The 72089-nt window shown below is 41.6% G+C and overlaps 3 protein-coding genes and 1 pseudogene across 9 annotated transcripts; 1 reads left to right on the forward strand and 3 right to left on the reverse strand.

Annotated features, from left to right (window-relative positions):
* Positions 1 to 3471: 3471 nt before the first annotated feature.
* B4GALT7 (beta-1,4-galactosyltransferase 7) lies at positions 3472 to 13487 on the reverse strand. Of its 2 annotated transcripts, none has more exons than XM_075209118.1 (6): positions 12864 to 13487; positions 12192 to 12530; positions 8857 to 9082; positions 6329 to 6412; positions 5176 to 5280; positions 3472 to 3747 (listed from the first exon to the last, which is right to left on the reverse strand). In XM_075209118.1, exons 2-6 carry the CDS (start codon positions 12443 to 12445, stop codon positions 3592 to 3594), a joined length of 825 nt encoding a protein of 274 aa, XP_075065219.1. In that variant the 5' UTR covers positions 12446 to 12530; positions 12864 to 13487; the 3' UTR covers positions 3472 to 3591. The 2 variants fall into 2 exon arrangements, with proteins under 2 accessions (XP_075065219.1, XP_075065218.1); XM_075209117.1 differs by having other exon boundaries at positions 12860 to 13487.
* A 3620-nt stretch (positions 13488 to 17107) lies between these two features.
* Positions 17108 to 22908, reverse strand: TMED9 (transmembrane p24 trafficking protein 9). Its single transcript, XM_075209119.1, has 5 exons — positions 22744 to 22908; positions 20171 to 20271; positions 19960 to 20085; positions 18766 to 18912; positions 17108 to 18128 (listed from the first exon to the last, which is right to left on the reverse strand). Exons 1-5 carry the CDS (start codon positions 22871 to 22873, stop codon positions 17979 to 17981), a joined length of 654 nt encoding a protein of 217 aa, XP_075065220.1. The 5' UTR covers positions 22874 to 22908; the 3' UTR covers positions 17108 to 17978.
* A 92-nt stretch (positions 22909 to 23000) lies between these two features.
* LOC142152455 (SAYSvFN domain-containing protein 1-like) lies at positions 23001 to 42886 on the forward strand. 6 transcript variants are annotated; one of them, XM_075209122.1, is made up of 4 exons: positions 23001 to 23131; positions 23875 to 24014; positions 31194 to 31463; positions 33069 to 42886. In XM_075209122.1, exons 3-4 carry the CDS (start codon positions 31248 to 31250, stop codon positions 33402 to 33404), a joined length of 552 nt encoding a protein of 183 aa, XP_075065223.1. In that variant the 5' UTR covers positions 23001 to 23131; positions 23875 to 24014; positions 31194 to 31247; the 3' UTR covers positions 33405 to 42886. The 6 variants fall into 6 exon arrangements, with proteins under 6 accessions (XP_075065223.1, XP_075065221.1, XP_075065222.1 ...); XM_075209120.1 differs by having other exon boundaries at positions 23875 to 23998; XM_075209121.1 differs by having other exon boundaries at positions 23001 to 23114; positions 23875 to 23998.
* A 687-nt stretch (positions 42887 to 43573) lies between these two features.
* Positions 43574 to 51648, reverse strand: LOC142150785 (myoneurin-like; annotated as a pseudogene).
* Positions 51649 to 72089: the final 20441 nt, after the last annotated feature.

The following is a 72089-nucleotide window of genomic DNA, read 5'->3' on the forward strand; positions in this document are numbered from 1 at the left end:
AAAACCCTCGGCGCAGTGGAGAGGCCGAAGGGGAGGGCCCGAAACTGATAATGGGAGGATCACACTGTGAATCTGAGGAGGGACTGATGGTCGCTCCAAATGGGAACGTGGAGGTATGAATCTTTTATGTCTATGGAAGCCATAAATTGATCTTTCTCCAAACCGTTTATTACCGACCTGAGATTCCATCCGAAATCCGTCGACCTTTAAGTGTACATTGAGGCCCTTTAGGTTTAAGATGGGTCGGAAGGAGCCGCCCGGCTTCTTGACAAGGAACAGGTTTGAATAAAACCCCTGTCCCTTTTGGTAGTCTGGGACCCTGCAGAAAACTCTCTGCGAAATAAGAGAGGCGACACAATCCTATATTGCCTGTCTTCTTGTTGGATCTCGGGGTAGAGGGGTTACGAAGTAACAATGAGGTATGGGGCCCAGCAGGTCTATCCTGTACCCCCTTGATATAATGCCCCGAATCCAAGAGTCCTGGGAGGACGCTGCCCACTGTTTCTGAAACAAAGACAGACGACCCCCCACTGGCGCCCCCTCCAGGAGAACCGAGTGGTCGTCAGGACGCAGGCTTCTCCTGGTTCTTGGAGGCCTGGCCGAAACGAGGATCTCCCCCTAGAAGAGGAGCCTCGAGCATTAGGCTGTTTACCTCTAAATGACTGTCCTCTAGACAAGGAGGTCCCCCGAAAGGGCTGACGAAAGGAGCTGACCCGAGGGTTCCGGCTCCTACTAGGGAATACCGGCAAGGAAGTGCTTTTGCCCCCCGTTGCCTGGGAGATCAAGGTATCTAATTCCGGACCGAACAAACCTGCTGCTGAAAAAGGAATGGTTTCAACAGACTTTTTTGATTCCGCATCTCCTTCCCAAGATTTCAGCCATAGCGTCCTTCTAGCTGAAATAGATGCCGCCTGAATAGAAGAGGAGACGGCCGCAGAGTTTTGGGCCGCCTCATAAAGGTACCCCGATGCCTCCTTCAAATGCAAAGCCAGGGGAACTAAATCAGAGTCCTGTAAGGCCTCTGCCAGCTGGTCTGCCCATACTTCCATGGCTCTAGCAACCCAAGCTGAAGCAAAAGTGGGTCTAAAGGAAGAACCCGCAGCCGCGACAATAGACCTCAGCTGGGATTCAACTTTTCGGTCATTGGCATCCGGAAGGGACGCTGAACCAGGAGCTGGAAGTAAGGTGTGTTTTGCCAACCGGGCTATGGGAACATCCACTTTGGGAATACTCTCCCAGCGAACTACATCTTCCTCCTGCAAGGGATAAAGGGAAGAGAACCTCCTGGGAACAGAGAACCTTTTATCAGGTTGTTTCCATGCTCCTTCTGCAATGTCTTTAAGTTCTACAGAAGGGGGGAAACGGCTAGCTTTCCTTTTGGCCTTCTTAAAGAGACTTCTGTCTCTAGGGGTAGGATCCTCCGGTTCTGGGAGGTCCAACGCCTGCCTAACCGCTAAAACCAAATCATTAATAAATGGCTTTTGGAATTTTCATCCTGTTCCAAAGATTGAACCTGGTCAGGATCGGAAAAATCTGCCCCCTCATCCTCAGAACACTCCTCAGAATTTGAAAGGACCATAAGGGGATTATCAGTTTTAGGCCTTTTTCTTTTAGTAGGCGGGATGTTTGGGGAATCAAGCAACTGGTTAAGTTTATTCAAACCCCTAATAAAAGCTGTAGACCATGCCGGTTCTGTGGGAACAGGGGCTTGGTCTGTAAGAGAAGAGGAAGGTCCTGGTAAAGACGTTTCAATAGGACCTGTGGTAACAGGGAGGCCCAACTGAGTACTAGTATTATTAGCCACCGAAGTAGCCACAGTAGATAGCAATTGGTTAGATTGAAAAACCATCTGTGCTAGCGAGGAAACCGACTGTGTCAGGGAGGCCACCCAGGCTGGTTCCTCCGTCAGTGGGGCTGATATCTGCTGGGTTTGTGCAGGGGGAGCCCCTGCTTCGCAGGCAGAGCAGAGCGCCAAAGGGTCCTTTTGCCCACAAGGTAATTTTACATGACATTTTGAACATGTGAAATATTTAGCTATAGGGCCCTTTTCCTTATCTGTCATTCTTATAAAGGAAGGCACACCAAGCACACAGCCTAAATTATTAATCTAGCTGAGTAAAGAGAGAGAGAGAGTGTAATGTATGGAGAGAACAGAGTGAAATAACAAGTAATCAACTGATCTTATCATAAAAGTTGTACTTGTAATAGTTAAACACCATAAAATATTTAGGCAAGTAGGAGACTATAATGTAAACCTTACTAGCCCAGTTATTACACAGAAAAACAAGTTATGTGTTTAAATAAAGCTGATACTTAGCCCATAGGCCACAAAGGGAAGAAGTCCAACAGCAGTGTCCTGTGCCTGCTCCCTCAGCTCTGTTCACTCTTCCCGGGCTTCTCTTGGCGCCAGAAGACTGGGAAAGACAATCTCTCTCTCTCTGGAAGGAGGGGGGAACTCTATGCTTTAGCTCCCCCCCCCTTCAGTAATTGCTGTCTCTGCAGCTATTCATCTTCAAAAAAAGAACTTGCTTGAAGCGTGGTAGAGTAGTGGAGACCTCTAGGACAGAGGTCCCCGCAGCGAAAGATACCCGACGTCCCCCTCCTATGTATGAGGGGGGAATCTTGGTATAGCCCCCTTCCTCCTCTCTCCGTAGCACCGACTGACTGAACCCAAGATGGCCGCCGGCGTCTTCAGTATCGGATAACCGGCGCTCTATGCCTGTAATGGCAGCGCCGGTTATCGGGGAGGCTGGAGGAGTGACAGCGGTCCCTGAGACAGCTTGTCACTCCTCAATCAGGCACCCATCTTCATTCTCTCCAGTCCCTGCCAGTGAGAGCCGCTGGCTCTCATCTGACAGGGGAATGCCTGCGCTGCCCAGCTGTGAGTGTGTTCTCTATAGTAGAACACACTCCAGCGCTGCCACCTGTATAAAAAATAAAAATCAAATAAAAAAAATATTTTTTTAAAAAAATTACTCTAAGTACTAAAAAACACTGCCCAACTCCTGGGCACCTAAAAAAACTGAACAAGAGAGGGCAGGGGGATTGTAGAGGGGAGGGGTCTGTCGGCAGTACTAAAAGTTAACTAGTTAGGTGCCAACTCCCCAAGCTCCCTCCACAACCCATGGTAAGCAGTGTCCCCCAGACTAGATGAAAGAGAAAATGGAGCTGGAGCGGCTACTACCAGACTATAATTCGCCACCGGCAGGCCCGCAAGATAGGCTAAGCCACTTTGTACCTGCCCCCACATTTCTCATTGCTTATGATTATTATTATAGCATTTATAAATTATCTGTCTACAGAGACCTCTAATTAGCAATCAGAAATACATAGTTTCAAGGACACAGATAAAATAAATAAATAAAACAAAATGCACTATAACCATTTTTCAAAGCCATCACGTAAAAAGTAATTTCCATAGTCAGTCGTCATTATATTGCTGCATCTCACCAAGTAAAGGAGTAATGAAAGCAGATTTGTCATAATTTTATTACAATATATAAAATTTCTTACAGTTCATAGCTAGCTACAGAGTCACGTCTGGTGTTCAGGCCGTTCACTGACCCCAAATAGTGCACACACTTAGAGAGTTCAGTTGAAAACACACCATGGAGTCTTATTCAAGTCACATTCCAACAGTACATTCAGCACAGTACATGGGGCACCACCAATGGTCAATTCGGAACGAGACTCCACACGATACTGGACACTATGCAGGCCCCCCTCATGGTCCACTTTGAACTGCTCCTGGGAAACACAGGAAAAAAACACTTGGGAATAACATGGCAAACACAGTATAAAAAAAGCCAGCTACAACAGCACAAATGAAGCTGTGCAAGAAATGTATTATCCAGCCCTTAGCACACCACACACATACAGATGCATCACAAAGTACCTGTGCATGGTAACAGAATAATTATTTGAGACCACCAGGCACCATCAGTAAGATGAACATACAAACGTGCCTGTACTTATGTTTAATTTCCATGCGTTAGCCAACTTAACCCTTTACACTTTGAATCTTAATATGTAACAACAGTCAGCATATCCTATTGTATATACTTCATTCTCTTATTTTCACTCATACATAGATTAAGACTCTCCCTTAAATTGATTAGATATTTGTTTGTAAACAAATAGGAGGCCTGAAGGAGGCAGCGTTCAATCAACCGATCACAATCTGGATACATTGGACAACAGAAACGACAAATCTCCATTAGTCTAGTTATCCTTTAGATTTATTCACTCATCAGGCAAGTAATTCCCTTTGAAAAAGCAATCTAAAAGGATATGCACCAGACACTCAATAAACTTTTTAAAGTCAACTAATGTAGGGACAGTGAATGAGAGCATTAGCAACAGATGAATAGAAAAACACTTTTTAAAATGCAAATTCCATAATTCCATATATATCACAACAAACATCCTCATGTTCGGCTGAAAAATAGAAGCTAGAATAGGCAAAAACAGACTCCGTCTAGTCCTCTGCCCTTTCCGATTATATAGCTGGACTTCATTTCAGTCATACATACTTTAAAGGATATGCGACAGACTTTCAAGTCCAGATCACATTGGTTAGACAAATAATCAGTACCTCCCTCAATGGCAACTGTATAACAGGACATGACAGATTGGATTGAGTTACATATTTGTTACATTCTTAAAACTAGTCTCTTATTTGCATTTTTGATTTTAATATAATACAACATACATGTTAATATTTTTTATTATATTTATATTCTATATTACTATTTCTATTTGTCAGGGGTCATAAAAGAGATTACTGGGTCTTCATTTAGCTTAGTAACACATTTAAAATGATGATAAAATATGGCATATCATTGTAACAGCTGCACACACAAAGAAAGAAAAAAAAGAAGATACTACACTAGTTAGTAGTTAGTTACATCCGTTACTGAACTTCGGTCAGGTCGCAACCTGATAAATGATCAACTATTAAGCATGTTTAAATAAAACTGCTTTTTTGTTACAAAAGCATATGCCATTTCTCCTTAAGATTTTACACTTGCCTGTTCTTTTACTGTTGCATACTTCCATGTTACATAGGAATAGAACAAGCTATTTCTCAAGATAAAGTATAGTAAAGTCATTATGCACCAGATACAGAGACTGATAAACTGTGCTATATAACCAAAATACACCTTAAAACTATACCTGCTTCTGAGCGGCAATCCTTTTCTGGTCCCGCTTCCTCCATGCAGGGTCATGAATATGGTGAAAGGTTTTGTATCCTGTGGTGATTCCAGTTGGTCGTAGAAGCTGGAATAATACATAAATTTGCATTGGAAACAATGTACTATTAAAAGCAACACTATATCATACATCAATACAAGGAAGCACAAAACAGCCAATGAAAAAAATCCACATGTGGCTAGGAATACTGTTCAAAGCAAGACTGCGTGGGTTTCCTCCGGGTGCTCCGGTTTCCTCCCACACTCCAAAAATATACTGGTAGGTTAATTGGCTGCTAACAAATTGACCCTAATCTGTGGTGTATGTTAGGGAATTTAGACTGTAACCTTCAATGGGGCAGGGACTGATGTGAGTTCTCTGTACAGCGCTGCGGAATTAGTGGAGCTATGATGATGATACATTATGCTAATGACTTAACTCTATTGTTGAGCAGAAAAACTAAATGATATTTCCAGAGATGTTGAAGATATATTTCAAGGTTTTGAACCTTGCTGAAACTAAAGCAGGATCTCATTTATTTAGAGGACGTAAGGATTTGGATTTGTGCACACGACATCCGCTATACTTAAAGTAGGGAACACTAGATTACATTTTGGAATAAATATGTGGTATAGCCCATATCATGTAAAAGTAAGTAGGGGAACAATCATGCCCGTATTCTCTCCATATGATGGCCACAGAATTATTTTTAGACCACTATATTTCTATTATCACTTTCAAAATAATACTAAGAAATAAATAGTTCCCCATGAAACAGACACATTGCCAAAAAAAGTAGGTAAAAGCATAAAATGTGTGTGTATTTTTAATGCATATATTGTCTATACTGACACAGAGCTGATATATAATGGTTACTATCTTTCAAATTGTGTTGGGTCAGTGTTTATGGATATGTTGGCCTACTTTCAGAATATGGATTTTCTGAGGAGCAACAAGCTCAATATGCTTCATATATTATTGGGCACTCAATGGATATTTTACAGATGCCACTACATAAGTATTTTTACACTACAGGGAATCCATGTGCAGGTTTATTTGGAATTATGAACTACCAGCAAATTCAGAAAGCAACAAAGCTACAGTGTGCAAAATCAAAGAGTAGTGTCTAGATTACCTTTAACCCAGCTCCTTTAATCCTACGGTAAAACTCATCATCTTCACGACCCCATCCCCAAAACCGATTTGACATTCCATTACACTGAAGGAAATAACATGACAAAGACAAAGGAACTTTTAAATGTAAACGATGACGTAATGAACTGAATTTTATCTTTCTTACATTCAAGTTTTTCAGCAATAATCTGTGCAAATCCCATAGCTCTCTAGAATTAACCAGTAACAATACAGCAGGTAAAGCCAAAATTGCATTATGCACCCTCATAATCTACACTGTTACAGCACACCAATAATATTCATTATACAAGAAGCAGTGTCCAGCTCTGCTATTCCAGCATAGCATAACTGTGTGCTAGTTCTGGAGGGGTTCTTTTTAAGTTTGCTTAGAATCAGATCATGTTAGTGTCTGGGCACTTGTGTGGCAGCAACTCAACAGATCAGTGTTAGCTATATGCAAACCTATACTAAAACACCACATTACAGGTGACAAAAAAAAGTGTGTGTGTGTGTATATATATATATATATATATATATATATATATATATATATATATATATATATATATATATATATATATATATGTCTACTATATAAATGCCCAGTGGCGTGTGTGAAAAAAACAAAACAAAAACAAGCTGCAGCGCCACCTGCTGGGCAGAGTTATACACTGACCTATATATTTCTTGAAGGAGAAGTGACAGTTGGGAGTGGTTGGTGGTTGCCGGGGGTGACAGTGGGGAGTTTTTAACACCTTAAGTAGCTTGATGAAGGATGTGGCGATGAAGATGAAGGATGAGGTGATGGAGAAAAATGATGAGGTGGTGACATGTGGACAAAACCACGTTAAAAAAGGGCGCTTGCGTCGGGAAGTAACGCTCTTCCCCTGAGGAGGCCTGGGCTAGGCCCAAATGCATGACAAGAACCTTTTTAACACCTTAAGTAGCTTGATTTGACTAGAATGCATGAGTATCATGCACGGGTTAACTTATATATATATATATTTACACACACACAGTGTATATACACACACACTATATATTTGATACAATTGGACTAAGTGAAATCTTTTTACGTAAGTTTTTTGTCCCCCTACGACGCTGTTTGCTTTCTGTTTTTATTCAACGTTAGAATTATGCACAAAGATCACAGACTAACAGCCTAAAAAAGTTCTGAAACATATAACAAAATAGTGCTTAAATAAAGTTCTATAAATAACAATTTAATGTGTTTAAAAAAAAAAAAAAAAAAAAAAAAAAAAAAGCTGCTGCAGCTACTTTCAGTTCTACTTTACAAAGCAATTACGCTCATATGTGGAGCTATACGCATCTTAACATCAGTTCAGGTCTCCACCAGGAGCATATGTGCCCGGTTTACGCCAGAAACACATCACAGACACTTTTGTCTTACTTGTGCCCACGTTTTTATCACTTTATTTTATGTGCAACAAGCTCATTTGCTATTGGCATCAACAAAGCTTTTAAAAAATATTTACTACAGCATAAACTCCAAATTTGCTTAAACACACACAGAATAGCATAATATATGCCCAAACGAAAAAAGGAAGCACCAATCTATATTGCATCAGCAAACAGCCAATCACAAGTGTTTTGCTAGAGCTGGAGACTGCAGCCATCATCATCCACTATTTTGCCTGCCCCTGACCACCTGCAAATAATACTGCGTTTTCAGGTGTATATGTGTTTATATCCCCCCCAATCTGCATCCATTCACAATTAAGTTCTTGATCTGCACTAGAACACCCACATCTCAAAGTGCAGAAAGGCACAAGTGGCAGAATCACGCGAATTAGCACGGGCCCGTAGGCGTACGCCCAGTTTTCTGTGCATACACAGAGTAAAGATACACTATGAAAACTGGCAAGAGACGCACTCTGCATCAGCCCCAGTGTTAAAAGAAAAAGAGATGGGAGCTGCATACTTTTTCACATCAATGTAAAATAATGCTTTACGCATAGAATAGCTCTCTATTCTTTGCTCATAAATAAAAGTTTATTTGTTGTGCTTTGTGACTGTGCTTCACTGAGCTCTCTAGGTCAAGAGTTTCATTTCATCATATTGTGCACAAAACAGGAAGTCTGCCTTGAACCTCAATCTGATATTTTATGCTAGTGTTGTATGAAAATATCTCGTCAGCCTTTAGAGCACATCTCCTGCTGAGCTTACCTACAACAGTAATAGGCACTAACATTGACATGTTTGTCAAGCCTAGTCTCTCTACAGTATGCCTTCTAATACTCGTATGTGGTTAAATTGGACCAAAAGCCTAGTCCTCCATTCAATAAATACAATAAATGAAGAAAACCTTTTTTCTTGAGCCACATGTGCTTTAGTTTTCAACCAGTTTCTATACGAGGCAATTTCTGTTTAGCCCAAAGCTTTTTTTATATGATGTGTTCAATTTGCTGATAACTCTTGCTATTGCAATACACGCATTGAGAACTGCTTTTCGGTTGCATAATTTTTGTTTCCGTTACTCTTTAACAGAAGCGAAGACTAAACACTTACTAAGTCATAATGCTGTTTGGTGAGCAGTAAAATTCCCCCAACGTAGGTCTTGTAGTGATACAAAGGGTGCAGTTCTGGAGAAGCCACATGGAAGGGACCCTTTTCTGGGAATCCATAATCCAAATCCGGGTTAAGAGGCAGCAGGTCAACATCGTGCATAGCAATATAGTCTGTTTCGTTCCCACTCTCCAAGAACCCCACATTAATCAGAGAAGCCCTGTTAAACCTGATATATAAAATACAATATGTGAGAATATTATACACTAGGGGAAAATTCAGTTGGCCTTGTTACTTGAAAAAGTAACACAGCCTGCACACACTATTACCGTTATTACGGTAATAGTGTGCATAAATACCGTTATTAAGGTAGTTTTAACGCCGGCTTTTTGCTCACAGTGCCCCGAGCTGCAAGCAGAATGCCGGCTTAATATTACCGTAATAACGGTAATACGTTCAACGCAGCAGTACTTCGGGGAAAATTGAGTTCCCTCCTATAAGTGAACACAAACAAGAATTTACAAGACCAAAAACGCTTGTTTTTTTTTGTTGGTTCTTTTTAGCGGGCAAGTTGTATGGAGTATCTACAGCATGCACTTGTGTTAGCCCAAATGCTTTATCTTGCTCTGACTTAGCCAGGAAGAAAACCATACTGCGTAACTAAATTTATGAGGCACTTTCACCTACTCACAGTGGAGGCAGTAATTCTATCGTCTGAACAAAGATTAAGAACCTAGCCCAGTGGATTCCAAACTTTCTCAGTTCAAGGCACCCTTAGGGTCTCCATATTTTCAAGGCACCCCTAAGCCAAAATAATAACCAAGTAGTCCCCCGACTTGTTTACCACTGGCCCTGGCATCCCTGTGAGATTTCTGCGGCACCCTAGGGAGCCACGGTGCAGTTTAGTAACCACTGATCTAGCCTATCACTTGATGGGACATCACTGAGGCACATGAAGGTTAGCTCATCTCACATAACTGCTGTCTCTATTGTGTGAAGGGATATTTTTTGCTCAAAATTATATTTTAAATGCCAAAGTAGTTAAATAATGTTAAATCAATTTTTAACTTAATGACCTACTTCGTCGTATAGCTTTGCTTCCTTCTTGCTCTGTAACCAGACTACTATCATGCTTAGCAGAGGGCGATTAAGAAAATCAACTATTCCCAGTTCTCTAGAGACAAAAAGTAGCTATATTACCACTTACTGGCTAATGGTGTTAGATCTAGCCTAGGTAGGACATGACCAAATGACTGCAGTGCTGCAGAACCAGGAACAAAGCATTTCAAGACCAATAACAGAGAATAACCCTGGTGATTGTGTGTTATAGGAACTTCTGTATTCACAGGCCCTCTTATTTTGCAGTACCATGCCCATTATATTGCTCACATTTATCTAGACTGAATTTTATAGTTATTCTTCAGGATTTTCTGTCACCAATGGTTACTTATTGAGACACCCTTTTTATTTTAACCTATGTTTTAGTGGACAAATACACTACATTAATATAATGGCTCTTCTACCTTCTAACCCCCATTTCACACATACATTAAAAAGTTCACCAGATTAGATGAAAAAATTGTGTGTAATAAAGTTCCTGTAACTTTATTTGAACAAGCAAAACTTTAAAACTGTGATGGGTAATCTGTTCCTAGGTTGCTCTGGGCTAGCTCAATCTTCAGCTCAGTACATTGAAAAAAGTGTGATTATTCAAGCAATTAAAAGGGGTATTCACCACCACATGACTTGAATATATTTGTTTGCACATAACCCACCTACAAGTTTTAATAAATATATACTTATTAGCTTTTCAAACATTTAAAGCAGGGTTGTCCAACCTGCGGCCCAGCACGCCTGTAAATGTGGCCCAGAAGGAGTTTAGGTTGTGGCAAGGGGGCAGCACTGTTAATGGAAAAAAAAATCCTGCAAAAAAAAAAAGAAAAGAAAATACTTACCTTGCGGTCACGTCAGCTGGTACTCCGGCTCCCCTCCTTGTCTCCTCCTCCGTGCGGTGCTCGCAGTGAATGTCGGGCGTGATGTCATCACGCCCAACATCCATTGCGGAGCGCAGCACAGAGGATTCACCCGCGCGAGAAGAACAATCAGCAGCACATAATTGGAGAAAAGAAGAGGAGAGGACAGGAGGACAAGCCGATTAAAAGGTAAGTTAAGGGAGATTTTTTTTATTATTTCAAGGGACGCTGACCAGTGAATAAAAGTCACCTGGTCCTGGAGCATCATGGACCTTATCTCCCTGCTACATACTTCTACTTGTAATACTAATGGGGCATTATATATTATTCTCTTTGGCCCATTATTAGTTGTTATCCCTTAACTAACATAGTGGTGTAATTAGCAAATCAGGTCACAATTTGGGGTCACAGTGATGTATATGTCAGGTACCGCAGGCCTGGTCAGGGCACCCTGATATACAATGCCTGGCTTAAATGCACTTTATTGATATTGCATCGAAACAATACAAAAAGTGATTATAGTATAATAACTAGAGAGGATTTTTTGAACAGGGCGATTGAAAGGTAAGTATAGGGGGATTTGAAAAAAAAGTTATATATATATATATATGTTAACTATGTTTTCTATGGTTTTTTGGATGATCAGCTATCGTTAGTGTATCTTATGTGCGGCCCAAACCAACTCGTCGTCTTCCAATGTGGCCCAGGGAAGCTAAAAGGTTGGACACCCCTGATTTAAAGGGCAAAAAATAAAATTATGCAACAGTTTTCATTATATGCAGACAGGTATAATTGAAAACGTACAAGAATGTAGTTACTTTATTCTTTATACTATATAGTATTTTTCTGCCTATTTTGGGCATGCCAATTTGGTCTTAAAAAAAGCACAATTATATTGCTTGTTATGTAAAGTATGTGCATTAAAGTGACAATATTCATTATGTATACAGTTTTACTGAAATTCACTGTATAGAATCTCAAGGGATGTAATTCAATTAGCTGAGAAGTGTCTCCGCAATGTCCACGAGACTCTTTATAGAGGTACCAGGAAAAAGGAGCAGGTATGTGTGCAGCATGATGTCCCCATGCCACAACGCCGCCAATTGAGTTACTCCCAATATGTTACATAATTTCGCATAACTTTCCTTCATATACACAAGGGGAGAAATTGTTGCTAACATGTGGCTTACTAATTGATGTTACTAGCAGTTATTTTCAAAACACATGAAACATTACTTTTTACCAGTGACATTGCAATAAACTAAGTGCCAATACCTAATTACGTTACTTGAACTATTCAATACATCTGACCACTATAATAGAAAATTACAGGCAGTTATGAAACATAACTAAGCACATACACACCTGAAGTGATCCACCTGATTTATAACAAATATACGGTGGTGGATTTTTTTCTCATAGAGATACTGATGCATGTGGGGGACAAAGCTTAGCAGTTCCTCAAACCGTTCCCTAAAAGGGACCAGCACAGCAAGGCGATGGGGACCCCATGAGGGATCCTCATTCATAGTCCTAGGAACAGGGGGACAGAGCTGCTTGGGAGATATATCTTCTTGCTTCTTCACATCACCTGTACAGCTGAGTTGCAACCAAAGCATGGATAGAAAACCAAGCAGCAAGCAGGTCAGGAACAGACTGAAGATACTGCATTTCCTAGGCAGAATTCCAAGAAAAAAGCCTGACCTAAAAAGGGAATATCAAAAGGTGATGTGTTGTCTGCACAAAATAGAAGGGTAAGTCATAAAGCACTATATGCTGAACAAAAATTATTATGTGTTAAACAGGTTTCACACTAAATTGCATTTGTGTGTCTGCAGTAGGGAAATTGATTCATGTAACTACTACACATTATTTGCATTTGAAGAAAGAAATAAAAAAGAAAAAAAAAATGATGTTGATAAAGTTTAAAAATGTTCATGTAAGTCAACCACTGCAATCGTAATGTATGTGGCTAAAAATATTGTTCAACAAGGAAGGAATGCAGAAAAGAGATAACAGATCTTTGACCTCACCTACTTTCCTCTCTGAGGTACAGGGCTGGTTTCCTCCGTGTCAGATACATCTCTGCTTGTAAACAGATTAGTACTAGATTACATAGCCATAAGCCGCTACGACCAACGACACAAGCATCTTATATATTGACCAACACCCGTCTACAAATCACGTAAATAAAGCCTTACTGAATCCCTATTCCCAACACACATCAGCCATCATTTCAGTCTATGGTCTCATTCTGCTTCTCTAAATAAAAAAAATATCTAATATACATTCTGCTGTCTTTAAAACGTTATCCCGTCATAAAAAGAACATGCTATATGCAATACGCCATTAGCAAACTATAAATGTACAAAGTTTCATGCAGTTACCATTTGCGTAACCTCCGCATAACTCACAACTACCAATATAAGGTGCAACCAGAAAACTCTTCCTACAGCCAACAACGGGCTCTCTCTAGGACCTGGAGGTGTACACAGGGCGCTCTCCTACGTGATCCTATCCTAGAAATAAAGACAGCGGTGGGGTCCCAGCCAGAGGCACAGGCGGGGCGGCAGTAGTGTAGAGGGGCTGGCAGGAGACAGGGGCTCACTATGTCCCCCCGGGGTAGCTCTTCTACCCGTTACACGCTGGCTATTCACACAGCTGTCCTCAGCCTACTTCCTCCCCTGCAACATACTTTACCACTTAAATGTTCCGGCACTAGAAGTTCCTGTAGTGAACCAGGTCTTTACTTGTACAGACAGCTTAAAAATGTGATCTGCACATGACCTGTATTTAATTATTACAGACTACTACTACACTACCAACAAAAGCTCCCAAAATAATTGATTTCAAATATATACGTCCTCTGCTATATTGACACAGATCTGCTTTTGACAATAAAGGGGAAAACGTATTCTTTTGAGTGATTTAGAGTTTACAGATTAGGCATTACTCATTTTACATGACCTTATTTGTTCTAATGCAGCACTTATAAATGACAAGTACAGCACTGTGGCATTACATTAGTCCCTGCCCCCATTGGAGCATACAGTCTAAATCAGGCCTGTCCAACCTGTGGCCCTCCAGATGTTGTGAAACTACAAGTCCCAGCATGCCCTTCCAGCTATCAACTGGTTGTCTACCAGCAAAGCATGCTGGGGCTTGTAGTTTCACAACACCTGGAGGGCCGCAGGTTGGACAGGCCTGGTCTAAATTACCCAGCACACACAGACTAGGTTTAATTTTGTCAGCAGCCAGTGAACCTACTAGTATGTTTTTGGAATGTGGGAGGAAACTGGAGCAGTTCGAGGAATCCGTACAAACACGGGGAAAAACAGACTACAAACAGACCAGATCCTGGGTCAGGAAATTAATTTGTGATCCCAGCATGGATTCCTGGAGTAAAAAGCAAACAACTGGAGTAGAAAGAAAACACTGAATACAGACCACATCACTTCCATGTCCTGCTGTTCCATCCTCCTTCCTACATTAGCCCAGCACTGTAGGGATATGCTTTACATGCTACTTTTTACCAATTTTGTATGAATTTATTCCTAATACAGCATAACAGACATTTGGTAAAATTGGTGCTGAATGTAAGGTGACAATAGTTTTCAAATCAAAACCAGGGACATATTGGGGCACTGTGCAGCAAACTTTTTTTTCAATAGTATTTGACATCTACATGGTGGTGTCATTTGGCCCAATGACAGAACAAACGGTTCTTGACCTTCCTGTGCGTGGGCAGATTTGCACTGAACTAATGTGTATAGACTGTTCTATTTTTAGAAATAGAAATACAACTCATTACCATAAACAAGGCAGCAAACAAAATGTACACCTTCCCATATGCTCAAGAAACAAAAAAAAATAAATAAAAAATTATAAATCCAAGACAGGGATACTCTGCACTCACTAAGCATACAATTAATGCTGATCTAGCTACTTTTCTATATTAAAAACATGGAATGTTAGTTCCACATAATGCAATATAGAGGCAAACTAGCGAGATGTGAGCCCATAGCTCACTAGTTCACCATGCAGCTGGCCCCATTGTACCGCACTTGCTGCACTAATGCAAGTTCTGCCACTGGCAAAATATGTTAAGGTGACTAACTCACAGCAGTCTTCCCCTTCTGGCCAGTCATAACATGATCAAATGCTAGGCTTTTAGGTTTTAATCTGAATTGAAGCTTACCTGCACACATCTTTTAAAAGGAAAATCTTCCCCAAAAATTAGCAGCCATGGGACACCTGACAAATATTCTATGTATACATATTGTTTTATATTGATATACACAAACGTTCATCTATACATTTGTAAATCTTCTGTTATCTAATGTCTTATTCAACAGATATGTGCTCATGAGCTACAAAAGCAAGTGTGCAAACCAGAAATGCATGCAACTGATCACATACACAGAGCAGAGTAAACAGAAAGAAAAAAAATAAACCAAGTGAAGGAGATAATAAAAATGCAATGCATAACACAACATCTAATTTTAAATAAAATATATCCTGCATTTGTTCTAATCATAAAATAGATATAAAAATAGGTGTTTTAAGTGCTTTTAATTTTATTTCCAAACCTCCCAGACAGACCTTTGTCAACCTTTCTGGTATAAACTTGGTAAACTAAACTCTGTAGGGGCTATGCTAAAATGGAAATCCCTATCCAAAAGTTTACAGACATTCTCTTTGAAGAACTATTTTAAACAAACAAAAAGAGCACATCTGGGGGTAAATGTATTAATGTCCGGATTCTTCAACTCCGGCGTGTTCAGCGATTAAATTTAAAGCGGCGCTGCATTGTAAAGGGAAACTTCCCTTTACAATGCAGCGCCGCTTTAAATTTAATCGCTGAACACGCCGGAGTTGAAGAATCCGGACATTAATACATTTACCCCCTGATCAAAGTAAGAAGTACAGTAAAAAGCTGAAGAAACCTTACAGCTGTGACAGGACACCTTATGGGTCTGCAACTTAATGCTGATTTATCTCAGTGTGGAATGGTGATGCATTCAATAATGCCAAGGTGTGTATGAAAATGTAGCATTTACATATATTGGACGGTTTATTCAAAACAGATAAACATGTAATAAACAAGAAATGCTGTACAGAGACTAACCATGCAAATGTAACAATTTGGAAAAAGGACAGGCATACTACCATTTACAGTACTGGCTGTTCTCTGCACCCTCCACCCATTTATAGTACCTAGAAATGCATCCTAGAGTAGTTACTGACAATCATTGGTCCCTGTGTAACAGCAGGGAACCAAAATGGAGTTAGATCACTTGCTTGACAAGATTCAATGTAAAATACTATGCATGGCCAGCAATATCCTCACCGTTCTACTTCCTTTGGAACTGTCAGTGATATCATAACCAGGGTTACCATAGAGGAGGGCGAGACCCTTGGTCTAGCAAAAGCCAGAGAGGATCTCTATCCTCTGCCCTTACCTTTAGAGGATCTCTGCCCTTACCTTTATAACATGTGTTAACTAATTTATCATCTAAGAAGTCTATATACACACACAACCAATAGGAAGTAGTTTGTCTGGTGGGAAGGGAGGTAGCAGAGTTCAAGTTCACTTGGGTTGCCTAGGAATAGCTTTTGATTGCATAATCTAAGTCAGTGGATCCCAAACTTTTTTTCAGTTCGAGGCACCCTAAGGGTCTCCATAATTTTTTCAAGGCACCCCTAAGCCAAAATAATTACCAAGTAGTCCCCCGCCTTGCTTACCACTGGCCCTGGCCGAGGCACCCCTGTGATATCTCCGAGGCACCCCAGGGAGCCTAGGCACACAGTTTGGGAACCACTGGTCTAAGTGACTTCTAGAGAAAATGTACATATATGAACATTTGTCTGCACATATGGGGCAAAACATATGATCCTGAAGTGGTTAAACATGGTACAGGTTAAAGGGGAGAATTACTTCAATGTACTTTTCATATCTGCAGAGGGTAATACCAAACAAAGCATTTAGTCTTCATGTGTAGTATCAAAAATGTACATTTCTGAGTATAGAGGGATTTCATTTGTTAGCAATATGGACATTATATGAGAAAAAATATATAGCTAACATGGAATCCATAATTAATGTACACACAATAAAATAGAAATATACTTGCATATTTTGCTAGTAGTATGTGTAGTTTACGGTTATATCTAGTTTATTGTGCTATAATAAAATGTTTAACATAGGATATGCACACACTTAAGTTTGTGAAGAACAATCATGTTATTAGCACCAATACAAAACAATCCATGAGTCAAGATGGAGAAAGATTGTTTTTCTTTTATTTATAGCAAAACATGGAAAAACAAAACCCCCAAAACAGACATTCAAAAATCAGTAACTACAGGATCAATGTATCCTGGGATCCTAGTGGCTCAATTCCCCAAACACAATAGGGAGCCAAAGTTAAGTCTCTTAGAGAATATTTCTGCAGGTGATTTAAGCATTTGGCAAGTGCAATTAATCCCAAGACATATTACAAAATCTCATTTTGACAGAAACAGCTGCAGCCAGATTGGATCCTGGTGAAATGTAACTTTTACCATAGCTGAACATCTTTATATGACAGTTGAGTTGGCCAATCCATTAACTGCTTTGACAGGCTCCTCCAACACAGTTCAAACTCAAGTTAGGTAGCAATAAGCCATATGATCCTGTGCCCATTACTATAGAAAGAAAAATCAATAACCCTCAGTTAAGTTAAAAGCACATAAAATTAACCCAAAGACCGCGTCACCGTAAAAACAATTATGTATATAGACAAAACATGGAGGTTACTGCAAGTATGGCTTCCCTGATTAGCAGAATAGGAAACAGAACAAGCTTATTTTTGGGGACTGTTATCAATTCATGGTTCATAGAAAAAGTTTAAACAAAAAAAAATGCAGTAACTGAATACTAACGCTGAACGTCAAACAGCAAAAAAACTGATTTTATATTTTAGGAAAGTTCCCAAGCTTCCACCCATGCTTGGGGCATAGTAGATCCAACCAGTGTTCTGGTTCCAACTGCTGGAGACACCATTTAACACAGTTCCATGTATAATCCTGTAGATTCTAGAGGTGGAAGACGCCTAGCTGGAGATGGGTCCAAGAATTCTGACAAACCAAATCCTGCTACCTTGATGTAGCCTACACCAGTTTCTTTGCTTCAAAGAAACTCTTAAGATGCCTCATCTGCCAGACTCCAATGGCCACAAGTATGAAAGTCTGAGCAATGGACCACCACAGGACACGCTGGTTGGTGCTCTCACTGGTCTGACGAAACCGCTCTTCTCGCCACTGAAAGAACAAGGGATAGTACATTGGAACAGGAACATAAGTAAATAGAGGTGCTTGTGTCATAATGCAAATAGATGGGGACGAAATGAGCCAGAGAAGTGTATAATGGCCTCAATTTACTGGCCCAACCTTTAATAGTCAATAAGTAATTTGATTGCAGAGAAGTACATATACACAGCTGAGACAGTGAATGCATCATATCTCACTGGTATAAACAGTTGTAACCCAAAAGTAGATGTCATCAAAATTTAGATGGGTGTTAATACAGTACACATCAATATCTGTGATACTAGCTTGTTTTCTAGCTTTCCCTCAATCAGTAAAAAAAACTACCTAAAGCAGGGGTTGTTTTTTTTCTGCCAAAGCCCCAATATTTTACACTTTACTGGCTGGCAGCGATTATGTGAAATTATGTAACCAATGTCAAGAATCCCAAGTGCAGCTTGTCCAAGTACACAATAACCTCGCATGGTGTATGTTTGGATCCATATTCTAACAGCCCCATTCCTTTGCATACAAATGTACTTTAAGGAACAAACCTACATAAAGCAGACCCAACGTCTCTATAGCCAAAAGGCATATGCTGAAAAAGAAAAATAATAGGTTTGCTTGTTTTGGTGGATAATCATATCCTTACTCTCTGGTAATTTTGTTCCTTTTGAATCTGTTCCACTTGCTCTATGAGTTGTCGTACACGCAGCTGGAGCTCACTCAGTTTGTCCTTGGCAGCAATCTGGGCATAATCATTGGCATGTTCCCCAACTTGAATATCAAGGTGAACCCTCTGCAGAGAAAGCAAACATTTCAAAGAACGTTGAATCATGCAAGAAGTGAGGAATAAAAAAAATAAATAAAAATGAACGTATAAAGTCAAATGAGAGAAGCTTGTTTTTCATAAAATGTTTATATTCAATATGGTTAAGATACTGAACACATATGGAGCATTTCAATGCCCAAGACTTCTGTGAAACAGTCATAAGTTAACTATTTGCTGTGTTTTTCCTAACAAAGACATGCCTTGTGGAAGGGTGAAAACTAGATATCAATAGTAGAGTCTCAGAGAGTTTCTTCTATATCCATTTCCATTTCCATTTTTTTTTTTAATCCTAAACAGAAGTTGCTCCACCTGAAACAAACAACATCTACAACATTTTAATGATGTATCCTGTTATTTGAAATGGGTATATACATATATTCATCATTTACAGGGGTGGCTGAAGGCTCATGACAACACCACTGTTCTATTGAACATATAGACAGGACACATGCAAGGCCAGTGATGTCTCAGCTTTTTGCTTGTAAAAAGTGTTCTAAAGACGCGAGTGTGGCATCAGCTATCTAAAATTGTGTGAAGTTGTGATTGCCTAAAATCGCGACATTCTCCATTTAAGACTAGCTCCAGTAAAGTAGTATTCCCATTCCTTCTCTTTGCCAATTGGATAACCAGCGTGAGATTTGATCAGTGTATACCAAATCTTCACTGACTGGACAAGATAAGGTTAGTGGAGATTAAACGCACATAATATACTAGGAAGAGATAGAACTTGGGGTGAGAAATTAACAAAAATAATGGTGGAGGGGCGTGGTTCAGCACATTTACTTTGCTAATGCAATGTATTTTACTTTCACTCTACATATCAGAAGCCTTTAAATTTGGGGTTAATTGGTTGCTTAGCTTTCAATACAAGACATATCTACATACAAGGAAAGAACATTATCCTTTGTGTGCATCCACTGTATTTGCTCTGCAGTAGATGTGGTAATTAATGCATTAATTGTTCTCTGCAATTTATATTTTATACTGAACTCTTTACATGTCCTCTATACTCACCAACATGCCACCAGCAAAGAGAGCAAATTTAGTAGAGTTAGAATGCAGACATATCTGGTGCTCTCCAGGGGTATGAGAAGTGAAGGTGAAACGTCCCTCTGAACCGTACTGACGAGAAAGAATGACCTAAAAGGAATGACAAGTTGAAATGCATTAGTACAGCCTAGGAGATCTACACAGAGCAGCAACGGGAAACAAATGCTACACTTACTTTATCATCTGGATCCTTCACCTCCACAAACATGCCAAGCCCAGGTGTTGCTGGCAAATATTCTTCCCTCTGCTTGTCATACAGCTGGGTGCGGTAGTTACCTGCAATATCATAAAGATTAATATGAACACTCCATTGTCTTGTACTGGTTTCCTTAATTGCAATTATTTAAAGGTACATCACTGAAAAAAAAATAACTGCAGTTTATGTTTAGTATTTCCAGTGTAAGTCTGTTCAAAATCTGTATATGGTCTACCAAAAAATAAAATTGGAAGAAATGAGAGGTCGAGTGCACGCACACACAACATTCAATAAAACTTCCATTTATGAAATTGTTTACATTTTATGTTCCAGTAAATTGAAAATTAAAGTCGCTTTATATAAATGAGTTGATAAAATGTATTGCTACAGACAAAATACTGAACAGTGCTTATAAGTGCCCAAGTACACCTAAACAATATCAAGGCAGAGCAACATTTCGCAAAAGATTGGCTTTAAAAGAGTAATACTTTTTTTAATAATCATATAACCTAAAAACAGCAATACATATCCCATATCAAAAAAGTGTAGAAAAGTTTTGAAAAAAATGTAGTTGACATAAAAAGGAGCATACATAATCAATGGGGTGGAAAACTAGTTAGAAAGTGATATGTAAAAATCAGATGCAATTTTTTTATTATAGCAAAGGTAATTATGAGATGATTTACATTTACTACATATCAAACTTTTTCCTATTGTTTATATATGCTCCAGTTTAAGTCTGTCAATTAAAACTGATCTTTTTATTGCTACATCATTTGAAGTGTTGCTGTTTGTGATTAAAAAATTTTTACGTCAATCCTTTGCAGCAAGTTGTTCTGTCATATTGATGATTTAATGGTGTACTTAGGTAGTATTAGTGCTGTTCTTAAACAATTTGCCTTTTTTTTTTAAGAAGAGTTTTAAAGGGAATGTCAAGCCCCCTATTGGTATTTATATATTTTCAGTTTATCTAAATACATAATCCTGGTTATATTGTGAATGTAGCACCTGAATACATTTGTATATGTTTTTTATTTTCGCCTGTAAAATTGTATCCATACGTAAAAGCTTGAAAAGCTGATCAGACAGAGAAATGTGATTTTTCCTACACAAAACAGAATCATAGGGCAGCACAGTGGCCTAGTGGTTAGCACTTCTGCCTCACAGCACTGGGGTCATGAGTTCGATTCCCGACCATGACTTTATCTGTGTGGAGTTTGTATGGGTTTCCTCCGGGTGCTCCGGTCTCCTCCCACACTCCAAAAACATACTGGTAGGTTAATTGGCAGCTATCAAAAATTGACCCTAGTCTCTGTCTGTTTGTCTCCGTGTGTGTGTGTGTGTGTGTGTGTGTGTGTGTGTGTGTGTGTGTGTGTGTGTGTGTGTGTGTGTGTGTCTATATTAGGGGAATTTAGACTGAGCTCCAATGGGGCAGGGACTGATGTGAATGAGTTCTCTGTACAGCTCTGCGGAATTAGTGGCGCTATATAAATGATGATGATGATTATGGTTAGTAATCTCACTGGAAGACACCCAGTCAAAACCCTTTAGCAGAAAATGACTAATAAGTGACCAACAGCTCGTAGTCCGCTGCAAAGCACATGGAAAGAATATGTCAAATATATCATTCTATAGAAGTATGGGAACTTTTACATATATATTTGCACATTAAATAAACAGCTCTATTAACAATTACTAGTATTTTAGTTTTAGTGGTCCTTTAAGCTGAAAATAACTATCTGCAGTTGATTGCTGGTTTGTTACTGTACTACTCAAAGGACAAACAAAAACAGATTTGGCCTAACCAAAGTGCACCAGCATTCAGTTTATAGACTAAATAAAAAAATAGAAAGGTACTACGTGTAAGCACCTGTTGTAAACAAACAAAACCATACAAGTACACCTTGGCAATAAATATATATTTTTTAATCACTGTACATAAGTAGTTTTTGTTCCTTTATTGACACTCTTGTTGGGTTTAAACGTTCTCCATCCTTAAGCACTTTTGAAATGGATATACAATAATGAAAAGCAACAGGATTTATATGGTTGAAAATTTATACTGCCATTGACCTTATGAACTATATTGAGGCAATGCACTAAACATAGAAGGAATAAAATAATAAGGCATCAAATACATAACATCATTAACATTGAATGTTCATTTGATACACTGCCAGGACAGAGTCAGATATACATTATAAATAACACAACTAGAAAGGATTGTAAAATGTCACTCACTGAACGTAAATTGCCATTACATAGATATATAGTAAAGTGTCACCAAGGTCCCCATTTAAACTGAAAGCTCATGTAAAGCCTCTTGTTTGGCCTTTACCCGCCCACAACTGACAGTACAAGCTCTTGTTATACGCTACGTTATCCATAATACAAGTCTAACCAGGAATAGATGCTATAAAGTCCGGTCACCGGGTGATAGACGGGTGTTGGGTGTTCTCCGCCTATCACCCAGTGGCAGGAGCTCTGCCCCACTGTGTGCATGTAAAGTCAATGAAAGGATAGGACTGGATTATTGCTCCCCAGCGTCTCACCTATCACCATGGTCTCGTCGGGGATCTCCTCAATGAAACATTTCTTCTCGGTCTCCCCGATGTGGAAGTACAGGGAGGAGGCCGGGCCCATAGAGGCGGCGAGACACAGCAGAAGCCAGGCACCAGCCATCTTCAAGTATGGCCAAATCCTCACCACCGGAAGCTGAGGTAGCTTTACACCGGCTGCCACGTCCTCCCCGCCCACCAATCAGAGGCTGGCTCGCACTCACTGCGGGGAGGTGGTTTACGGCATGACGTCATTCACAGGCAGCGGCTGCTGAAATAACTATACCGAGAAACCCTTTTCCTGAAGCTAACAGTAGGCGGAGCAGAGAGGAGCTGTCTGTGGGGGAGAAGGTGCAGACCTGGGGGTGAGAATGAGCACAGTGTGTGTATATATATATATATATATATATTTATTGTGTGTAGTATATATATTATGTATATGTGTTGTGTATGGTAAATGTTGGCGATTGACACAGATAATTCAGTGTTAAACTAAGATATATTTATATAGACCAATCAGCCACAACGTTAAAACCACCAACCTAATATTGTGTACGTCCCCCTCGTGCCACCAAAACTGCTCTGACCTGTTGGGGCATGAACTGCACAAGACCTCTGAAGGTGTCCTGTGGTATCTGGCACCAAGTTAGCAGCAGATCCTGAAAGTCTTGTAAGTTGTGAGGTGCGGCCCCCATGGCTGGATCTTGTATTTCCAGCACATCCCACAGATTCTTGATCAGATTGAGATCTGTGGAATTTGGAGGCCAAGTCTGCACCTTGAACTCTTTGTCATGTTCCCCAAAACCATACCTGAACAATGGTTGCAGTGTGGCAGGACGAATTATCCTGCTGATAGAGGCCACTGCCATCAGTTAATACCGTTCTACAAATGTGTAGAAGTCTGGAGCGATCTGCAGTAGTGCTCCAGATTGTATAAAGTGTCTGTATTGCCGGGTGGAGATCCGGTAAGGTAATCTTTCAGGATCTCATAAAGTCCAATGCATTTCACTCCTCTAGATTAGGGGCTTTTTCAGGGATAAGTTTAAGCACGTATGTGTTCTGGCAATTTGTGCTCAGACAGCAGCTGTTCAATTACAAGGATCACATTTGTTTGTGAAACCTCAGTGACAAGATCCTGCACCCTGGCCCAGGACATCCCTTCCAGGGAGGGAAGACAGAAGCTTTTCCACGGAAGATCCAGAATCACATCAAAAACGTCAGAGGAGGCTGCAGCCCCCACAAGATACATGTGAGTGTACCGAAAGGTACAGAAACACTATTTAAACTTTAGAACTGAATATTACTTTCATATTGTTGGACACTAAGTTATATGAACACTAAAAGGATTATATCCGGACCATCATCAATTTATTATATTGCGATTTTTTTAGTCTTATGAAGATTTTCTATGCACACATACATTGTTTTTATTACTATATTTGATAAACAAAGTTTATATCTGTTGCACTAATACTTAATATTAAATGAGTGTATAACAGTGGTTCCCAAACTTTTGGCACCCTTAGGATCACCATAATTTTTCCAAGGCACCTGTAAGCCAAAATAATTACCGGGTAGTCCCGTTTTTTAAGTAATTGGGTCAAAATAACGTAAGATGTATTTAGGCCCCTTCACCATCATATTGTGCCTCTTCATCAAATCACTGCCCCCCCCTCAGCAGCATCTCACTCTGCCCCTCCCCCTTCAGCATCTCACTCTCTCCCCCTTCCCTCTCCGTTCCTTTACTTACTTTCCTCATTTTCTGCTGTCTCCTGTCCTGATGTCCTCTCTGCTGCTCCTCACTGACACTGTTGGACGTGATGCCGTCACGCCCGGCAGTCAGTGAGAACAGTGAGGATGATCCGGCGCTGGATTGGTAAGTTCTTCTTTTTTTTTTTTTCCCTTCTTCCTTTACAAGGGCGGCTCCGGCACCCCTGTGACAGCGCCTCGGCACCCCTGTGACAGAGCCTCGGCACCCCTGTGACAGAGCCTCGGCACCCCTGTGACAGCGCCTCGGCACCCCTGTGACAGAGCCTCGGCACCCCTGTGACAGAGCCTCGGCACCCCTGTGACAGAGCCTCGGCACCCCTGTGACAGCGCCTCGGCACCCCTGTGACAGAGCCTCGGCACCCCTGTGACAGAGCCTCGGCACCCCTGTGACAGAGCCTCGGCACCCCTGTGACAGCGCCTCGGCACCCCTGTGACAGAGCCTCGGCACCCCTGTGACAGCGCCTCGGCACCCCTGTGACAGCGCCTCGGCACCCCTGTGACAGAGCCTCGGCACCCCAGGGGGGTGTCCTCACTAAAGACAATGCAGACAGTCATTCACCTTCGCGTTACCCAGAGCATCATTCTGCCTCCATCGCTTGTCTGTTTTCCATAGTGCGTCCTGGTGCTATTCTTTTCCAAGTTAAACGTGGTGCATGCACCCGAACGTACACATGATGTAAAAGAAAGCGGGATTCATCAGACCAGGCCACCTTCTTCCATTGCTCCATGGTCCAATTGTGGTGCTCACGTGCCCATTGTAGGCGCTTTCCGCAGTGGTCAGAGGTCAGGATGGGCACTCTGACCGGTCTGGGGCTACGCAGCAAGCTGCGACGCACTGTGTGTTCTGACACCTTTCTATCATAGCCAGCATTAACTTTGGCTACTGTAGCTTTTCTGTGGGATTGCACCAGAAGGGCTAGCCTTCGCTCCCCATGAGAATCAATGAGCCTTGGGCACCTATAACCCTGTTGCCGATTCACCAGTTGTTCTTCCTTGGACCACTTTGGTAGGTACTAACCACTGCATACCGGGAACACCCACAAGACCTGTCATTTGGAGATGCTCTGACACAGTCGTCTACCCATCAGAAATTGGCCCTTGTCAAAGTTGCTCAGATCCTTACGCTGCCCAATTTTCCTGCTTCCAACACATCAAACTCAAGAACTGACTGTTCACTTGCTGCCTAATATCTACCACCCCTGACCAGGGCTGCCCAGAGGGGGGGGAGCGGGTACATTTTACCCAGGCCCGGCCAGGCCTTCTCTACTAGTTTTTAATTTATTTTATTTTTTTTAAAAAAAAAATTCTTGCAATATTTCTTTTTTTCGCGGGGGGGCGGGGGTTGCCCGTCTTGTTCGTTGGTGGGGGGACCTGGAAGAATAAAATAACAATATATACTCACGTGACCGCGGCGCTGGCGTCCCTCCTCCTCTCTGCTCCATTCACACTGACTGTCGGGTGTGACGTCATCATGTCGCGCCCGACCGTCAGTGTGGGAATGGAGCAGAGAGGACTAAGCAAGAAGAATGAAGAGAAGACAGAAGAAAAGAAAAGAAAGAAGCTAACAAAAGGTAAGTAAAGAAACAGAGAGACAAGGGGAGGAAAGCAGAAAAGGACAGTGCTATAAAGAAGGGGGGAGAGAGGCAGAGAGTAAAAAAGCCCCCTGAAGGATGACACAAGCATTTTCACTTATGCACGAAGTTGACATGATGTGAATCTCGAGTATTGCATTCAGAATGAGATGTGAAATAATGACTTAGTAATCTGAAATACACACATAGCTATGCTAAAAGCATCTTTTCAATGGTCTTGTTTTATCTTTTAACATAGATGTCTACCTTTCAGTATACTCTACAAAACACCAGACATAAAACAATTCAAACACACAAAAGAACAGCGTTGTAAGAAATAGCTATAAATATTGATTAGCTAACAATCACTCTCCCAAATAAAGATAAGGGATTGGTTCTTAAAATAAAAACATATTTTAATGCATATCACCATACATAAAAAATATCTAAAAAAGAAAACATGATTCTACATTAAAAAACAAACATACTATAGGTGCTGTGACCAAGGCTCCTTTATACTTGCTCCCAGGGCCGCCGAGAGGGGGGGGAAGCGTTTTTTTTTTAAGTTACTCGACTATGAGAGGGCCCCCGTGAATTTGTTGTACCGGGGCCCTGAATTCCTCTTGGCAGCCCTGCCCCTGACAGGTGTCATTGTAGCGAGTAATCAATGTTATTCACTTTACATGTCAGTGGCTTTAATATTGTGGAAGAACTGTGTGTGTGTGTCTGTGTGCGCGCGCGTGTGTGTGTGTGTGTGTGTGTGTGTGTGTGTGTGTGTGTGTGTGTATATGTATATGTGTCTGTGTCTGTGATAATTGTGACTGGCGTCTTCCTTATCTGAACTGGAATGTATCTCATCTAGCTTCTAGTGATGGTCACATGATTGCGTTCCAGAGAACAAGATATATGGTGGAAGGACATTTGCAACAGTATTTCTACGAATATGTGTAAAATGAGAATTTGAGAGAAAAAGCAGAGTATTCATTACAGAAAACATTCTTTTTCCACTTCTGTGAATCAAATGCGACACCATCAACAGGGGCAAGAAATTATCCTAATAGACACTCTGTTGGGTAATTAAAACATACTGTAAACTTTTACCTTGGGTAACCCCTCCTCCTTGTCCATAACCCTATATTGTTACCCATACTTACCAAGAAATAACGGCCCCAGGACCATACAGCCAGAGGACATGCATGTAATATATAGGATCAGCAAGTAATATAGTCCCGGGCAGATCATATAGTCCAACTGAGCAGATCTTTATCATTACATAGACTCACTATGCCCTGTTGCTGCTGATTATAATATCAGGTAAACACCATATACTGTTAGTATTCGTGATGGCCGCTTACAGTTAAATTGCCGTAATGACATTAGGAACGACAAACTTGATCCTTTCAATAACCAGGAGCTATCTGACAAAAGCTGTACTGATGCCTGGGGCTGGTAGACCTGCAGGGGGGGGGGGGTCTGGTTATAAGTTAAGCAAGCCTGCTCTATGCTAAAAATTGGGGGCTTGGTTTTAAAGGGGAACCCAACCTTCAGAGAAATATATTGTCCAGGCAGAGTCATTGTCCTTGTTTAGGTGAATGTCCTCTTTAATGATACATTGGTTATATCTTTTTTGACAGCATTATACGTGAGAGCGTTAGCAAGTACTCCACATTTCTGGAGATAATGTAAAGATAATTACATTTAGATGTGCATGCACATTCCACTATTGGTTTGGTACTTATGGAGTTTATTGCAACACCTGTGAGGATGTGTTAATTAGCATTTAAGAAATATTTAAAATAATAAAAAGTAATGTAATTATACCAGGAAGTCCCTGGCATGGAATCTGCCACATTTCATTTACATTTGTACAAAGTGCCCATATAGTTTTGCAATTACTGTATATATGCAAACACAGTAAAATGCAGACATTAGAGCACAGTTATTATGACTAACTGGTTGTAAAGATTTGTGTACTTTTAAGTAGCTTACACTGGAGGGTTAGTATTGTGTATGATGTTATAAAATGTTTTACTTACCTGGATTTTATTGAATAAGTTATTTTATTTTACACCTCTGGCTGCGGAGAACATTACTAAGTACTGGCTGGGTAGAGGCCGGCAACATTTTCAAAACTTTTGTAGGATATTCCATATTTGGTTTTGCAATTTTGCACGTTTCGGTGGCACAATTTGGCTGTAATGTTCCCAGTACCTACCACAACCACACAGTGCGGTCCCAGTGTTAGTCATAGAGAGACTAGAAAGGTGAGTTTAGAAATACAGCACAGAATGACTGGCGAAAGGTGGAAGTTAAAGATTGTATTGTATAATACTGGAAGGGGGATGTTATACCAGGTTTCAAGTAGAGATGCTCAGGATCGGTTCCCCGAGAACCGAACACACCCGACCGTGGCAGATCCCAGCCGTCGGATCTCGCGAGCTTTCGATTTTTTTATGTACGGTCCTCCACGGCGATCCAGCGCCATTTCACAGAGTGAAACAGAAGGGGTAGCACAGTTCTTGGCAGTCTCTAGTGCAGTTGGGCAGCATCATAGGTAGAAAAGAAAGAGGAGGGGTAGCAGTGTTCTTCAAAGCCTCCAGTGACTTTCAGGAGAGCTCCATTGCTAATTGTCATTGCTGAAATAGAAATAATAGGGCTGGCAGACTTGGTCTTCTAAATCTACAGTCACATTGTGCTGTGTTATATAGGTAACACACAAAGAGGAGATTTCCATTGTTCCATTGCTAATTGTCATTGCTGAAATAGAAGTAATACTGTGTTATCAAAATGGATTCACAGCAGTACACAGAAGACCAGGAGCACCAAGCAGCTGCTGGCACCAGTTATGATGATATTAATCCCTCTACGTCATCTGCTAAAGCCTATGTTAAAGTGCATAGTGTTTTTAAGTCGGAAACAGGCAAAATCCAGGCAAAGTCATCTGCAGAAAAAAGGAAGGTCAGGCGCCGTCCCTGTGCTTTCGCTTCTGCACAGGGACGGGCGCCTGCATCCTAAGACACGCAAGCTCAGGCTGCCTGGTGGACAGTTCTGAGGCACGTATTAGCTGTAGAATTGCCACAGTTATTCAAAGAATGGGTGGAGCGATCAAATGAACCATAACTGGTTTCATGATCCAAGGACAATTCCATCTTGCACCACTTTTCTTTTCTGCCACTGCTGTGTGGCAATGTTTCATAGATGTGGTAGGAACTGCTGTGTGTTTCTGTCATTGCTCTGTGACTTAGCATCCAGCCAGGTCGCTGCAGTCTTTGTTTGAAAGTGTATGAAAATAATATTGTGACCTGTGAGGTGGTCAAAATTGACTGCAAATGACTTGAAATTAGTGTTATTGAGGTTAATAATAATGTAGGAGGGGAAAAAAGCAAAATTACGTGATTTTAGCAAAAAAAAATTGGGACTTTAGAAAAACATAGGGATTCAAACCAAAAAAAAAAAACACACAGGGGCGGTTTTGCCAAAACCAAAACACGAAGTTAATCCAGATCCAAAACCAGAACACGTGAGTCAGTGAACATCTCTAGTTTCAAGGTATCTGGCATCCTCCATAAACGACTGTTCTGTTTTGTCTCTACATTGTTTATGACTTCTTGTAAAAACGTCTCCTGTTCTGTGTTGAATGTGTTTTAGGCCTGGTGCTCCCAAGTTATGGAATACCCATTATGCGGAAAACATAAAAATCCAAGCATTTATCTGTACAATACGATAAATTACAAGATATCCCTAGACCGATCTGCTTACAATCTAATTTAACACTATAATAAGTGTTGGTGACAATTTCTTGTAAAAGTGCTAAATTAGATAAGACAAGTTATTCAGTTATAATATTATTATTATTATTATTAATATTATTAATATTATTATTATTGGCCCAATAAACATACTAGGCAAGTTGTTCTAGTGTGAAAATGCACATTCAAGACATATTTACATTTGCATCTCAGTGAAAGCTATTGTTCTCTATTATCAGCTATTTTAGACTTGGTGAGACTCCTTCCATGTTTAGGGTGTGTGTATGTTGGGATGGGAGCGGGGAACTTGCCTGTTTTTGGGTTCCCCCCCAAACCAGTAAAAATTGCCCCAATTTCCTATTCCACTCACTGTTAGTTTATTTTATCCTGTAGTTCATAGATTATAATGGGACAGGAATTATATGTATCATACTTGTATGTGTATTATACAGCGGCAAGAACAAGTATGTGAACCCTTTGGAGTTATCTGGATTTCTGCATAATTTGGTCATAAAATGTGAGCTTGGTTGGGTTCAACCTGTTATTAAATCCTATTGTCTCCTGGACATTCTGGGAGAGAAGGCAACTATGAGAGAAGCTTTTCGGAGCTTGATAAAATTGCCCAGACCGCAGTTCCTGTTGCTTATTAATTAAGGATTATTAATTAATTATTAATCCTTATTATTAAGGATTGGACCAGCCTCCAAACTGCAGGGAATAGTGCATGTCCCTGACTTGTCAAAGGCAAAACACAGTGATGAGGATGGGCAAACTTTTAAATATTAAAGTACCAACGCAGTGAAAATATACACTTTATTATCAATACAAACATAAATATATTGACAACCACTTTATGCCGTCTGCAATATAATTAATATTCTGAGGATACTCCCGGACAGGGGGCGTGGTGGGAGGGAGGATGTACGGTCAATCGCAGCATTCTGGCCTACGCTATTTTGTCGCTGGGCGGGGCCAAAATGACGCGATTCACAGCAAATGGCGTCATTGAGGCTCCCATCCGGCCTACTTCACTAAGAAGTGGGCAGAATGAGGGAGAATTGTGGGATTATTACATTTAATGGTCATATTTAAAAATTTGAGGTCAAGTGAGAAAGTGCAGGGATTGAAATATCTGAACAATGGTCATCAAACCTTTACTCCATCACGTGATTCTTATGTCTGTATTCCCGTTTTATCAGTGTTTCTGTCACCACCGACCTACATTACTAAAGGAACCAATGTATTCCAATTCTTTTCTTGTCAAAATATATCCCTTACTGTGTGTTTACTTGTATATTCCATGTATGTTCATGTATTAGTGGTATAATTTGTATTTACATTGCGCTCTATTTAGTTTCTGCACTAGATAGACGCCCCCACTGGACTGTTCCTGGCATCTGCCTATTGCATGGAACGAGTGGAGCAAAGACTGGCAGAATTCAGAGCGAGGAAAGCTCAGACTCCTCAGGAACATGGGAAAAGCGATGACGGCGAGAGCAGAACGGTCACCAAGCAGAGCTGGAAATCCTTTACACAGGCAGCAAAAGAGAAAATGCAGAGTGTTTATAGCAAGTGGAAAACACAGGATGCTGCACAACCTCCGATAATGGATCCCAGGACGGAGGTAAGATGGGGAACACAACTATATTCTTACACCTGGAAGGAAAATGAGTACCCCAAAACTCCTCCTAAGTATGTCTATCCCCAGTATCTATCATGTCTAGACGCAATACACAACACAACACGCACGTTTAAATGCTGCGTTCCCACCTGCAGCACAAGGAGCACTACAAAGAATTTGCACCTTTCATTTCAGTAATTACACTGTGCAGAATGAGATCTCCTCCTTTTCACCCTTTTCCACAAAACTAGACGCATCTACTCTGTAACTTGCCAAGAACGGCCTTCAGCCCAACTTCTCCCAGCGGCTGGTGCAGACATCTGCTCCTCCGCTAACACTGTCATCTTGTCCCTCAACCCAGGTGCAGTGGAAATCCCCTTTGATGTAACAAGCAGTATGGCAGCCGTCCGACAAATATGTGATTATTTGGACCAAGAGTGTTAGTTGCTGTACAAATAATTAACAGATCTATAACCCACTTGCTGAGAGAATGAACTATCTGATTCCTTCTTCCCCTGTTGTGATGACACGTCTCCTCCTGTATGATTACTGTATGAGGGAAACGCATGAGTTAGCAAATCCAAGATGGGGGGAATTGTGGGTACCAAACCTTGTTCATGATGGTAGTGTGAATCAGGGGATTCCTTATCAGATGCCGGTGAGATACAGTAACATACCTTATATTACATATCTTTACATTAAGCATCAAGGGTATGGACACAGCACATTTAGGGGATGGTCTGGTTTAAGTGTAGTGACTGCAAAACCATTGTATTCCCTCAAAATAATTTCATTTTACACATCGGTGTTGCCTGAAAACCTTCAATATATTTGCTTTTCCAAGGTGCATTTGCAGTTTGTATGGGAAATGTTACAGGCACAGTCTTGACAATAAAAACATTAAAATGTACAAAAGTAACATTTATGTAAAGACAGCCCAATGTTCCCTTAATGTCATTAGTTATTTATATCATTAATGAAGCGCCAGCAAGATGTATTTTAGTAGTAAAAATGCAAAATTGAAATTAGCTGATGGTTCTAGACGTACAAAGACAGAACCTTTAAATGACAGTTATATTTTTGCCTATATATGCGTATTACTATGCTGGACTGCAGTCCAGCAAATGGTCCGCAAAGTGTCGTAGGCTCTGACAGTGGGAATGCTGTATGTACGAGCCACATAGCCACATTTTCTCACATTGGAAATGATCCTTGGACTAAATATGGAAACACTACCTCCTGTTGTACATACCCGGGTATTGCGGAGTTGGAGCTCCGCCAGGAGTAATGAGTTTGTTTGCCGTTAGCGTCTCTCCAATAAATATCCGGGCACATCAACAAATAGCATGGCTGTACTCTTCTTACTGTGCGTGCATTTGTGTATATCTCATCCTTTAGCTGATAAAGAAGTGTATAAATCTATAAAGAATTTATCACATTTCTGTCACAGACTTAAAAAAGAAAATGTGTTCGTACTGATAGAGGAAAACAAACTTACATCAATGTTCTATGCAATCTGTGAACTTCTAGACCCCAATTCCACATATGTGATGTTTTATACAAGAGGTGACAGGCGTCTTATCCTAAATGTAATTATTTCTTTTCTAGGCATTGGCTAGAACCTTATTCCTCCCAGAAGAAGTCCAGGCAGACAACGAGGACCAACCCTCTGACCGCTCTGTCCGCAGAATCACCCTTCTGCTAAAGTTCCTCCTGTGGCTTGTACTGCTCGGGCTATTCGTGGAACTTGAGTTTGGACTGGCTTATTTTATTCTTTCCATGTTTTATTGGCTGTATGAAGGGACTCGTGGGCCCAGTCAGAGACAGAAAGGAGAGAAGAGCGCTTACTCTGTCTTTAACCCTGGGTGTGAGTCCATTCAGGGGACGTTAACCGCAGAGCAGTTTGAGAGGGAACTGCAGTACGGTTCCTTGGCTGGAATATAGCAACGCCCAATGTATGTTCTGTAGTGAGAGATTATCTGCCCCAGCATAACAACTAAAACCTTGCTGACCTCCAAGCTGTGTAATATACCTTATTGTGCTATTTTTACAAAGAAAAAAAAAAAACACTATTCATATATACACATCAGTGCTCAATCTAATGTTTTGTAACATTGCCGCCTTCAGCTCATAAAGGTGAATTCTCATAAACCATTAAGCCAAGTCTATATATATCTGTAATATGACATTAGGTGTAATTTGCTCCATCTGAAGACAGACTTGTGATGGGTCGTTATCAGTGAGGTTCCTGAAGGATTAAGCTGGGTTCTTTGACGGATGCAGTAAATACTGTGCTGGAATCATAAATCTGTAAGCGCATCACTCCGAGCCGCCGTCAGCCATGTGCACATACTATCTTCTCATTAATCAGTGGCAAAGATACTTTATTCCATGTAGTCAGGGCAGGGACATGGAGGGAGCAGAAGGACTTGGAGACAATACTAAGGGTTTACAGCTAATTTCTCCCATAATCTTCTATGTGGAGCTGTAACAAGTTTGTGTTGTAGGATCTCAGAATCTACATAGATAATAAGGGGAAGGAAATACAGAGATTAAACACTAAAATGTTATACCTACAAAATACTTCTGCTTTCAGTACTATATGATATCTAAATAAAAATCTTTGTTACCAGGTAGCTCCAAAATTATATTTTAAAAATCATATAAGTTTAAATGTAGTATTCATCCCTAAGGCCCTTTACATAATAATGCCTGTTAAAAGCAAAGACAAAACCTTGTGCCTTTTCTTTACTTTTACAGTATTTAAAGCTTCATAGTGCACTAAGATCTCATCATAAATGCTGCAGGTAATGCTGGATTTGCTGCCAAGTGGACACATTTTTGGACTATCGGCGTTAAAGTGACTTTAACAGGATTTAACAACGTTGGACTTAATGTATCGCCTGCGTGTATGAGCCCCAGGTCAGTAGAATAATGAATAACAATCTTTGCAACTCTTAAGTGGAGGATATGAATTTATATAAAAATTGAGTGGATATTTAATAAGCAAAAATTGGAGCGATTTAGGTAACAAAAATAACAAAAAGTACTGTTGCTTTTTTTTTTTTTTTTTTAAATTAACGCTCAAAAACCAAACCGCAAAGTAAAAGGCACCTAAAATGGTGCATGGCCTACAGCGCACAACTTACCCGTAAAGACTAAAATATCTTAATATGTATAGTTTGGAGCAGAGAAGGGAACGGAGGACATGATAAAAACTTTCACATATATCAAGGGTTATAACAAGGTGCAGGAGGGAAGAGAAGTATTAGAACAGAGGACATGCACTGACACTGGAGGGAAGTAGGTTCAAAGGAAATGTGAGGAAAAACTACTTCACAGAAAGGGTAGTGGATCAGTGGAATAGCCTCCATCAGAGGTGGTAGAGGATAATACAGTAGAGCATTTAAACATAGACATAAGAATATCCTTATAAAGAATAAGGGATCAAGCAAGGTTTAAGGTAGAGATAGTCGCTGACCCTCGTGTTTTGGATCTGGATTACCTTCGGGTTTTGGTTTTGGCAAAACCACCCTTGCGTGTTTTGGTTTTGTTTTGCAATTTTGTTTAAAAATATTTTTTTTGGCCTAAATTAACCTAATTAACCTGTTTCTTGGATAAGGAAGGTAATTCTAAAGCTAATAAATTAGGAAAAAAACAGTTTAATCCCTGGTAGGCCGTCCTTAATTCTACACACAAACCTGATTGTCTTCCTCTCCATCTTAGCCTATTGGCAATGCAGCCATCGTCTTTGGGTGTATAGTACACCTTCCACTTATAGTTAAATATATAAAGAAATGGGCAAAGGCAGTTTGGTTTCTGTCTGTATCCGCTCCCCTCCACTTGTAGTAAAATAGAAAACAATTCAGCCGTTATACACTGTACAATATAAATTGAAATGGACAAAGCCAGTTTGGGGTCAGTCTGTGTATGACACCCTACCCTTATCGTGAAATTGACAAAACAGCAGCCTTTCAAGACTGTACATGATATAGAAATGCCCTAAGTCCCTTTCCTATTTGGGGGTAGATTGCACCCTACACTTATATAGAAAGTTTTAAAAAGATGTTATCGTCATCATCTTCAGCTTCATCCTCACCCTCATCAGTGTGTACATCATCATCACAGACTATTAATTCATCACCGCTTGAATCCGCCATTAGAGAACTGTCAGTGCTTTGATGGTAAAGGCCTTCCTCGTGGAAGATGTAGTTCATTTTGATGAACATCATATTTTCCACATTTTTGGGAAGTAACCTTCTACGGTGATCACTGACTAGGTTCCCGGCTGTGCTGAATACTCTTTCAGAGTACACACTGGAGGGTGGGCAGCTTAGGTATTGCAAAGCAAGTTTGTACATGGGTTTCCAAATGGCCTGCTTTTCTTCCCAGTAAGGAAAGGGACTGTCTGACATTTCCATATCAATTACCTCTTGAAAATAATCCTCCACCATCCTTTGCATGTTAATACTTGGATTGGATGGAGTTATGGGCAAGGTCACACATTTTTTTGAAAAATCTTTCAAACCAGCCCAGATGTTAAACTGTTCTGGTCTGCCCCCTGCGTCTTCCCTGCTTCGCTTTGGAAAATTTAATTTTTCTGTCCTACCACTGGGGAACACTGCGATACATTGGGGTATAGTAGGTGAGACTGGAGTTAGGCACTTATAAAACTTGTTTGTTCCCCTGACTCCTCCCCCACTATGCCCCTCCTCTGTAGCTGATACTTCAGTTGTTGTAAGTGCCTTCAGGAGATAGGTCACTTCTGTATAGGCTCCTGCCTATACTTGGTTTAGCATTAGGTTTTCATGTTTTTATTTTCTTTCCCTTTCAGATCAAGCGCTGGACTCGATGCAAAGACCCAGAGGAGTGAATAGTCCCGGTGATTCCTTCACTCTGAGTTCCAACGCAGGTAAGCAGCTCTTCAGCTCGCTTCCCTCGCATCTCTGCTGGCAGTCTTCCCCTAGAAAAAACGAGCAAATGGGCCATGTTTTTTTTGTTTTAAGTATGCCTTTAAAGGCAGCTTTCATTTGGGGCACATATTTTTTGTATATTCGGCCATATAGACGGCCGCAGCCACATTTAGACAGGGCGGGCGGGAGTGAAGCTGTATCAGCCTCTCCTCTCCGCCCTCAGACTTGCCGGCAGCCTCCCCCCCCCCTCCTCCAGCCCTAGACAACGAGCAGCGGGGGAGAAGAACAACGATCACTCTCTCTGGAGGCGATGAGTTGTCAGTGAGACCGCACGCACCGTGGGCATGGCAGCGTGGCGGTTCTCACTTTCACCGGCTACAGCCATATTAAAGATATGGGCTGAGCGGCGGTGATCAGAGGCGGCCATGTTAATGGAGGGGAGTACACCTCCCCCCCTCTCTCCCCATCAGCTTCCTAAGGCGCGGATGATGGCCATCTTAGCACTCTGGAGCACACACATTCCGTGCATGCCGTTGCCAAATCTGCCTCTCTTCACCTGGTAATGTTGTATCGTTTTAAATTCTCTTTTTAAACGATTGTCAGCCTGTTTGCCACACAGTCAGGACTTTTGTTTCGGGGTCCGGTGACTGATGTATATATCAGAGGATTATCTATTATACAATATTGGTAGTTTCCTATCATCCTGTGACATATTTTGCTTTTCAGGCAGATATATATATATATCTTTATATATATCTATATGTATATATGTGTTCAAAATAATTATTATACAAACTTATTTCCTGTCACCTGGCCTATTTCCTTATGTTTTCAGACAGATCCACTGGGAAGTAGGAGTGGCATTATATACGTGCGAAATGTAATTTCTAAATTATCCTTTTCACAGCCTAGCCCGAATGTCTCGGCACAGACTGCGGGGCTGAGGTCTACAAACAGGGTACTTCCATTTCGGTGTCAGCAGTTTTGCAGAAACAGGTCTGGTCTAAATCACTGTCGCTTCTGGTGGCCGAATTCATTAAGGTGATTTCAGAGTCCGAAATGGTACGTGAGTATACCCTTTTTCATGCTTCTACACATGTTGCACTGTGCTGGTTAAGCCCCCACACTGCTTATATCTGTCCGCTAACACAGAAGCGACATTCCGCTATTTAAGTACAGAACCACCTGGACAAAGACGCTGTTGTTCACCATCTTCCACAGATGGGCAGAATTTTATCTTTCACTGTTGTCACAGTCAGAATAAGGATGTAGTTCATTCCTCACTGAAGGATGTCTATCTCGATTTTGTTTTACTAACAAGAACATTATTCCTTCTGATTACACTCATGAGGTGGATAATCCCAGCTTAAACTTTACATAGTGTTAGCTTTTGCAAATCGCCAGTCTATATTTCAATTTGCACCCTAAGCCTTAGTGACACCCTGCTTGAGAAAATGTTTTTCCTCATATATTAGCCCTGGTGTCTGTCTTTTGACAAAAACACCAGGTAAACAGTTATAGGCTGGCTAGATTTTCATCTCCCTCTCCCGCCTGAGTGAATATAGGGGAAGTAATCCCTGCGGATGACAACCCTGTGGCTTTTCAGTTCTATTATTCTGCTATCTCCGGTCGGGAGCTGACAGAAGTAGTTCTCCTACACAGAGCAGGAGCTGGAAAAGGGTTTTTATCTAGAAGCTCTCTGACAGAGGAAGTTCTCTAGCCTTTATTCACCCAGCAGAGTCATAGCTGGTATTCAAAAAGCCATCTAGCTATGATATGATTAGTTAGCCACATGCTCATAGGACTATGTTCCAATAACGGAACTCTCAGTTTGCACTATTACAAACGAGTATCCAAAGGCTTCTGGCGGTAGGTGTGCTTTCTTCTTTTTATGTCAGCGACACCAGGCCATGACGTTTACGTGCTCAATCCGTTCATCCGCTCTGTTGATCTGAGGTCAGGGTGCCGCATTCCGAGTCAGGCCTAGCCTTACACGGGTGCTTATAGTTCATGTACAGTGGCAGTCAGGTAAACACCCTTGGGTCTGGCGACATCCCCCGAAGGGGGAAGTTATTTCAACCAACGCATACCTTACAGCTAGACGTTTTCTGCCAGCATATTATTTTTGCCACCTCTCAGCAAGCAGCAGGGCTGCATTATTGAGTTTACAGGTGGTCACTTTGAACCTACCCAGGTCTTCGGTTATTCTACCACACTAGAAGTGTTAGCTTATGCCTTATCTTCTAGATTGGAACACTCAGTATCTTCCTACCGAAGAACAGCTCTCTTCTACACAGTTCCAAAATGCTCCTGGCAGAATTTCCTTTCAGTAACATGAGTTTATGTTTTGCAAAATAGGATACCAAGGCTCTCGTTGAATCATTGCCTCTCCTCATTCGGAACATCTCCCATGTCTCAACAGGGAGATTCTCATCAAGGGAAGCTGCTTTCCTTGTTTTGGACGTGCATAGCATCCCTCTGCCCTGATTCACTAGTTTACCTTTCGGGTGGTGCTTAGCCACAATGATTTTTGAGTGGGTCAGTTGTCCTTCTTGTACAGGGGGTCAGAAAACCTGTAGAGATTCGGTCTCATCATGCAGGGCTGTCGCATATTTGTAGCACTTATGGAATACCCATATCCTAATTGCAGGATAGGGGTCGACCTGTGTATGGTCGGAGGGGTGTGCCTTGTGCCATACTATGGGCCAAGCTAGTCCAACGTATTATTATTGAGGGCCAAATGCCTTAGCAATCAGTCATTTACCAGGTAAAGTGGGTCACTCCAGGGTAATACCTTTGTGCCCTCCTGATTAGGTCATAGGGCTCTCTGAGAGGGAGCCCAGGTTCTTTTCACATGTTAACCTGTTTTCTCTGTCGGCTCTCAATCTAATGACCCTCAAGTGGATTTGTCCATAGCCAAGTCGGGTCTCCCTAGAACTAAGGGGGTGTACATGTTATTTACAGGTACCATTTCCTCGTGGGTGTTCAAGAGTTTCTAGGAGGGGGCGCATCCCAGCTAGTCTAGTGGTCCGCCGTATGTCTCGCAAAGTAGTGTTCTCCTGGTTTCGGGGACTAGCGTTGACGTCCCTCTTTTTCCGTTTACAGAGCGGCCTCATCTCGTAGTTCGGCCTTTTTTTGATTTTCATCATCTAGTTTGACGCTGTGGCGTCGGACGCCCAACATTTACGGCCAGAGAGTCCTTGCAGGGAAATGGTTGCTACCTCAAATACAGCCATAGAGCTTCTTCCTCAACTGTTTCTTTGGGCTAGAAACTATATTCGGTTGGTGTAAATTCCTAGAATTTCACACGTCCCACTCAGGAATCTTTAAAGGATTTTCTTTACTAGCTGGCTCCGATTCGGGTCTCCGCCCTACTCCCTTCAGCGGCAGTTCCCGTGGCTCTCCGTCTAGCTCAGCGGAAGGTTGTCTTGCAGCAACAGCAGCAGCAGTGGGACTAACGCTTTCTTCAGAGAAATCAATAATAGTGCAGGAGTCATCCAGCCTTAATAAATGGGATGCAGGGCTAACTCCGAGCGCTACTGAGGATATTGATGAGGATGGTGTTGTGGGTGTATTTTGTAGCCGTCGGGATGTCGGTGACCGGAGGGTCCTAGCTGATGATGGAGTGCTTGTAATTTTTTTGGAAGAACTTTCAGCTTTTCCCAACACTTTGCCATGAACTCTCGTCAAATGGCGTAACATAGACGAGGTTCCAGGATGGTTAAGTTCCCCCCCTCGACTGACTGTGGCTTGACATACACTACAAATGGCTATACAATTGTTGTCTGGAATTGGAGTAGAAATAATTCCACACATAAGAAGTGGATTTTTTTTTGTTTTATGCCCAGGCATGACAATGGCCTTTTTCTTGTCACGTGCCAGAACTGCTGCCACTGGTGCAGGACTTACACAAACAACCTCATCCTCATCAACATCCTCATTAGCGCCCTCGTCGCCTACACAAATCTCCCCCTCATCCTCCTCTAATTCTAAAGTGGCATCCTCAATTTGTGTATCACCGGCTGTTCAGGCACACATCAGCAGAACTGCTGAAAGGGCCCTTCTTTATGGGTACACTAACAGAATGCTCACGATTAGACATACCACTGTTGGATGGACTCTCCACAGGGATTGTTGTCATTTCTGATTCAGAGCATACATTAACCTCTAATGCCTTATTGTTTTCTTGCAGCTCGACTTTGACGCGTAACAGTAGTTGTGCACCACTTTTAGACTCCAAATTACTTGGTCTTGCTTGGTCACGAGTGACCGTACAAGAAGAAGGCTCGGTAACATTTTTGGATCTGCCACTAATAGAGGAAGGCGAAGGCCTCATTCTTTCTTTGCCACTGATTTAAAAAGATTATGTACTTTGACATCGCCTTTCCCAGATGACGTACTGGGAACACTACCATCAGGACTGGTGACAGAACCGGGTTGCTGATTCTGCTCATATGTGGACTGCTTTGAATCTTGTAGTGCCAAAATTGTATTAGATAGATACTACTGACAAATATGACTTTTGACAGCCAAAGAATTTGTGTTTCCCACTGGGGAATATGGGAGACCCCAAAAGGACTTGTAGCGCTAAATATTGTTTTAGATACTGCTGACAAATATGACTTTTAACAGCCAGAAAAATTACTGTAAAACACTGGGGAATATGGGACACCCCAAAAGCACTTGGAGTGCTAAATATTGTTTTTTAGATACTGCTGACAAATATGACTTTTGACAGACAGAAAAATTACTGTAAAACACTGGGGAATAGGGGACACCCCAAAAGCACTTGTAGTGCAAAATATTTTTTTAAGATACTGCTGACAAATATGACTTTTTGACAGCCAGAAAAATTACTGTAAAACACTGGGGAGTATGGGACACCCCAAAAGAAATTGAAAAAAAAACCCTCCTCTATCCTCCTCTTACGGCTGTAACAATTGTTATTAATATTAGAATTGTATAGAATAGAAACAATAATGTGTCCAATTATTGCTCTGTCCCTGCGCTGATATAGCCTGTGACCTAACCCTGCTCTCTCCCTCTGTCAAATGGCGATGGATTGCTGTGGAGGTTGGTATTTATGCTTTTCAAATCTCGCGACAACCGAGCTTAGAAATGCGAATACGTCACAATGACGTTTTGCCTCGATTTCGATTCCGAATGGGCGGGAGAGTATCGAGCGTGCTCGGCTCGGTACTCGGATAGGCAAAATTCAGATGGATTCGGATCTCGGGGAACCGAGCCCGCCCATCTCTACTTTTTACACTACAAATAACTAATCAATGTATCCTCAGCTGAAGCCTCACGGTATCTAACGGACCTGCAAAAGCTGGATCTTTCCTGGAACAAGTGTATTGGAGGAAACCTGAAACTGTTTGCAGAAACTCTGAAAAATGTAACAGTTCTCCAAAGCTTTCCACTGAGCAGCTGCAATCTGCTTACACAGGACTTGGCGGTTTTAGGTATTTATGTCTATTCCATATTAACATCTGTCACATTACTTCTGATAGTAAGAGGCAATTAAAACAATGTCTAACAAAACTGATGGGATAATAGACTAATATGGTATGTACAAGGGCTTTACTGGACATTTTTAGGCCCATAAGCAAACTTGTGTATGTATATGAGGCAAACAATTTCTCACCTCCTCCGGCTCACTGAAGCTCCTCCTATTGATCAGTCCAGAGCTGCTGTTATTGTAACCAATAGAAAGCCGCCTACACTGTTGATCAGTCACATACTTCCTTGCGATCACTATAACAACAACCATGAACTGATCAGGTAATGGCAGTAAGCCGTAGAGCAATGGTTCTCAACTTCCTAATGCAGCGACCCTATAATACAGTTCCTCATGTTGTGGTGATCCCCAACCATAAAATTATTTTCGTTTCGACTTCATAACTGTAATTTTGCGACTGTTATGAATCGTAATGTAAATATCTGATATGCAGGATGTATTTTCATTGTTACAAATTGAACATAATTGAAGCATAGGGATTAATCACAAAAACAATATGTAATTATATATTGTGAAATATTTATTTCTAATTACAAATAAATGAAACTTTGTCTTGAAGCATGGTGTAGTATGGGTAACAGTCTTAATATAACAACAGTAAACTACATTGCTACATTTTGCGACAGTATGCGTAAAAATAAAATATAATAATAATAAAAATAAAATCATTGGTATCCTTGCCGGCAAAGCTCGGATGCTTGCTACCAAAATGGCGTTTTAGTTTGTTCGGCTTCATAGATTCGGCTGATAGACCTTCACAACAAATAACACATTGCAGTTTCTCAATTCCTACTGTAATTATTGAGGTAAAACCATACTGTAAAAAAATCCTCACTATATTTTCTTTTCTTAACGTTCTTCTCTACACGATCCATTGTCATGGGATGGTTTGCTAATGAAAATAATATATAACAATAGCTTTAACAATACAAAAGATGATACATGCCATAGTTCAGTTAATACAGTTCATTAAAGTTTCCTATGATTTACCATTCTTTGTGTTGGTTTTTTTACATACCTGTTACTATCACTAGGGGGCAGTATTCACATCCACCACAGCTGAGTATAAAAAGACCAATCAGCATCCAGATTAAGTTCCCATGGAACAGATATTTTATTTGCAGTAGTTGATGAGTTTACATTTACCCAGTAATTATAATTCATGAAGTGTCGTTTTACCTCCAATACTGCTGCTCTCTACACAGCAGCTGCTCTCTGCACATGTGTGACTGGTCCGCATAAGTACATTATGGCGCCAATCCTGTCACATACCCCTGTATTTGTATGGGGTGTATGTGATGGGGTTGGTGCGATGATGTCATCACGCCGGGTACTCGTATGTGGGCGTATCTGTATGTGGGTGGACCCGTCTGGAGACGGATAGAGGAGCGGTGTCTCGGTTCCTAAGACCATCGTAAATATGTGTTTTCCGATGGTCTTAGGCGACCTCTGTGAAACGGTCGTTGGACCCCCAAAGGGGTCGCGATCCACAGGTTGAGAAACGCTGACGTAGAGGGTGAGAAATTGTTTGTAGCCCCACTATTGATGTACGGGGCTTTGACAGAGAAGGTAGACCTCTCACCCAGCCATGGGGCCTGTAGCAACTGCACCACAACTAATATGGTAGTGTTATGTCCGTAACTATTGTTACCAATAAAGATTGTCCGATGCGATCAGCGTGATTCCAAAACACAGATTTAATAACAATAACACATTACTGCAATCAATTATTCATTCACTAAAAAATAACCTCAGCATACAGCCAAAAGATGCTGGTAAAATCTTGCAAGTAAAAATATTAGGGCAAATTTTCCTTCTACATCACAGGTCAAAGGAAAAATTGCAGCTTTAAAACTCCATCTTCTTCTTACCCTACAGTGATTCAGTTTGTCATTGCTAGCGCAGTCACAGTCCTTTGTCAGTACATCTGCTGTAGAAATATGAGCTGTGGCTCTGAGTAGCTGTTTGTGGATGTGCTTAGTAAAGTCTCAGAAGAAAAACACTGATCTTCAGGACCAATGTGAAGAGTGAGAGGTAAGAACAACTCTGATGGCTTCAGATCAAGGTTATCTGGTACTGGACTTTTCTTCTCTGTGTCCTCCTCCTTATGTGCACAATCAGCAGCTTCTGTTTCATCTGTCTCTTCACTTCCTGCAATACATTGTGATAAAACTCTTGTATCTTACTGTACTTTATTATGTGATACCAAATGACATGTCAACTGAAATCACAGCTCCCCTGCCTATACTCCATCTCTCCACCTCCAACAACCTTTAGTTTTCTCCACTTAGCACAAGTACAGCATGTGCTACACAAACAGTACATCAACTGAACGCTCAAGAACCTCCGAGCACTAGCCTGAGATGTATAATGGCATTGACATCCACCAATAGATTATTATAATTAATAGCGAGGCTGATCAGTTTGTGCAGAACCTGCTCTGTATAGACATAGCAATATTAAAAACTGTAGTATTGTTTTTTTCGCACAAGAATAGGATTTTTCTTTGTAATTAGTAGTCTACCAAATAGTTAATTAGGTATTATACTAATCGTGTACTATTCTGCTATTCCTGGTTATAAGAAGGGGGGCTCCCAAATATTAGCTCTAGACAGATTTACCACTTAAAGATCAGAATGTTCAAAAAAACAGAAAAGAAAGAAAAGTAATAAATTGTAAAATAGGGATGGGTTCTTTTCCTGCTTGTAAACAGTTTTTTCTACTTACTGAATATAATCAAGATTTAAGAACTGTCAGTCACATCTAGTGGATCATAGTGCCTTACTGATATATCAATATGCCAGATTTCAGCTATAGTTCTAAGTGATTAAAGACAAAATGTAATGGCGATTAGACGTAGTAACAATGAATGAAAAAAATTGACCCACGGCTACGATTTGTAATGTCAGATAAGAGGTTGCTGCAGTAGTCAAGATGGGAGATCATGAGAAAATGGATAAGAGTTTTGGTAGCATGTTGGGTAAGAAAAGGGGGAATTCTGGCAAGGTTTCTAAGGTCAACAGGTCTCAGAAAGAGTCTAGATGTGAGGAATAAAGCAAAGGGCAGAGACAAGTGTGACAGCATTTTTAATGTGTGTCTATGGGCTGCACATGAGTTGTGCTTTTACCAATAAATCTATTGCACCGATAGTGTGCGTTAACTCATAAGAAGTAGGTCATGCCAATGATGGAAACAAGCCCTTAAGAAACCTTTCACCCTATTTTTAATGCAAGTTGCAAGTGTAAGTTAGTGGCTGTAAAATACATTAACAGCGTACAGGTGTGAAGGAGGTAATGTGATTATATTTATCATGGCTGAGAAAGTATTGTAAGCAAGGCAAGAGCAGCCAACTGCTAATCCACTATCATTTTTATTTGAAGATGGTCACATTCTGTTCAGAAACAATGTATAGAACTTTGTAAGAGTATGTACAATACACAGTGCATAAAGTATCCATAACTATGCTTACCATTGTGCATTTTACACTTGTGCTTCTTTAAATTTTTCACATCTGTATAGGAATTTCCACACACTTCACAGACAAAGGGCCGTTCTCCTAAAGTCAAAATGTGACGTAAGAGTCGTGTTCATTACATAACACCAAACTATAAATAAGCACTTAGTTTAAATGGCCCAGATTACCAACAGTGTTCCCCACTCATGCAGCTGTGATTTCTAGGGTGAGCACCACTTTGTATTCTAAATGTTTACAATTCGATGACATTATTTCATTAAGTCTGTCATAAAAAAATAATAAACCTGATTATTTTTGGTTTTTTTCATAAGCGAATGGTAAAGTTTTCCATATTGCCTACAATAAACATGACTTATGCCAATAGCAGTGGGAAGGAAAAACAGAAGAGAGATCAGCTTTTTGATGCTAAAATTAAGTAAAACATTTAAGCATACAATATACATATACACTGTCTCAATATGACAATATAACTTTTACATTTTTAATTACTTTAGAAAAACTTATTTCATATTTGTTCTACACTTTGAGGAGTTTTTAATGGATTTCTGTTGCACATAAACACTATTAGACTGTTATTTGGATATAATAGCAGTTTGCAAGTTAGCTGCTATTAGATACAGGTAACAGTCTCAGGGGACAGATGATCTGTGTAATTTGGAAATGTTATTAGTAGCTCTTTTAGAAAAAGCAACATTTTTTATGTTTAATGGTCCTTTACACTGCCAGGTTCATCACTGAACACTGTTTATTTCACCAATTAGCAGCCAACTGACAAGTAACTTATATTTTCCCTAATATTCATAGGTCTAAGCTTTTTCTGTGACATTGTGGGGTCCACATAGAATGGCACAAAGTGCACCAAGGTTTTCAAGCTATTAAAATAATTTCACCAGAAACTGTAGAAAGCGTCTTGTGGAGAAGAAGGAAATCTGCCTACCTGTATGAGACCGGATGTGTTTGTTAAGTTCTCCAGAAGAAATGAAACTCTTTCCACAAACTCCATAGATGTAACGCTTCTCCCCTAAATACCGTATATACTCGTGTATAAGTCGAGTTTTTGAGCATACTTTTGTATGCTGAAAAAGGGCACTCGGCTTATACATGGGTGAACTTACCTGGTGTCCGGTCCCTCGGCTTCAACTTCTGCATATGCGTTCCAACAACAGGAAGTTCGGCATTTGGAACGCAAACTTGCGTTCCAAATGCCGAACTTCCTGTTGTTGGAACGTAAGTGAAAAAAAATCCTCTCTCTCTCTCTCTCTCTCTCTCTCTTTCTCTCTCTCTCTCTCCTTTTTTTTTTTAATTTACAGTGCAATTACATAATGAACAAACAATACAGCCACCATGTTCATACATTTATATCCTACCCCTTATATACCCCTTTATTTAGGTTAGGTTGTACCCAATGCCAATTATTTTATAATCATTTATGAATGTTCCTTGTCATCTACTGTTATTTATGGTTTAGCTAAAAATGATTTCATAGATTGAACCTATCATTTTTATTTAGGTTTTTAAATTAGCGCTCTTTTCCACCCTAGGATTATACTCGAGTCAATAAGTTTTCCCAGTTTTATGTAGTAAAATTAGGTGCCTCGGCTTATATTCGGGTCGACTTATACTCGAGTATATACGGTATTACATACAGCTGTAAGTCAGTATAATTGTAACTTTAGTAACAACCAATGCACTGTTTACAAATAAGACGTAAAGCTGACAGTTACAGAGCACTGTAACCTGCAGTAGCACTGGGACTGTCAGTCAATGCAGACTTGGAGGTATGAGGCAGAGGGGGTTGTTCCTGGCCATAGTTGCCAGCTGGTTAGTTTCCCTGGCTACCAAAGTAATGCAAAAGGATGATCCAGCCAGGCAGTGGATAGTTATAACTTTGTGGTTATTCTATCAGACAGATGTCCTAATCAGGGACAGGTGCAAGATTTTCATAAAAAAGTTCTACCTTTACTTTTAACTCAAAATGTCATTCACTCTAAAAGTATGTTCTACTTATAATATGTAGTTATCCAGCCCAGAAGAAGTCTGCGCTGACCCACAGAGAGGAGCAAGCGCAATGGATAGTTCAGTGCTGGTAATGGTTGTGCTAAGGAGTGTCCCCCCCACCCTGTGCATACTAAGATCAGTATGCATTGTGGCCCATACCGTTTCTGTTACCTGTATGCTTTCTTGCATGAGTAATTAGAGAACTGGAGACAGCAAACAGGTGTCACAGACATACAGCTTCTCTCCTATGTACCGTCGGACGTGGTACGTCAGGGTGCTGGCCTGTGCAAACCTCTGACTACATCTGTCACAGACATGCAGCTTTTCTCCACTGTGCTTTCTGACAAGAAAGGAGCAAAGCATTACTTAGCATTGAAGAGGGTCTCTGCCAGCTGCATAATGTAATATAGGTGGAATTTGGTTATTAAAAAGAAAATAATATGTTGTGGCGCGATCACCCTGCTGCCGGACAATGCATAGTGCACAGAATGCGTGTGGCGTGTTTGTACATTTATGGAGGGGAGCTTTCAAGGGCAGGGTTTGAACTTGTCAGTTTGTTATGTAACACTAACAGGCTGCTGCATTAGTATGCAGTGGACGTTGTTAAATGGATCCAACAGAGTAGTAAGTTCTAATTTTGATATCAGTACGTTTATTGAAGTTCCTCAATTTACACACATGTAGCATAACTTCTTGTCAGCTTCAAGCACAACGGAAGACACACTGTATATACCACGTAACAAAGACTGTTCCTCCAAACATCAGAATCCCAGAGAGAGGACAACAAACAAGAATACACACAGTCTACAGCCCCACATGTATTACGTTATGATACAATATGTTTTAAGTGGAGAATCCTGTAAAGGGCAAGAAAAAAAACAACAAGTTTTTATTTTTTAACAAAAGTCTACTGGGGTATTTTACTGACCTGATATGAATTTTTAAATTACTGAAGGTTGGAAACTGTAGATTACACACATCACATGTATATGGTTTCTCCTCTCCATGATGCATTCGACTATGAAAGACCAACTGGCATTTCTGAGCAGACCCTTTATCGCAGAGTTTGCACTGGTATGGCTTTTCTCCTGACAAATTAAACAACAGAAACATCCAGTAAAGCTTGAATACTGTGTAACAATTCAAAAAATCCATTAAACTGACAACATTTTGAATGGTTCCCTGGTTGCATATACATCTTAGAATCACCAAAAACCAATACCCCAAGGATGCGGCTCAGGGACAACAAATGGTGTTGGAGAACGTTAGCAGGTAAGAGCACCAGCATGCTATATATAGAAGGTGTAGACTGGCCGTAGCAGTGTGCAAAGCAGAAATTAATTTTCATATCGTATCTATAAATATGCAAGATAATTGGGAGTAAACTATTATGCACAGGTAATCTTATATCCCTCCCTATCTGCACTGTGCATTGCCACATCATTGGTTTCCTGAGAGTAAATGGAATAGCAAAAGAGCAGTGCCACCCAGTGGCTATAATATATTACTATGATATAACATTTTATTGCCATTTTGAAGAAATATAGTTTTGATCACTAATTTCTTACACATGTGAGATCCCTTGCTTCACTCAGCACAAATAAATATATAGACATTGTTTTTCAAATAGGCAATTTATCGTAATAATATTTAATATCATTAGATGTTCATCAGTATTACCATGTTGTTGTACCCACACTATGCCAATTACTTTTCATGTCTAACCACAATGCACCATCTCCTTCTCTGCACTCTCCTCCCCTCTTCCTCATTCTCCCAGCCCAATATTCTCATCTAACTCAACCTACTCTATTGTCACTTCAACACACCCTCCTGCCAGTTCCACTGTTTAGCCTCCACCTCCTCTGCTCCTCTTAGGTGAAAGGTCATGGAAGCAACGTGTGTTTCAGTTTTATGTACTTTATATCCTTCTGCTGAAGAAAAAGTGTATCAAACTATTCTAGAGAAAAAAGCTTGTACAGCAAAGGAACAGACATCATTAACGTTTGCTCCTACTATGCTGATGACATTTTGTCACAGTATTGATAAAAAAATGTCTGGACATAAAAACTTGTCTATCTGCACAAATATGTTGTTACCATAGAAAACAATACAATGTTACCTTTCATTTGCAAATCTGCACCAGAACAATGACATTCAGAATCTGATTGCTATGGGTTACAGCAAATGACATTAAATAAGCCCCAGCGTTTTACCTGTATGGGTCCGCACATGTGTTTTCAGCTGGTTACACTGTGTAAAAGCTTTTCCACATAAATGACACACGTAAGGTTTAACGCCTTTGTGGATCTGCATGTGTCGCCGAAGACTGCTGGCTTCTGAGAAGACCTTACCACAAGTATTGCACGTAGGTTTATTCTTAAAGTATTTCTGGTCCAGGTCTTTCACCAAACCTCCCATCTTGCACACGTTGGTTGCACTCACAATATTAGCCATGCAGTGCTCTTTCAGAGCGCCGTTTTGCTGGGACTTGGCATGTTTCTGCTTCACACGATCAGATTGTGTAACACCATCTTCCGTTACAAGGCTTTCACAGGTTAGTGCAGTTGTGAATGGCAGTCAGCAGTTATCCTTATCCTGAGTGGTTTGGTTTACTAACATGTCTGTCAGTTCATTTATGTCCAGGCTGAGGTCTGCGGGAGTACTGGAAACAGGATTCTGCTGCTCAATTACAGTTTTTGGAACTTTTTGATGAGAGCGCATTGTCCTTTTCCATTTTTTGCTCCTAGGAGCTTTTAAATGTACAACTTTTTGGGCTGAACATATAGCTTCTGTTTTGTTTGCAAGACCTGTACCTTCAAGATGCAGAAAAGGAGACTGTTCATTTGTGTCTCGACAACCCTCTGCAAGAGGCATATCTGTGACACAGGTTTTTCTCACTACAACAGAGTCCATTTTACTTCTTGCATGTCAGCGCAACTGTTTCTAGCCTGAAGTATTCTGCAGCCATACATATTTCTTCCATATTGCATCTGAGTTAGACAGAAACAAGTTGGATACATAAACTTTTTTCAACAGACGTTTGCAACCACAATCTTCATACAGAAATTTGATAAGATACTTAAATGACTATTCTGTGCTGTTGTGATCTTGCACCTTCTATTATTTGACGGTAGGGACCTGCTTGTCTCTATTCTCGCTCCCACATTATAACACAGCCCTTGTCACTAGGAGCCTTGTCCTCACTAACACACCAGTGGACAGCTCTCTGCCTCCCACTCCTATGATCTGACTTGGCTACAGGTTAGTCAATCGCTATCCAATTTAAAATATACTGGATGAGCAAGAGTTGTAGATTAAACATAATAAGGGGCTGGAGCCCTAGTCAAATACACATTAACCACTTCTGCTAAGTCTTCAATCACATGGCTATTCACACCCATAACCCTGATTGTCACTGTTCAATAACAAATGTAAATGTTCTAAAAGATAATCCTTCACATTGTTAAAGGGGATATCTACTTTATATACCCCAACATTCCTGCCTATCCTGACATGTAGCACTTAGATTGGGATCCCTCCTCTATTAGCCTAACCACTACTCTCGTACTACAGTAAGAAATCATTGAGTCTTTATTACTTTGGACATGGAGTAACTTTCAAACAAGTGTGGTTGGACGATGTGTAGTGAAGGTGGCACCAAAATGTGTAACAGCCGTCCAATCCGGTGTCACCTTCACTACACTCTACCCCAGCCCTGTAAATGGTCTTTCATGGTTGGGATCCTTCAGGGAAAGTCTGAGGGACCAGGTGAAGGATCTCTGTGCAACTGTTAAACAGAGAGGAGGGTGTCCAAACGTGGACATTTCCTTTAAAGTAAAATAATCATGTTGTCCTATTAGTTTTACTGACACCAGAAAATTTAAAAAGAAGCCTCCTCCTAGCATATCCTGCATAAAGTGAAGTATCTGCAATACTACAAATGCAATTGGCGAACAAAAAAGATAAAATATCTGGGGATTTATATCACCACCTCCTATTCCACGCAATATAAATAGAGTTTTCCCACCCTCTTTTCATACTTTCAAAGGGAATCAGATTCTAGCCGTCATTCTGTAGAATGTACTAAATAAATGATAACTAAAATCTGATTGGTTGCTATAGGCAACATCTCCACTTTTTCAAACCCACAGCTTGATAAATTTGCCCCCTTGTCGTAAAAGTACGGTATATCACAATCCACTGCTTTTGAATTTTCACAAATCTGTTGTTATCTACAATACTTACCAAGATCACAGTTGTTCAGGGATCTTACTCCATTTGAGGGGGTGTTGGGGTAAAGAGGAGGGGCTTGTGGGCCCGGGGACTAGGAGGAAGGCAGTGTTGGTGCAGGGGGAGAGGAGGAGGGAGTGAGGAGGTGTCAATGCAGGGGGTGTTGGGGGTGAAGAGGAGGGGCCTGTGGGCCCAGTGACTAGGAGGAAGGCAATGTTGGTTCAGGGGGAGAGGAGGAGGGAGTGAGGGGGAGAGGAGAAGGGAGTGAGTGGGAGAGGAGGAGAGTGTTAGGGGGAGAGGAGGAGGGAGTGAGGGGGAGAGGAGGAGGGAGTGAGGGGGAGAGGAGGAGGGCATGAGGGGGAGAGGAGGAGGGAGTGAGGGGGAGAGGAGGAGGGAGTGAGAGGGAGAGGAGGAGGGAGTGAGGGGGAGGAGGTGTGAAAAGAGGGTGCTGGGGGTGAGGAGGGTTGGCACAAGCCCGACAGGCTTCAGACCTACACGAAAATTCTGATTGCAGGAAAAAACGAATGGAATATAAACATTAGTTTTTTTCCTGCAATCGTAATTTTCGTGTAGGTCTGAAGCCTGTCGGGCTTCTCGTCTTCATTAAGACGATTAGACAGACACAGGGGGGCGAGGAGGAAGAGGAGGAGGGTGCTCACAAAGTAGTTGAGGAGGAAGAGGAGGAGGGGGGTATTGGGGCATGGGGCGAGGAGGAAGAGGAGGGGGCTGACGGCGACGTGGGATAGAAGGAGGAGGGGGATATAGAGGCAGAGGGGGATACACTGGAGTGGGGCGCGGGAGAGGGGGAAGAGGGGGGTACTTGGAAGGAGGGAGGTACAGAGGAGGAGGGAGATACAGCGGAGGAGGGAGATATAGGGGAGGAGGCATGTACAGGGGAGGGGGTGGTGGGGGGTACAGGGGAGGAGGGGGGCGTTGGTAAATGGGGTGAGGAAGAGGGGGGTGCAGGGTGTGAAGGGGGTAAGGAGGAAGAGGGAGGTTTTTGTGCAGGGTGTGTGGAGGAGGGGGGAGCAGGGGGTTAAGAGGAGGAGGGCGGAGACAGTAGAAAGGATGAGATGGAGGGCGGGGTCGGGGAAGGGAGACAGGAGGAGGGGTTTTGGGAGTAGATAACATTTTTTTTTAGCTTCTGCTGTGGAGTCAGTCAGTGGAGGCTAATGACTGAATGATGTAATAAACACTTTATATAGAGCTACTGCTGCAGCTGGGGATTATGACATGAGTAATGACATCATAATCACACAGTATACAGAGCTACTGCATCAGATGGGGATGATGGGTAATGACATCATAATCACACAGTATACAGAGTTACTGGGGATGCTGGGTAATGTCCTCATAGTCACACAGTGTATAGAGCTCCCGCTGCAGATGGGGATTCTGGGTAATGTCCTTATAGTCACATAGTATACAGAGCTCCCGCTGCAGCGGGGGATTATGGGTAATGACCTTATAGTCACACAGTATATAGAGCTCCCACTGCAGCGGGGAATTATGGGTAATAACCTTAGAGTCACACAGTACACAGTGCTTCCGCTGCAGTGGGGGATTCTGGGTAATGTCATGGTCATGTTTATAGCTCTATAGTAATGTTCAGCGTGTGTAAAATGATGATGTGTGATATCCCAAAATCTGAGTACTCTGGGGTGTATCTATATGATTTTAATTTGTTAATTTAATTTATTATTTGTTATATGTGTTTAAAAAGATTTAAAAAAAAAAAGATTCCTGGATAGAGAGGTGACAGTGGGGAGTGGTTGGTGGTTGCCAGGGGTGACAGTGGGGAGTGGTTGGTGGTTGCCGGGGGTGAGAGTGGGGAGTGGTTGGTGGTTGCCGAGGGAGAGAGTGGGGAGTGGTTGGTGGTTGATTGGGGTGACAGTTGGGAGTGGTTGGCGGTTGATTGGGGTGACAGTGGGGAGTGGTTGGCGGTTGATGGGGGTGACAGTGGGGAGTGGTTGGTGGATGATGGGGGTGACAGGGAGAGGGGAGTGTGATACTCAGGACCAGTGAGTGATGATCAATTAATTTGCAATAAAGATATTAATATTAAATTAAAAATATACATATCACTTTTATCTAACACAATGAAGTTTATATATACCATAGTTTATGATCACAGGATCAATGTTATTAGATTAGCAAAATAATTAATTGTATACCTTTTGACCAAGTAGATAATTCATGATATATGAGAGATATAATAAATGATTAAAAAGGATATTAGATGCTCCACCCACACTACTGATAGATGCTCCACCCACAACACTGATAGATGCCCCGTCCCACAACACTGATAGATGCCCCGTCCCACAACACTGATAGATGCCCTGCCCACACTACTGATATATGCTCCACTTACACTACTGATGGATGCTCCGCCCACACTACTGATAGATGCTCTGCCCACACTACTGATATATGCTCCACTTACACTACTGATGGATGCTCCGCCCCCACACTACTGATAGATGCCCCACCCACACCACTGGTAGATGCCCCTCCCACACTACTGATAGATGCTCTGCCCACACTACTCATAGATGCCCCACCCACACCACTGGTAGATGCTCCACCCACACTACTGATGGATGCTCCACCCACACCATTGATAGATGCTTCTGTTGGCAGCTCTGGTTACTTTATAACATAGGACGTAGTAACTGGATAACTTCAGGAACTGAACAGTGCTGAGTACATCTGATGCACAGTTACATTACAATTATTTTTCAGGATCAGTGCTGAGTACATCTGATATACAGTAATATTTCCATTTTATTTCAGGATCTATCCATTGCTGAGTACATCTGATGCACAGTAATATTACCATTATATTTCAGGATCTATCCAGCACTGATTACATCTAATGAACAGTAATATTACCAATATATTTCAGGACCAGTGCTGAGTATATCTGATGCACAGTAATATTACCATTATATTTCAGGAACTGTCCAGTGCTGAATACATCTGATAAACAGTAATATTTCCATTATATTTCAGGATTTGTCCAGTGCTGAGTACATCGGATACACATTAACATTACCATTATATTTCAGGATCAGTGCTGAGTACATTTGTACAGGAACTATACAGTGCTGAGTACTTCTGATACATAGTATTATTTCCATTATATTTCAGGAACTGTCCAATTCTGAGTACACCTGATACACAGTAATATTACCATTATATTTCAGTATCAGTGCTGAGTACATCTGTACAGGAACTATACAGTGCTGAGTACTTCTGATACATAGTATTATTTCCATTATATTTCAGGAACTGTCCAATTCTGAGTACACCTGATACACAGTAATATTACCATTATATTTCAGTATCAGTGCTGAGTACATCTGTACAGGAACTGTCCAGTGCTGAGTATATCAAATGTACAGTAATATTACTATTATATTTCAGGAACTGTCTAGTGCTGAGTACATCTGATGCACTGTAATATTTTCATTATATTTCAGAATTTGTCCAGTGCTGAGTACATCTGATGTACAGTAATACTACAATTAGATTTCAGGATCAGTGCTGAGTACATCTGATGCATAGTAATATTACCATTATATTTCATGAACTGTCCAGCGCTGAGTACATCTGATAAAAAGTAATATTACCTGTCACGAGCCGCGGCGGTACTCACAGCCGCCGCAGCTCGCTTCCTGTCGGTCCCAACGTCCCGGCCGTCACCATGACGACCGGGACGTCATTTCCTTCCAACTCCCGACCGTTGCCAAGGCAACGGTCGGACGCTTCCTCAGCGCCGTGTCCTGGCAGCCAGGCGCGCATGCGCTCTAGGGACAATCAGGCAGATTTAGCCTGTGGCTGAATTAGCAGGCATTAGCCTGCAGGTGTGGATTTCAGGGCTAAGCCCTGATTGGTCTTGCTAGGTGCTGGCAATTAGCCTACAAGTGTGGCCTTGTCTAGGGGCAGGTTCTGATTGGTTGTGGGTTGTATTTAAGGCAATGAGGTCTGCTGCCTCATTGCCGGTTATAGCTTCTGTGCTCCAGTCTGCTGACCTGCTTGTTCCAGTTCCTGTTTCCTGTATCTACGTTTTGACTTCCCGTGTATGACCCTTGGCTTCGTATTTGACTTCGCTTGTGTTTCCTGTGACCCTGATCCTTGGCGCGTTTACTCGTTCTGCTACTTTGCCTGTGACCTCTGACCTCAGCTTGTTCATTGTTATTGTTACCTGCTGCCGACCTTTGACCTCTGCGTGGACCTGACTCTTCTTGCCTGGGTTCTCCCCAGCCGGTACACACTTCACGACCCTCTGTCAGTCTGCAGCCCAGTCTGTCCCCACCATCAGGGGCTCCAGTGAACACCTGACTGGCAGAGTAGACTCCGGGTTGTGTTGTGCCGGCTGGAGGGGTTCCTAACATTATAACCGGCCCACTCACGGAGACGAGGTTGGAATGGATGCAAGTGGATCTTCACCATCTCCGGCACAAGCCCTAGCAGCCCATGTTGAGTCCTTATATCAGATGATCCAGGGACTGGCTGAGCGTCTGTCTGTTCAAGAAGAAGCTGCAAAAGTGTCACAACCCACTTCAAGTTCCGTCTGTGAACCTAAGATGAACTTGCTGGATCGCTTCTCTGGAAATAGGTCCCTGTTTCGGAATTTCAGGGAGAGCTGCAAGCTCTATTTCCGATTGAGACCCCGCTCCTCTGGGTCAGAGCATCAAAGAGTCGGGATTATCATTTCCCTTCTACAGGGTGACCCCCAGTCCTGGGCGTTTTCCTTTCCGCAGACCAGTCCTGCCATGCAGTCAGTAGACGCTTTCTTCGAGGCGTTAGGTCTATTATATGACGACCCGGACCGTATTGCCTCCGCTGAAGCTCATCTACGGGCCTTGAAACAAGGCCTGCGCTCGGCAGAGGAATACTGCGCTGAATTCCGTAGATGGTCACCTGATAGTGGATGGAATGATCCTGCCTTGCGGAGTCAGTTCCGTCTTGGCCTGTCGGAACAGGTCAAAGACTCTTTGGTGCAGTACCCATCTCCTACCTCTCTGGAGGATCTGATGCACCTCTCCATTAAAATCGATAGGAGATTTAAAGAGCGGAAAACCGAAAAGGAGACATCATCACATCTATCCGGCTTCATTCCTGTTCGCACGGATGGGGAGGAACCCATGCAATTGGGAGCGTATCGTCTCTCCCCTGAGGAAAGAGACAAGAGAAGATCACAGGGCTTATGTCTCTATTGCGGCACAAAAGGCCACTTCTCCCGTTCCTGCCCGAATAAGCCGGGAAAAGAGCATGCCTAGGGAACGAGGGGAAAGTTCACCTAGGTCTACAGATTGTCTCCCCGAAAAACGCCTTGTTGATCCCTGCACAACTCACGTTTAGTGCTCGTTCAATGGACCTGTCCGCCTTCGTTGATAGTGGAGCTGCAGGCAACTTCCTGGACATCGGGTTCGCACGCGCTGCTAAAATTCCGATGGTAGAACTCAAGTCCGCTATTACTGTCTGTGGCTTAGATGGAGGTCCGTTGCCTGGTGGCAAGATTTCCTGGGAGACCTCGCCACTACAATTAAAAATCGGAGCTCTCCATTCAGAGTCAATAACCTTCCTCCTTATCGATTGTTCCTCAGTTCCCTTGATCTTGGGCCACCCATGGCTTTCCCGTCATAACCCTGTCATGGACTGGGTAAAAGGAGAAATTGTCCAGTGGAGCTCTTATTGTACACAGTCCTGCTTGTCACTGCCCCTGCGGGTGATTCAGTCTATTCCGGAGCAGCTTCCCTCACAATATCATGAGTTCTGGGATGTGTTCTCCAAGAAAGCTGCTGACACCTTACCACCTCACCGTGACTTCGACTGTGCCATCGAGCTTATTCCTGGTTCCAAGTTGCCTAAGGGTCGCCTGTACTCTCTCTCTGTTCCCGAGACCAAATCCATGCAGAAATACATCGATGAAAATCTGGAGAAAGGCTTTATTAGCCCATCTAAATCTCCCGTAGGAGCAGGATGCTTCTTTGTATCCAAAAAGGATGGAGGGCTAAGACCCTGTATAGATTACCGGGGATTGAATCTTATCACAATTAAGAACACCTATCCTCTCCCGCTCATTTCCGTACTTTTTGATCAATTGAGAGGGGCTACGGTCTTCACAAAAATCGACCTTCGTGGAGCGTATAATCTCATCCATATCAAGGAAGGAGATGAGTGGAAGACGGCATTCAATTCGCACTCTGGCCACTACGAGTATCTGGTCATGCCATTTGGCCTTAGCAATGCACCTGCAGTGTTCCAGGACTTGATCAATGAAGTTCTTCGGGAATTCCTTGGTTGTTTCGTGGTCGTCTATTTAGATGATATCCTCATCTATTCCAGATCTTTGTCCGCCCATCAGACTCACGTCAAACAAGTTCTACAGAAATTACGAGAGAACCACCTGTACGCTAAGCTGGAAAAGTGTGAGTTCGAGGTGCAGAGGGTATCCTTTTTAGGCTATGTAATCTCTTCTGAGGGATTCTCCATGGATCCAGCTAAGGTCCAGGCTATTTTGGATTGGGTACAACCCAACAATCTTAAGGCGGTGCAGAGGTTCCTGGGCTTCTCCAATTATTATAGGAGATTCATTCACAACTTTGCCGACATTGTGGCTCCCATTGTCGCTCTGACCCGTAAAGGAATGGATCCAACTAATTGGTCGTCCCAAGCAGTAGCCTCATTCGAAAGCCTGAAAAAGGCCTTTGTCTCCGCTCAGGTCCTTAGACATCCGGATCCAGCTAGGACATTTATTCTTGAGGTCGACGCCTCTGACATCGGTGCCGGTGCCATCCTATCGCAGAAGGATCCTCATACTAATCGTCTGCACCCATGTGCTTATTTCTCCCGTCAGTTCTCTTCAGCGGAGGCCAACTATGATGTCGGTAATAGAGAACTATTGGCAATCAAATGGGCCTTCGAGGAGTGGCGGCATTGGTTGGAGGGTGCTTCACATCAGATCTCTGTCATTACCGATCACAAGAATTTACAATATATACAGTCAGCCAAACGTTTAAATCCCAGACAGGCCCGGTGGGCGTTATTCTTTACCCGGTTTAACTTCCTGATCACCTACCGACCAGGCTCCAAAAATGTCCGGGCAGATGCCCTTTCCAGAAGTTTCTCGGCACACCACATTCCAGTCACTATCCCAGAGCCGATTATTCCTCCTTCTGTAATCCATGCCGGGTTGACCCAAGATCTGAGTATCACACTTCAGAGATTCCAGAAATTAGCCCCTGATACTACTCCGGAGCGACGTCTCTTTGTTCCAGTCCATCTAAGGAAGGCGGTTATTGCAGAGGCGCAGAACAGTAGGGTTGCAGGGCATCCTGGAATTTTCAAGACGTTAGAAATCCTTTCCCGTACAGTCTGGTGGCCATCTATGTCTGCTGACGTCAGGAGTCATGTCCTCTCATGTGAGGTTTGTGCCAGAAACAAAGTTCCTAGGATCCGCCCAATAGGCCAGTTAGTTCCTTTGGCACCACCTGCAAAACCATGGACCCACTTGTCCATGGACTTTATAGGGGATCTACCACCTTCTGCAGGACACAATACCATTTGGGTCGTGGTAGACCGGTTCAGCAAGATGTCCCATTTCGTTCCCTTACCCAGACTGCCTACAGCTCGGGATTTGGCCGTCTTATTCATTCAACATATTTTCCGGCTCCATGGACTCCCTACTGACATAGTTTCCGATCGGGGTTCTCAGTTCATAGCGCAATTCTGGAGATCTTTCTGTACCCTTCTCGGAATCAAAGTTAGTTTATCATCCGCATATCACCCTCAGTCTAATGGGCAGACCGAAAGAGTTAACCAGTCCTTGGAAAAGTTTTTGCGATGCTACACATCAGAGTTCCATGATAATTGGTCTTCCTTGTTACCCTGGGCGGAATTTGCCTGTAACAATTCCTGTCATTCATCTACTAAAACTTCTCCGTTTTTCTGCAATTATGGTTTTCACCCCAGATCTAACTCCCTGTATTCGCTTAAACCAGTTGGTGTCCAGGAGATCCGTTCCACTGCAAGAGATCTCAGAGTTATCTGGAGGAAAGTACAGGCATCTCTGAAACAAGCTTCAATTGTCGCAAAAAAAAATTCGGATCGCCACCGTACTATCTGCTCCTTCAAGGTGGGCCAGAGAGTGTGGCTGTCTACAAAAAACATTAAACTCAGACAGCCTTGCAAAAAGTTGGGTCCCAAGTTCATCGGCCCGTTCCTTATCATCAAACAGGTTAATTCTGTCGCATTTAGGTTAAGAATTCCGGGCTCGTTGAGAATTCCCAACACATTTCACTGTTCTCTGTTGAAGCCGGTATTATATCCTACTCAAATCCAGTCTTCAAATTTGCCTGAGAGAAAATCAAACAGATCACCAAGATACGTTGTTCAGAAGATCTTGGATTCCAAAAAAGTGCAAGGTCAGGTGCACTTCCTAGTGCAGTGGAGGAATCGTGGGTTAGAAGAACGGTCTTGGATCCCACGGAGACAACTCGATGCTCCTAAACAGTTGAAGGAGTTCTTTAAAAAATTTCCAAGGAAACCGGGATGTCGGGGTTCCTTACCCCCTCCTCAAGGGGGGGGTACTGTCACGAGCCGCGGCGGTACTCACAGCCGCCGCAGCTCGCTTCCTGTCGGTCCCAACGTCCCGGCCGTCACCATGACGACCGGGACGTCATTTCCTTCCAACTCCCGACCGTTGCCAAGGCAACGGTCGGACGCTTCCTCAGCGCCGTGTCCTGGCAGCCAGGCGCGCATGCGCTCTAGGGACAATCAGGCAGATTTAGCCTGTGGCTGAATTAGCAGGCATTAGCCTGCAGGTGTGGATTTCAGGGCTAAGCCCTGATTGGTCTTGCTAGGTGCTGGCAATTAGCCTACAAGTGTGGCCTTGTCTAGGGGCAGGTTCTGATTGGTTGTGGGTTGTATTTAAGGCAATGAGGTCTGCTGCCTCATTGCCGGTTATAGCTTCTGTGCTCCAGTCTGCTGACCTGCTTGTTCCAGTTCCTGTTTCCTGTATCTACGTTTTGACTTCCCGTGTATGACCCTTGGCTTCGTATTTGACTTCGCTTGTGTTTCCTGTGACCCTGATCCTTGGCGCGTTTACTCGTTCTGCTACTTTGCCTGTGACCTCTGACCTCAGCTTGTTCATTGTTACTGTTACCTGCTGCCGACCTTTGACCTCTGCGTGGACCTGACTCTTCTTGCCTGGGTTCTCCCCAGCCGGTACACACTTCACGACCCTCTGTCAGTCTGCAGCCCAGTCTGTCCCCACCATCAGGGGCTCCAGTGAACACCTGACTGGCAGAGTAGACTCCGGGTTGTGTTGTGCCGGCTGGAGGGGTTCCTAACAATTACCTTTATATTTCAGGATCTGTCCAGTGCTGAGTACATCTGATGCACTGTAATATTACCATTATATTTCAGAGTTTGTCCATTGCTGAGTACATTTGACACACAGTAATATTGCCATTATGTTTCAGGATCAGTGCTGAGGAAATCTGATGCACAGTAATATTACCATTATATTTCAGGGTATGTCCAGTGCTGAGTAGATCTGATACACAGTAATAATACCTTTACATTTCAGAATCAGTGCTGAGTACATCTGCAAAGGAACTATCCTTTGCTGAGAACATCTGATACACATATTTTAGGAACTGGCCAGTGCTGAGTGCATCTGATACACAGTAATATTACCATTATATTTCTGAATCAGTGCTGAGTACATCTGATGCACAGTAATATTACCATTATATATCAGGAACTGTCCAGTGCTGAGTACATCTAATGCACAGTAATATTACCATTATATTTCAGGGTATGTCCAGTGCTGAGTAGATCTGATACACAGTAATACTACCTTTACATTTCAGAATCAGTGCTGAGTACATCAGATGCACAGTAATATTATCATTATATTTCAGGATCAGTGCTGAGTACATCAGATACACAGTAATATTACCATTATATTTCAAGAACTGTCCAGTGCTGAGTACATCTGATACACAGGAAGACTACCATTATATTACAGGAATTGTCCAGCGCTGAGTACATCTGTTGCACAGTAATATTACCATTATATTTCAGGAACTGTCCAGCACTGAGCACATCTGATAAACAGTAATATTACCATTATATTTCAGGATTAGTGCTGATTACATCTGGGGCACAGTAATATTACTATTATATTTCAGGATCTGTCCAGTGCTGAGTACATCTGATGCACTGTAATATTACCATTATATTTCAGGATCAATGCTGAGTACATCTAATACACAGTAATGTTACCATTATATTTCAGGATCAATGCTGAGTACATCTAATACACAGTAATATTACCATTATATTTTAGGATCAATGCTGAGTACATCTAATACACAGTAATATTACCATTATATTTAAGGATCAGTGCTTAGTACATCAGAAGCACAGTAATATTAATATTATATTTTAGGATCAGTGCTGAGTACATCTGATGCACAGTAATAAAACTATTATATTTCAGGAACTGTCCAAAGCTGAGTACATCTGATGCACATTAATATTGCTATTATATTTAATGATCAGTGCTGACTACATCTGATACACAGTAACATTACCATTATATTTCAGGAACTATCCAGTGTTGAGTACATCTAATACACAGTTATATTAGCATTATATTTTATGATCAGTGCTGAGTACATCTGATGCACAGTAATATAACTATTTTATTTCAGGAATTGTCCAGTGCTGAAAACATCTGATACACAGGAAGATTACCATTATATTTCAGGAACTGTCCAGTGCTAAGAACATCTGATACACATATTTCAGAAACTGTCCAGTGCTGAGTACATCTGATGCACAGTAATATTTCAATTATATTTCAGGGTCAGTGCTGAGTACATCTGATGCATAGTAGTATTTCCATTATATTTCAGGGACTGTGCAGTTCTGAGTACATCTGATACACAGTAATATTACCATTATAATTCAGGATCAGTGCTGAGTACATCTGATGCATAGTAATATTTCCATTATATTTCAGGAACTGTCCAGTGCTGAGTACATTTGATACACAGTAATATTAACATTATATTTCAGAATCAATGCTGAGTACATCTGTACAGGAACTGTGCAGTGCTGACTACATCTGATACACAGTAATAGTACCATTATATTTCAGGAACTATCCAGTGTTGAGTACATCTAATACACAGTTATATTAGCATTATATTTTATGATCAGTGCTGAGTACATCTGATGCACAATGATATGACCATTATATTTCAGGATAAGTGCTGAATGACCATTATATTTCAGGATAAGTGCTGAGTACATATGATAAACAGTAATATTACCATTATATTTCAGGATCTGTCCAGTGCTGAGTACATCTGATACATAGTAATATTAAAATTGAATTTCAGGAACTTTCCAGCGCTGAGTACATCTGGTACACAGTAATATTACCATTATATTTCAGGAGCTGTCCAGTGTTGAGTACATCTAATACACAGTTATATTAGCATTATATTTTATGATCAGTGCTGAGTACAGTACATCTGATGCACAATGATATGACCATTATATTTCAGGATAAGTGCTGAATGACCATTATATTTCAGGATTAGTGCTGAGTACATCTGTACAGGAACTGTCCAGTGATGTGTATATCTGATACGCATATTTTAGGAACTGTCCAGTGCTGAGTACATCTGATGCATGGGGTGGGATTAGGGGTTTCTGATGGGCAGGAGATCAGGATGCTCTCCATGTGCAGTTCTCCACTGCTGGGCTGGTGTATTAGGGTCTCTCAAAATCCAGGGGAGAACAATAGTTCTCAAAACCAGTTAATGAGAGTTTCAGTCCCAGTTAATGAGGAACAACTCCTCATTTTAACCACTTCCTAGCTTTTGTGACATGGAAGGGGCTGCAGTAGCTGCCAATGTCCTGTATGTCTATAGAGGAGGGGATGTATGGCCGGAAATAGAAAAGTCACCATATTGTAATTCCACGACCATGCGATGTAGCCCACCTGGCTCTATTTAAGAACCTGGTGGGCAAAGTACACATAGTAGTCATCACATGAGAGTATTTCTTCCTTTATGCCTTCATCTTCCTCAACAGTCTATGAAACTTTATTACACTGACAATCAGGTTTTCATTATGTCATAATCTAAATGAATGTAAAAAGGATGTATTCTTTTTTTTGTATAATTATATTCTCAAATGGATACATTATGGATATTATGTTGTTGTGAGCATAATCCAATGCTGTATAAGTCTTAAAGATGAACTCTGAAGTGGAGTCTCCCCCTCTAGAATACTGACCCTCCCCAACACATACATTGGTTTTCTTATTAGTCTTTTCCCTAAGATAACTTCCCTCACTGTACAATTATGGAAGAATGGCAACTTTAGCAGCAGAAGGAGCTGCCGTGTACTGATGAATCAGGTGCCACTTTCGGAGTGTGCTGCCCCGCAAAACCTTTTGAAATCTTCTCTTCAGCTCCTCCACACCACTGTGAGGCTAACAAGAGGGGGCTTCTGGCACCACTCAAGCAGTAATTATATAGTAAGGTAAGGGGCTTCAGTGGAGGAACCCCCTCTGGTCTTATCACCAGGGTAGAAGCTTACAGGCAAGTGGAGCTCTTCTTTATGGAGCAGGGGTTGAAGTGCAAATTTAGAAATGGTTGCATGGAAAATGTAATAGGAATGTAAATGAATGGAGGATAGTTTTACAATGAAGGCAGTAGGAGAAGTGGTGGTATGGCCTACCACCGTATACACCCCACTTCCATGACTGATATGGAGGAAAAGGAAAATAAAAGGTGCAAACAGGGCAAATATTACATTTCTGGAATTAAGGGTTAACATCATTCCTAAAGTTCATACAAAACAAAATCTGAGTGTCTGGCGCCTCACTTAGCATGCAGCCTCTCGTATGTATAAGGAATATCCACCATATAATTCCCAAACAAATATCAATAATGCAACATAAATAATACATACATGAAGCGCTTGCTTCCCTTGCACTTGATAAGATATCAACAATGGATCACTATGGGGAAGTGTGGTTGAATAAGGGGATACACCATCAAGTGTACCCAGTGTTGACACCGCCGTTCACACCTGTGAACGGCGGGGACTTGATGGTGTATCCCCTTATTCAACCACACTTCCCCATAGTGATTCCCACATCTTCACACTACTGTATTACGCTATGTGAGGTTATGTTTTATTAGTAGACATCTTCTGCAATAGAACATCATTCAACTGTTGTTGATATCTTATCAAGTGCAAGGGAAGCAAGCGCTTCATGTATGTATTATTTATGTTGCATTATTGATATTTGATTGGGAATTATATGGTGGATATCATTGCTAAAGTGAAACAAAACATAACATTAGATTATTTTTTTAAAAACTCCATTACTCATACATGTTAAAGTGATAAATAGGCATTTATATGGACTTAAAGCAGTGTTGCAGTCTTAGCCTCTCCTGACTTAGAGCTGTAATGCTGAGTATTCTCTAAGCCTTCACCTGCGGCCCTCAACTCCTTTCTGCTTAATTGCCACATTTCTTTCTTATAGCTTGTAACACTTGTTTAAAATGCCAGCTGATATATTATTAAATGTATTGTTTTAACATATTACTGAGATTAAGGGTATTGTGCTGCCCTTTTGAAGGTTAGAGAGCCACCCTTGTGGCCCCTGGAGTTTATTTGGTTGCCTGTCACTGCTCTTAGTGGATGGTCTGTGTCTAGTATATTAATAACAAATACTTTTTTTATAATAATGGAAATGCTTTGTTCTATTTATACTAGCAGATTCAACTTCTGTTGAAACAGATGGCTCAACCTTCAGTGTTTACCATGGAGCAGACAACTTCTCACCCTTTATCAAATATATGCTGCACACATAGAGTTAAATACAAAACACAAATTCAGGATTTCGACAACAGACAAGGGACCTCATTTAGGGTCGGATGCAATTTACACTGAAATCGTGAAAGTTTAAATTGCATCCTGTAGTTTACACAGTCTTTAGAGTGGCATGGATCTTTAGAATACTGTGCAAATTGCACAAACACACCTCTTTATATGCCTTATGGGCCGGCGTGCAAGTGTATCATGCACAGCACCCTGTAAAGCAGATAGTTAAATAAAAAAAAATGGCTCCCCCCTCCCAAACAGCACAAGGGTTGGTTATGCGGTTGGGAGGGGGTGCACACCTTTTTTTAAAGTTAATTATTTTTTACTTTGTTTTTTAATACATCAAGGTCTCTTGCACCAGCTGAAAGCACCCGCTTAAGATACGTCTCCTAGAGACCTATCTGTGGTTGCTCTCAACTCAAAATAGCATGTAAAGAACGTGAACACGCCTTTACATTGCTAGACTCACTTACTACCTCCCCTGTTCCACCTCTCTAAGCGCAGAGAGGTGCAATGGGGAGATCCGTCTCAGTTGGAGTGCAAACTGAGAAGGATCTTTGACCAAAAGTGTTTTTTTGCACTGAACAGGAGGACTTGTGTCTGACTCTAAATCAAGAGCATAGGAAAATAAAAAAAAACACAACTGACAGTGGAACATTGACTGCCCCACCAGAATCAGTACAGGTGGCAATTTGAGCTGCTCTCTCCTATCTGTTCTTGCAGCTTTGATGACCTGCTGCTACTGGTTCTTCTAAGCTATGTAGCTGCTGTTCCAAATGCTGGAATATTTGGGTCCCCTTTGTAAAAGGAACAGGTACTATTCACCAACTAAAAAGCTGATGAATAAATTAATAGGCCCCATCAGCTGCTACATTACATCAATAGTCCCCACCAGCCTCCACATTACATAAATAGCCCTTACTACATTGCTTTGTTATTCATTATTTTATTTTTGCAATTGGGGAGAGTATGTTTTTAATGAGCACCTGTTTGCTATGTGTATACAATGAGAACAGAGTTGGCCTTGCCCCCTCTGGGAATGTTGTCTTGAAATGCAAATGGGAAATAACTCATCTGTTGCCAAAAGTCTGCATGTGTTTTTGTATGTATCAATAATAGAGAATAACTGTTTTCTAAATCCACATCCACATTTGAACCGTCCATATTTGCATTTGTTCAATTTATATTAAAATGTATTCTTCCTCTGACCTAAAATAGGAGGTCCGCTACCTACCCCTGGGAACCATACGTGACAACTTTTACCTTTTCCACTCTGGGAATTCCTGGAGGGGAGGTCAGGTGGCAAGTAGTGTGGGAGGGGGCGTGGGGACACAACCGTGTGACCGTGGCCTACCTCTACTACTGTGCCATTCCCCAATTTGCATCATGCAGGGAATAGGGCCAAGATGACATGAATCACATCATTAAGCCCTGTCTCCGCCCAGTATCTGGAAGGGTTTCTGCTCTTTTGGGAGGATTCCACAAACATTGGAAGCCTCCTGAACATTCTGGGAGAATAGACAAGTATGCTGGGAACCCTTCCTATGTGCTGCTGGGGTCCATGACCGTATCATGAACACACAACATTGGGGCCGATATGCAAGTACGTGGCAATCTGGTTCCTACATTTGTCCTATTCTGTTCCTACTTTTGTCACAATGCCATTTCAGCACAATTAAGAGACACAATGATGAGGCCAGGAGGCAGGGCCAACATACTACTCGGCTTGTGGCCTATTTAAAATATTTTTTCCAGGTTTAGTAAGACTTTAAGCACGATGTGGAAACAGCAATGCCCACAAGTTTACATTGATGTGGCTAGAAGCATATTTTTACTGATCATTGCTTATTGCTTCACAATGCTGGTGATCTGCTGCTTTCCCACTTTGTGTCACCTCAACTTGATTATTTCGATGCCCTATTTCTATGTCAGGCCCTGAATGTAAAGCATATGTTTAATTATAAGATTTTGACAGCAGATAGTAAAGCTTAGTTGCTTTTTACTAGAGATGCTCACTGACTCCCGTGTTTTGGTTTTGGATCTGGATTACCGTCGTGTTTTGGTTTTGCCAAACCGCCATTGCGTGTTTTGGTTTTGGTTTTGTTTGGTTTTGTTTTGCTATTTTGTTCAAACATCAATGTTTTTGGTCATAAAAGAACCAAATTTAGTGCTCCACCTGTTTCTTGGATAAGTAATGTAGTTGTAAAGCTAATAAATTATCAAAAAAACAGTTTAATACCTGGTAGGCCTTCATTAATTCTACACACAAACCAGATTGTCTTCCTCTCCATCTATACATATTGGCAATGCGTCCTTGGATGTATATTACACCCTACACTTATAGTTAAATATGTAAAGAAATGGACAAAGGCAGTTTGGTTTCTGTCTCTATAGACCCCCCTCCACTTGTCAAAAATACCAAAAAATTCAGCCGTTATAGACTGTACAATATTAATTGAAATGGAGAAAGCCAGTTTGGTATCTGTCTCTCTAGGTCCCCCTCCACTTGTATAAAATACCAAAAAATACAGCCGTTAGAGACTGTACAATATTAAGAGAAATGGACAAACCCAGTTTGGGGTCACTCTATGTATGACACCCTACCCTTAAGGAGAAATTGCCCAAATAGCAGCCTTTTAAGACGGTACGTGATATGGAAATGCCCCAAGTCCCTTTCCTCTTTGGGTGTAGATTGCACCCTACACTTAAATAGAAAGTTTTAAAAAGATGTTATCATCATCATCTTCAGCTTCATCCTCACCCTCATCAGTGTGGATGTCATCATCACAGACTATCAATTCATCGCCGCTTGAATCCGCCATTAGAGAACAGTCAGTGCTTGGATGTCTTGGATGGTGAAGGCCTTCCTCGTGGAAGATGTAGTTCATTTTTATAAACATCATTTTCTCAACATTTTTGGGAAGTAACCTTATATGGCGATCACTGACAAAGTTCCCTGCTGTGCTGAACACTCTATCATAGTACACACTGGAGGGTGGGCAGCTTAAGTATTGAAAAGCAAGTTTGTACATGGGTTTCCAAATTGCCTGCTTTTCTTCCCATTAAGGAAAGGGACTGTCTGACATTTCCATATCAATTACCTCTTGAAAAAATTCTTCTACCATCCTTTGCATGTTAATACTCATATTGGATGGAGTTATGGGCAAGCTCACACATTTTTTTGAAAAATCCTTCAAACCAGCCCAGATGTTAAACTGTTCTGGTCTGCCCCCTGCATCTTCCCTGCTTCTTTTTTGAAAATGAATTTTTTTTACGAGCAGTAGCTGCTTGAGAAACTAAAGGAGGACACGTCGGCAAGCCAAGACCCAGTTCAGCAGACAACTTGCTGAGCAATAGCTCCTTGCAAAAGTTCACATCTCGTTCATTTTGAAGCAAAGACTCAATGTAGGTCTTAAACTATGGATCAAACACAGTGGCCAAAACGTACTGATCCAAGTTCAAGATCTTAATAACTCGAGGATCATTGTGAAGCGAATTAAGTTGGTGGCAAGTTAAACTGCTCTTGGAGCTGCTGCAATCTCCTACATGCTGTGGCCGAATGCCTGAAATGGCCTGAAATCTTACAGGCCACCGAAAGCATCTCCTGCACCTCACGGTTATTTCGTTGGAAGCTCTGCACCACCAAGTTGATGGTGTGAGCAAAACAGGGAATGTGATGGAATTCACCCAGTTGTAATGCTCGCACTATATTGTTGGCGTTATCAGAAATGACATATCCTGGGGAGAGTCCATGTGGTATAAACCATGTATCAATCACATCTCTCAGTTTGCGTAACAAATGGTCAGCTGTATGCCTGTTAGTGAAGCCGGTGATACAAAGAGTGGCCTGCCTGTGACAAATGTTACGTAGTGGTGTACATGCTGCTGCTGTTCCTGCTGGTGAAGGCGAATGACCAACCCAGTGGGCTGTCACAGTCATATAGTCTTTGGTTTGCCCACTTCCACTTGTCCACATATCTGTGGTTAAGTGGACAGTGGGCAGAATGGCATTTTTCAGTGCAATCTCTACATTTGTACACACTTTTTGGTATAGTTGTGGAATAGCTTTACGGGAAAAATGGTGTCGCAATGGAATTCTGTAATGCGGACACAAAACCTCAATTAACTGTGAAAAACCAGCTGCATTTATTGTGGATATTGGACGCAGATCTAACACTAACATGGCAGCCATGGCGTCTGTGATTCTCTTGGCGACTGGGTGACTGCTGTCATATTTGCTTCCCCTAGCAAATGATTGTTCCACAGTTAATTGTTGAAATGTAGGACTGCTCTTTTTCTTGGCCTTCCTCTGGGCTGACGATTCACCCCCAGCAGCAGCAACAGCAACAGCAGAGGGACTAACGCTTTCTTCAGAGGAATCAATTATAGTGCAGGAGTCATCCAGCCTTAATAAGTGGGATGCAGGGCTAACTCCGAGCGCTACTGAGGATATTGATGAGGATGGTGTGGTGGGTGTATTTTGTAGTCGTCGGGATGTCGGTGAGCGGAGGGTCCTAGCTGATGATGGAGTGCTTGTAATTTTTTGGAAGAACTTTCAGCTTTGCCCAACACTTTGCCATGAACTCTCGTCAATTGGTGTAACATAGACGAGGTTCCAAGATGGTTAAGGTCCCTCCCTCGACTGACTGTGGCTTGACATACACTACAAATGGCTATACAATTGTTGTCTGGATTGGGGTAGAAATAATTCCACACATAAGAAGTGGATTTTTTTGTTTTATGGCCAGGCATGACAATGGACTTTTTCTTGTCACGTGCCAGAACTGCTGCCACTGGTGCAGGACTTACACAAACAACCTCATCCTCATCAACATCCTCATTAGCGCCTTCGTCGCCTACACAAATCTCCCACTCATCCTCCTCTAATTCTAAAGTGGCATCCTCAATTTGTGTATCACCGGCTACACTCGGGCTGTTCAGGCACACATCAGCAGAACTGCTGAAAGGGCCCTTCTTTATGGGTACCCTAACAGAATGCTCATGATTAGACATACCACTGTTGGATGGACTCTCCACAGGGATTGTTGTCATTTCTGATTCAGAGCATACATTATCCTCTAATGCCTTACTGTTTTCTTGCAGCTCGGCTTTGACGCGTAACAGTAGTTGTGCACCACTTTTAGACTCCAAATTACTTGGTCTTGCTTGGACACTAATGACCGTACAAGAAGAAGGCTCGGTAAAATTTTTGGATCTGCCACTAATAGAGGAAGGTGAAGGCCTCATTCTTTCTTTGCCACTGCGTGTGTAGAATGGCATGTTGGCAATTTTTTTTTTTATGGGCACTTAACTTTTCCTCAGTTACACTTCTTTTTCGCTTCAACACGGTAATTTTTTTTTGAGTGTGTGTTTTTTCCCTGATTTAAAAAGACTATGTACTTTGACATCGCCTTTCCCAGATGACGTACTGGGAATACTACCATCAGGACTGGTGACAGAACCGGGTTGCTGATTCTGCTCATATGTGGACTGCTTTGAATCCATTTTAATGAGGCCAAAGCACTTGTAGTGCCAAAACTGTATTAGATAGATAATGCTGACAAACATGACTTTTGACAGCCAGAAAAATTAGTGTTTCACACTGGGGAATATGGGAAACCCCAAAAGCACTTGTAGTGCTAAATATTGTTTTAGATACTGCTGACAAATATGACTTTTGACAGCCAGAGAAAATACTGTAAAACACTTGGGGAATATGGGACACCCCAAAAGCATTTGTAGTGCTAAATATTGTTTTAGATACTGCTGTCAAATATGACTTTTGACAGCCAGAAAAATTACTGTAAAACACTGGGGAATATGGGAGACCCCAAAAGCACTTATCGTGCAAAATATTTTTTTAGATACTGCTGACAAATCTGATTTTTGACAGCCAGAAAAATTACAGTAAAACACTGGGGAATATGGGACACCCCAAAAGCAGTTGGAGTGCCAGAAATTGAAAAAACAAAAAACCCTCCTATATCCTCCTCTTACTGCTGTAACAATTGGTATTAATATTAGAATTGTATTGAATAGAAACAATAATGTGTCCAATTATTTCTCTGTCCCTGCGCTGATATAGCCAGTGTGACCTAACCCTGCTCTCTCCCTCTGTCAAATGGCGATGGATTGCTGTGGAGGCTGGTATTTATGCTTTTCAAATCTCGCGAGAACCGAGCTCAGAAATACGAATACGTCACAATGACGTTTTGCCTCGATTTCGATTCCGAATGGGCAGGAGAGTACCGAGAGTGCTATAGGATAGGCGAAATTCGGATGGATTTGGATCTCGGGGAACCGAGCCAGCCCATCTCTACTTTTTACACTACAAATAACTAATCAATGTATCCTTAGCTGAAGCCTCACGTTATCTAACAGACCTGCAAAAGCTGGATCTTTCCTGGAACAAGTGTATTAGAGGAAACCTGAAACTGTTTGCAGAAACTCTGAAAAATGTTACAGTTCTCCAAAGCCTTCCACTGAGCAGCTGCAATCTGCTTACACAGGACTTGGCGGTTTTAGGTATTTATGTCTGTTCCATATTAACAATT

Source organism: Mixophyes fleayi, chromosome 4 (genome assembly GCF_038048845.1).
Source record: "Mixophyes fleayi isolate aMixFle1 chromosome 4, aMixFle1.hap1, whole genome shotgun sequence".
NCBI lineage: Eukaryota > Metazoa > Chordata > Amphibia > Anura > Limnodynastidae > Mixophyes > Mixophyes fleayi.

What these genes read in the sequence shown, in the direction of transcription:
- B4GALT7 (XM_075209117.1), bottom strand. Translation starts at nt 12,909, where the DNA reads ATGTATCTGACACGGAGGAAACCAGCCCTGTACCTCAGAGAGGAAAGT. An exon ending in TTAAAGGAGCTGGGTTAAAG is followed by an intron (nt 5,281 to 6,328) that starts GTAATCTAGACA and finishes GTATTATTCCAG; the next exon opens with CTTCTACGACCAACTGGAAT. An exon ending in GGATTGCCGCTCAGAAGCAG is followed by an intron (nt 3,748 to 5,175) that starts GTATAGTTTTAA and finishes TGTGTTTCCCAG; the next exon opens with GAGCAGTTCAAAGTGGACCA.
- LOC142152455 (XM_075209122.1), top strand. Translation starts at nt 31,248, where the DNA reads ATGGAACGAGTGGAGCAAAGACTGGCAGAATTCAGAGCGAGGAAAGCT. An exon ending in TAATGGATCCCAGGACGGAG is followed by an intron (nt 31,464 to 33,068) that starts GTAAGATGGGGA and finishes TTTCTTTTCTAG; the next exon opens with GCATTGGCTAGAACCTTATT.
- TMED9 (XM_075209119.1), bottom strand. Translation starts at nt 22,873, where the DNA reads ATGGCTGGTGCCTGGCTTCTGCTGTGTCTCGCCGCCTCTATGGGCCCG. An exon ending in CGACGAGACCATGGTGATAG is followed by an intron (nt 20,272 to 22,743) that starts GTGAGACGCTGG and finishes ATGATATTGCAG; the next exon opens with GTAACTACCGCACCCAGCTG. An exon ending in TCTTTGCTGGTGGCATGTTG is followed by an intron (nt 18,913 to 19,959) that starts GTGAGTATAGAG and finishes CTTTCTCTGCAG; the next exon opens with AGGGTTCACCTTGATATTCA.